At 52.6% G+C, this 55,517-nt stretch overlaps 5 protein-coding genes across 5 annotated transcripts; 2 read left to right on the forward strand and 3 right to left on the reverse strand.

The window, feature by feature from the left end:
* Window positions 1-12,915: 12,915 nt before the first annotated feature.
* Window positions 12,916-14,526, reverse strand: TMEM95 (transmembrane protein 95). Its single transcript, XM_007952354.1, has 7 exons — window positions 14,358-14,526; window positions 14,104-14,160; window positions 13,831-13,911; window positions 13,705-13,725; window positions 13,492-13,572; window positions 13,293-13,380; window positions 12,916-12,949 (listed from the first exon to the last, which is right to left on the reverse strand). The coding sequence occupies exons 1-7, from the start codon at window positions 14,524-14,526 to the stop codon at window positions 12,916-12,918; spliced, it is 531 nt and encodes a 176-aa protein (XP_007950545.1).
* A 1,569-nt stretch (window positions 14,527-16,095) lies between these two features.
* KCTD11 (potassium channel tetramerization domain containing 11) lies at window positions 16,096-16,905 on the reverse strand. The gene has a single exon (XM_007952284.2). The coding sequence runs from the start codon at window positions 16,792-16,794 to the stop codon at window positions 16,096-16,098; it is 699 nt and encodes a 232-aa protein (XP_007950475.1). The 5' UTR covers window positions 16,795-16,905.
* Window positions 16,906-18,306: 1,401 nt separating this feature from the next.
* Window positions 18,307-33,219, reverse strand: ACAP1 (ArfGAP with coiled-coil, ankyrin repeat and PH domains 1). The gene is made up of 22 exons (XM_007952285.2): window positions 33,167-33,219; window positions 32,547-32,604; window positions 27,700-27,819; window positions 27,439-27,492; window positions 27,296-27,354; window positions 26,324-26,507; window positions 26,143-26,187; window positions 25,939-26,034; window positions 25,768-25,842; window positions 25,567-25,676; window positions 23,230-23,281; window positions 23,043-23,143; window positions 22,584-22,707; window positions 22,273-22,484; window positions 21,358-21,427; window positions 21,139-21,233; window positions 20,862-21,031; window positions 19,845-20,017; window positions 19,277-19,386; window positions 19,086-19,196; window positions 18,693-18,742; window positions 18,307-18,407 (listed from the first exon to the last, which is right to left on the reverse strand). Exons 1-22 carry the CDS (start codon window positions 33,217-33,219, stop codon window positions 18,307-18,309), a joined length of 2,223 nt encoding a protein of 740 aa, XP_007950476.1.
* A 5,460-nt stretch (window positions 33,220-38,679) lies between these two features.
* On the forward strand, window positions 38,680-50,544 carry NEURL4 (neuralized E3 ubiquitin protein ligase 4). Its single transcript, XM_007952287.2, has 29 exons — window positions 38,680-38,961; window positions 39,807-40,251; window positions 40,471-40,536; window positions 40,699-40,997; window positions 41,163-41,274; window positions 41,362-41,450; window positions 42,189-42,261; window positions 42,436-42,700; window positions 42,945-43,126; window positions 43,441-43,526; window positions 43,651-43,813; window positions 43,909-44,107; window positions 44,190-44,266; window positions 44,358-44,436; window positions 44,758-44,927; window positions 45,018-45,149; window positions 46,020-46,165; window positions 46,254-46,478; window positions 46,574-46,672; window positions 46,758-46,919; window positions 47,119-47,283; window positions 47,828-47,986; window positions 48,321-48,500; window positions 48,631-48,718; window positions 48,818-48,925; window positions 49,074-49,218; window positions 49,377-49,489; window positions 49,580-49,745; window positions 50,340-50,544. The coding sequence occupies exons 1-29, from the start codon at window positions 38,680-38,682 to the stop codon at window positions 50,542-50,544; spliced, it is 4,680 nt and encodes a 1,559-aa protein (XP_007950478.1).
* Window positions 50,545-51,729: 1,185 nt separating this feature from the next.
* Window positions 51,730-54,068, forward strand: GPS2 (G protein pathway suppressor 2). The gene is made up of 10 exons (XM_007952288.2): window positions 51,730-51,823; window positions 52,201-52,310; window positions 52,391-52,503; window positions 52,628-52,707; window positions 52,799-52,881; window positions 53,081-53,234; window positions 53,338-53,427; window positions 53,524-53,603; window positions 53,691-53,786; window positions 53,985-54,068. The coding sequence occupies exons 1-10, from the start codon at window positions 51,730-51,732 to the stop codon at window positions 54,066-54,068; spliced, it is 984 nt and encodes a 327-aa protein (XP_007950479.1).
* The last annotated feature ends 1,449 nt before the right edge of the window (window positions 54,069-55,517 follow it).

A 55,517-nucleotide genomic window follows, 5' to 3' on the forward strand; every position in this document is an offset into this window, starting at 1 on the left:
TTTACAGAGCAAATTCACTTTCCATACAGCAGTTCACACACACGTTGTCTCATGACATTTACCACAATTTACCCCAATGCAACCGCTCCCCTCCCACTTCCTCCCTATTGTTACCTCTTCCCTGTGTCCATCCCTCCATGCATTCCTGCTCCCTAAACCATCTCCCTGTACATAAACAGCCCTTCTTTCTCTCCTGATTGTCATTACTGAACATTTTCATAGAAGAGTCCATAGAAGACCCCTAACCAAAAGCAGGAAAATGTTGAAGAGAATTTCAAATTCTCATGGACTCAAGACTTCCTAGAGCCATGGAGGATGGGTGAATCCCAGAAACTATTGCCCTGAGATCATCTTTAAACCTCAGATCAAAAATACTCCCTGAAGTTCTATTAAAACCAAGCGATAGTTCAGCTTAACTAGTAAAAGAAAGTCTGCCCTGAGCAGTATGCCCTTTTAAGAATTGTCTCTATGAGATCAAATTGACAATAGCAACTCAAAAGATTAGACAAGAACCTTAGGGTGCAGTGAGTTTGTTAATAAGGTAGAAACCGCTCAGAAGAGGAGGGTGAGATACATGACAAAAATGACAGCAACAAATCCATATTTGCTGATAATTACATATCTCACAAGGGACTTATCTCTAAGATTGATGGAAAATTCCAACGCCTCAACACCAAAGAAATTAACAATCCAATTGAAAAATGGGCAGAAAACATGAATAGACACTTCACCAAGGAGGATATTCAGGTGGCCAGCTAATACATGAAAAGATGCTCACAATTATTGGCCATCAGAGAGATGCAAATCAAAACAACAATGAGATACCATATCACCCCAGCACTGATGGCAAGGTTCAACAAGACAGAAAATAACAAATGCTGGTGGGGATGTGGAGAGAGTGGGACTCTCATACACAGCTTGTATTACTGTGAAGTGACACACCCACTGTGGAAAGCAATATGGAGATTGCTTAGAAAGTTGGAATTGAAGATACCATTTGATCTAGCAATCCCATTACTAGGTATATATCCTAAAGAGGTAAGAGCCAGGACAGGAACTTATATATGCACACTCATGTTCATCACAGCACTATTTACAATAGCAAAAAGATGGAAACAAGCTAAGTACCCATCAGAGGAGGAGTGGATGACCAAATTATGGTACATGCACATACTGGAATGCTATGCAGCCCCAAAGAATAATGTAGAGTCTGCAAAATACTACATAATATGGATGAACTTGGAGGACATTATGCTGAGTGAAATAAGTCAATCACAGAAGGACAAATACAGTATTAGTTTGTTGTTGTGGAGGGTCAAGGAAAGATTTATATATGGAGGGAAACTTTGTTGGTTGCTAGGGGTGGGAGGGGAGAGGAGGGAACACTGAAAAAAAAAATGTATTGACCCATGTCACTTTAGTATTGTGTATTTCACTGTACATAAATTATATTTCAATAAAATGCATTAAAAAAATAAGAGGAGGGTGATAATGGTTGTACAACTTGAAGGATGTAATCAGTGTTACTAATCATACATACAGAAACTGTTGAGTTGGTGTATGCTTCCTGTGTATATTCTCAACCACTACAAAATATATAGAATTTAGGAAAAAAACAAAAAAGAAGAAGAAGAACCCAAGATTGACCAAGACTGAGCCAGCCCCTGCCTGTGGCACCCACAGTATATCAGAGAAGACAGGTGTGAAGGCAGCAATTACTGTATGATGAGCTGGTCTGGTTGGAGGGCAAGAGAATTGACAAGAAGCTAATACCTGTGGAAGTGGATTGCGAAGACTGTACTGCCAATGCTGGAATTGGAATACACGTTTAAGAGGTAGCATTTAAGCTGAGTCTTGAAAGACAAGTCAGACGTTGATACCATGTTTCAGGTTCTTTGTGAGCCACACAGTGGGTCCATGAGCTTCTGCAGAGGAGAGAATGTGAAACCTTATTTTCCTCTGAATGTCTAGTGTCCCCACAGATCTGGGTGCACTGGAGTGTTTGTCCATGGAAGGTGAATGAAGAAATGAATGCATATAGGGAGATATGAGGGCTGATGTAGCCGGAGAGGTTGGCAGAGGCCAGGCTAGGCATCAATGCCTCCTTCCAGTGCACTTTCACTGACCATCTTCTCTAACCCTGGTTCTGGGGACCCAGATAGACAAGCAGACACAATCTCTGCCCGGGCAGGGGCTTCATTCTACAGCACCCTGCTGGGCACAGTAGGGAACTTGTGTTTTACCTGAGGGCTCTGGAGGGTCACTGAGGGGTTTTAAAGAGGAGGATGATAGAATCAGCCCAATGGAGTGAGGAGCTGGGTCTGTTTTGGTTACTTCATGCTGCTCTAACAGAAAATATACCACAAATGGGATGGCTTTCACAAACAGGAGTTTATTCTTACAGTTTTGGAGGCTAATAGTCCAAGTTGAAAGTGTCAGGCTATAGGAGGTTGCCCCTTGACCTTGGACTTCAGCTCTGCCTCTTGTTCCTGGCTCACTGAAGCTGGAGGCTTTCTTCACTCAGGCAGCTGCTGGCTGCTGAGGCTGACAAACCCAAGGTCAACAAGTAAAAAGGCACTTCCCGATATTACCAAAGCACATGGCAGGCCATTGATTCAAGTCCATTAAGAGTCCCAAGATCAGCAGACCACATGGCAGGCTCCTGAACAAAGACTGGGCTACATGCAGGATTCAAGCGTGCTGAAAGCTACAGACCATTCCTAAAGCTTCTCCTTATATAGTGGGAGCAGACCACATCCCTAAGGCTGCTACTCAGCTGCTCACAGTAAATTCCACCATGGAGTTGATTACTGGGCAGCCACTCAAAACCATGCCCAGCCAAGTCAATATATAACCTTAACTACCACACTGGGTAAAGGCGAGAAAGGTGAGGCAGGGAGCACCGTGAAGATGCTCTGACCATCTGGTCAGGAGAGAGAGCCTGGCCTGCTTTGGCTATAGAATGGAGGGAAGGCTACGGACAGGGGACACTCTACATTGGATGCCTGGCCTGAGTCCTCAGCAGGAAACCAGAGGCAGAGGCTCAGTCTCTTCTTTTTTTTTTTTTTAATTGTGATTTGGGTGAAAGGTTACAGAGCAAATTCATTTTCCATACAGCAGTTCACACACACTTTGCCTCATGGTATTGACTTCAATTTCTCACAATGCAACAGCTCCCCTCCCACTTCTTCCCCATAGTTACCTCTTCCCTGTGTCCTTCCCACCATGCACTCCTGCCCCCAGAGCTGTCTCCCTGTGCATACACAGCCCTTCTTTCTTCCATGATTGTTATCTCCAAGGAGTGTAGCTACCTATGTACATGTTTAGCTCATGTGCCTGTCTTTTGTTTGTCACCCTTGTTTTTATCCTTGGCTTGTGACATAAACCCAGGGAGTTAGAGGCCTCTCTAGTTCTCCCCTCTCCTTATTTATTTCTTAATTCAGGGTTAAGCTTCTCCCATCACCACCTTTGCCCGTAAAGGATGTGGAAGGTACAATCTGACCTTTCTCAGGCTGGGATGGGGCACCCTTGAGAGCTGGGTTGGTTGGAGGCCCACACTGAGCACTGCCCCCACCGTCTGCCTGTTCCCAGCCTCTGTCCTGCCCTGCCCTGCAGGCTCTGTATCCGAGAAGAATGATCACATTAAGACTACCAGGGCCAAGTCTTCTCCCATAGGGCAGAGAACCAGGAAGGAAAACAGAGCACCCAGATGCCTGGTCCTCACATCTGCCTTGGATCTGGGTGGGGAGGGAGAGGGGGCACAGGCTGGGGTCAGTTTCCAAGCAGAAGCCTCGTCTCTCTGACCTCAAACCGCGTCTGTGCCTCTATAGCTTCTCTTTCCCAGTGGGATCCCTGAAATCTCCGGACTCCCCACTTCTACCTCCCCCATGTTGTTGTTGTTAGTTGCTGTCATGTCAATGCCAACTCACAGTGACCCCATGTGTGCAGAGTAGAAATGCACACCACAGGGTTCTCAAGGCTGTGGCCTTTCAGAGGCAGATGCCAGGCTTTACTTCTGAGGCATCGCTGGATGGATGTGAACCACCAACCTTCCAGTTAGTAGTCCAGGGCTTTACCTAGCCTCTAGTTAAGAAAAAGCACTCAACAGCCTGGCTGTCCCTCTTCTGAGCCTTTGCCTAGTGGTTCACTTGACTTGGAAGAGTCTCTCCCTCTGTGCCCACCTCCATCCAAGCTGGCCTACTCCTGCCTGGCCTTGTTGAGTATAGGAAGTCTTTCCTCATCACTAGTAGAGTTTGCTAACAACTAATCTGTCTCCTCTACCATAATCTAAGCTCCAAGAAAGAAGGTCTTCATCTTGCCTGGGTCTTGCTGTGCCCTCACGCCAAGTGCAGTGCCTGGCTCATGTGATAAGTGCTCAGTTAACCACAATTTCACCACCCATCTGTCAGTTGTTGTACTCTGGTGGCTTGTGTGTTGCTGTGAGGCTGGAAGCTATGCCACCAGTATTTCAGATGCCAGCAGGGTCACCCACCGTGGACAGGTTTCAGCAGAGCTTCCCAAGTAAGACAGTCTAAGAAGAAAGACCTGGCAATCTTCTCCCCCCAGTTAGCCAATGAAAACCTTATGGATTGCAACAGGACATTATCAGACTCCTATGTTTGGGGCATGTTATCAGGAGGAGTCATTGGTGGAGGAAGGCATCATAGTGGGTGCAGTGGAGACACCATGAGGTTGAAGGACCCCCTCAGTGAGATGGATTAGCACAGTAGCCACAGTGATGGGCTTGAACATGTTGGCGATCATGAGGATGACACAGGACCAGACAATGTTTTGTTCTGTTGTATATAGGTTGCTATGAGTTGAAGGTGACTTGCCGGCAGCTATTTATCTATCCATCCAAAAAAAAAAAAAAGCAAAAAACTCACTGCTGTTGAGTCAATTGCAACTCATAGCGACCCCTCCTTGGGTTTCTCTAAGGAAGTTGATTGCCCAATCTTTCTTCTGAGGAGTGGCTGGTGGGATTGAACCACTAGCCTTCTGGTTATCAGTCAAATGACTAAGGTACTACGCCACCAGAGCTCCCATCTATCCATCCGTCTAACCTTAATTGAACAAATGGATGAGAGAGAAAGTTATCTGGGTAGGGCAAAGCAAAGGAGACTTGAAATCAGGAGCTCCTGAGCTGGGCATAACAAGGATGGGAGTTTCCCATAAAGCATTTGATAGAGGTCCCAATTAGCATCTTCCTAGAAGGGAACTCATCCTCCCTCCCAGTTCGGAGCCTTTGACCCTGAATAGTTGGCTCCTCCCAGACCCACGGATGAAGTCCTGTTGCTCCATCATCCACCTCCATCTCCTAGGACCTGAAGTCTCACGCTGCCCCACTTTGCATTCGTCTCACTTGTCTTTAGAGTCACCAAATCATCCCCTTGTATCTTGTGTTTTGCTTTCCAAAGAGGAGCCACTTGTATCCCCCATATTCCTTCAGGGTCACATTGGCTCTGAGGGGCTTTGTAGCACAGTAGCTCAGACCTCAAGACTGATGGCCTCAGTTTGAATGCCAGCTGTCCTATTAACAAACCTGTGATTCTAAGCAAGTTATTTCACATTTCTGTGCCTGTTTCCTCATCTTCAAGATGAGCCTACTAAGAATATCTATCATTGGGGTGATTAGAGAATTAAATGTGTCTATGTATGTGGTAGCCAGCCTCCAGCATGGCTACCAACTAAACTCTTTTCCTGGTTGGTGTTCACACTGTTGTAGAGACTCATTCCCTAGTGAATAAGGTTGATGAGTATAATAAATAGAATATTAAAATAATGATGATGTATGACTTCTGAACCAGGACCTAAAAGACAGTGTGGCTTTTGCCTTACTTTTGGATTATTCCCTCTGGAGAAACCCAGGCCTCATATGAGGACACACAAACAGCCCTATGGAGAGTCCACATGATGAGGAAGGGAGGCCTCCTGCCGACAGTGAACCAACTTGGCAGATATGTGAGTGAGCCCCTCAGAAGTGGCTTCTCCAGCCCGTTGAGCCTTAAATTTCTACAGCCCAGGCCAACATCTTCACAGTAACCTGTGGAGAGGCTCTGAGTTAGAACTACATAGTTAAACTGCTCCCAAATTTCTAATCCACAGAAAGTGTGAAATAATAAATGTGTATTGTTTTAAGCCACTCAGTTTTAGAATAATTTGCTATACAGTTACAAATAATTAAACATAGTTAGCCTCCGTACAAGCAGTGGTGTCCCTAGGGAGGTGAGGGGTATGGACCACAACCCTTGACACTGTCAGAGGAAGTGGTAACAAAGTGACCCCAGGGTCCATGGTGGTGGCAGTAGGCAGGCTGGTAACATTGGGAGAGGGGCTGCCAAGGCAATAGCATCACCGGGTTGGTATCACCCATCACCCAGTGTGGTGACTTGTCACTCCTCCCTCCCCTTGTCACCTGTCAGTCAGGGTAGGAGTGGGCACCCTGGCTGCCATTGAGCAGAAAGAGGGGACCCTGCTTTGGCCAGAGGAGGAGGTGCTGGGAGCTGCAGGGTGTGGCTCGGAGGGGCAGAGCCTCGAGGCATGGCATTAGGCCCTGCATAGGGGTGGTGGGTGGGGGTTAACAGAGTCGGGGTGAGGGTTAGCTGCTTTGGAGGTGGGAAGGGGCCGGGTTGCTCTATCCTTGGGGTGGGGTATTTGCCAGCTGGTCTTCCCACAAGGAGGGGTTGGCTTGTCACCATGAGTTACCGCACTGGGTGACAGCAACCCTGGTGACACCACTGCATACAAGGTCGCTTCATTAACTGTATTTTGCAGGTGGGAGAACTAAGGCTTAGGTTGGTCAAGTGAGTTTCTAGGAAATGGTAGGGCAAGCCATGTCATGAACCCAGGGCCTTCAGTGCCAAGTCCTGAGCTCCCTTGTCTGCCCCACTGTTCCAGTTATCTATTGTTGAGTAATAATGGTGTTGATAGTTGCCATCAACAGAGTTGGCTCTGACTCATGGCAGCCTTATGTAGAACAGAATGAAACACTGCCTGGTGCTGCAACATCTTCATGATCACTGGCACGTTTGAGTTCATTGTTGTGGCTGTTGTGTTAGCCTGTCTCATTGAGGGGTTCCCTCCTTTTCACTGACCCTTTACTTTACCAGAGGCACAGGCTAAGGCCCATCCACATGAAGATGCCTCTTTGCTGTCATCATGAACCACATGTAATCAAGCAGTAACAGAGCGCACATTTAACAAAAGACGCCGTCCGTCTCCAAGGGAGAAGTGTCTTTCTAGTGAGTGGTCTTTCCTGATGATGTGTCCAAGTGAGTGAGTGTGGTGCAGTGAGTTACTTGGTATGGCTTCTCCAGCCAATCTTTGTGACTCCCACCAGATTACTGGGTAGGACCATACAAATACAGTATGTGGAACTCTAATGTTCCATATACTGTAGAAGATTGGTTAGTTTTTCTCTCCTGCTGGCCTTAAAATGAGCCCTTCTAGAAGCAAAAATAGGAGCTCTGGTGGCATAGTGCCTAAGGCATTTGACTGCTAACCAGAAGGCTGGTGGTTCAAACCCACCAGCTACTCCTCGGAAGGAAGGTTGGGCAATCTACTTCCATAGTGATACCAGCTCAGAAACCCAAGGAGGGGTCGCTATGAGTCAGGGCGACTCGACGGCACTGAGTTTGGTTTGGTTTGGTTTTAGAGGCAGATGGTTATCTCACTGCCATCAGGAGAATAACTGGAGGAAGAGGAGAGCACATCTTTAGACCTCCTTGGCAGAGATGCCTGGCAGACAGACGGTAGCCATGGAACCAAGAGGTATGAGACAGAGCTGTGGGCTTTCCAGTCCACGGAGCCAGAAAGCTGAGTGCCTTTGGGCAGGAGTCTTGCTGGTGGAGTGGGGTGCACTTAGGTGTACCTATTGGCAGAGGTAAAAGAGCTTTGTAACACTTGCCCAAGCAGGGCAGAGGCCAGGCTGAGAGGCCAAGGGCCAGAGAAAGGTGCCTGAGGGCATAGCAGAGGGGAGACTGTCTTGATCAAAGAACCATAACCTGAGCGTGTTCCTGAACCTGAGTTGCAGCCTGTTACTTCCCCAATAAACCAATAGTTGTGTCTGTGAGGTCTGTGTGGCTATTGCAACAAATTATCGAACCCAGCAGAGAAGTAGTTAGTGCCACGGAAGGGAGAGTTGGTGGCAGAATTGGTAAAAGGCTGAGGGTAGTGGTCTGTCTGGCCTACTAGGGACAATCCTTGGCTGTTGGTGGTGATTCTGTTTCCTCCTTTGAGGCTGGGGGATGTCAGAAGATGCCGCTCCCGTCCGTTTTTGGAGTGAGCCAGTTTTGCCAACCTCACTTCTAAGGAACATTCTAGTTAAATTACTTCTAAGACTGATACGTTTGTTCTTCCGGTAATCCAGAGTATAGTTAATATCCTTTGCCAACACCACCATTCAAATGCACCGATTCTTCTTCTATCTTCCTTTTTCAGTGTCCAGCTTTTACATGCGTATGAGGAGATGGAAAAGGCCATGGCTTAGGTCAGGCACCCTTAGTCATTCAAGGGACAATTTTTCTTAAAATGATCTTTGGCATAAAACCACCTTTTTATTATGGTCCTGGACTCTGTGGGTTAGAAATTCAGACAGGACACCATGGGGAGGCTTGTTCTCTGCTTCACTATGTGTGGGGTCTTAGGCAGAAATAGATACCAGCTCGGGGCTGGTATCACTCACATGACTGGCAGGAGATGCTGGCTTTTGGCTGGAATCTCTCCATGTGAACTCTGCATGTAACCTAGGCATTCTCACAACACGGTGACTGGGAATCAAGACTGAGTGTCCCAAGAAGCAGAAAGTGTAAGCATCTAGTTTCTTAAGTCCTGGGCCCAGAAAATGGCACAGTCACTTCAGCCATTTCGACTGGCCAATCAGTCACAGAGCCTAGATTCAAGGCAAGGGGGGACATAGGCCCTATCTCTCCAAGGGATGAGTGTCAAAAAATTTTGGGGACCATTTTTTAAAAATACCATACCACAGCAGCTCCTTGTTGAGTGCAGAGGACATGGAACTGGACATAAGGGTTCAGAAAACCCTGTCTTGCCCTGGCAGACCCCACCTGGGGTGTTTGGCCTGATGCAGAGAAAAGAACCGCAAACTACATCCGGCCCCTACCACGTGCTCATGAAGGGCTTACAGGGGGAAAGCACATCATAAGTGTTCAGGGAAGGGAGTGGCACTAGCAGGGCTGCTCCCAAATGTCCACTACGTGCCAGGCGCTGGGGAAACGAATATAGGAAACCACAGACCAGCCCTTGGGAAGTGCATGGTCTTGAGAGAAGATATGCAAAGAAACACCATCACCTGATGTAACAGATGTCCAAGTTGAGAGATACTCAGAAATAGGATCCTCTGCCTCAGGGGCTCAGAGAAGGCTTCTCAGAAGAGATGTTGTCTGAACCAAGGGAGAAGGGCATCCTAAGTGGAGGGACAAGCCTGGGCAAGGGCAAGAAGGCATGAGAAAGCAGCAAATGTCTGGGTATCTACAGGTGATTCAGTGTGGCTATAGGGGGTGGGGTAAGGTGGGCAGAGCTGAGAGACAAGGCTCCAAGGACAAGTGGGGCCAGATCCCAAGAGGCATTGCAAGGTAGGTGACAAGCCTTGATTCCAGATGAGAAGTGGGCACGTGGGCACATGAGGAAGAACAGGCAAGGGCATTGTCTATGACCCAGGCCTGCACAGTTGTGTTGTTGGTGCTGCCTTTGAGCCTGAGAGAGATCTTGGGAGGGCAGAGGAGGGTGGTAAGTTTGGGACAGGTGGAGTCTGAAGTGCCTGTTGGACATTCAAATGTAAATTCTACTTAGATCTGGGTTTGGGGTGATCTGGCCTGAGGATCAGATGAGTACAGCAGGAGTACTGATGGAGAGCCTAGGATGTTAGGTTAAAGAGCCAGGTCTAGATTCCATGGGCGAGGAGGATCTTGGGAAGGTTTTTAAGCAACAAGATAATGGTTAATACTTAATGAGTGCCCATTATATGCTGGGCAATGTCCCAAGCATTTAATATTAACTTATCTGAACTTCACAACAGTCCTGTGAGGGAAGTATGACTGCATTAGTCTCATAAAAGGTGTTGTCAATTGTAATGCATACCATTATTTCATATATCACTAAGGGGAAAAAATGCCACAAATTAAACCATGACATGCCTTTGATTATAATATGCCTTCTGACTTCAGACATGTTCAAAAGTAAAAAAAAAAGAAATACAAAGGTCAATGAAATACATTATTCTCTGCATTTTACAGATGAAGAAACTGAGGCAAAGAGAGATTAAATTGTCTAAGGCCGGATGAGAGACAGAGCCAGAATTTGAAGTCAGGCAGCCTAACTCCAGAGCTCAAGCTGTTAACCATCATTGGATGCTACACCGGAGTTTATGAGCAGAAGGGAGTTTTAGAGAGACCAGAGTGACCACTGGGGTTGAAATGGGAACAGGTAGACTCAGATGGGACATCTGGGATAGTAGGGACCAATGTGAGAAGGTTCTAAAGTGGGCAAGGGGTGGGGACAAATAGGATAGAGGGATTTCAAGAGTGAATAGGACTTGCTGACCCACTGAACGGTGGGTGGGAAAAACAAGGACAATTCCAAAATGACGCACCTGGGAAGTACATCATGTGAGGGTACAGGCACTAGCGCTGTCCCAGGGAGAGCTGTGGTGTAGAGTGTCACTCAGCCTGGGCACTGTAGTGTCAGTCTGCACCAGGTGGCATTCACTAAGTATTTACTGAATGAATAAACGAGTTGCTATATGATCCTGGGTCAGTCAATATGGATTACACCTCAACTTACTACAAAACTCCTCACAACTGGACCATTAAGCAACATCTTGATGAATGGAGAAAAGACTGAAGTTATTAAGGATTTCATTTTACTTGGATCCACAATCAACACTCATGGAAACAGCTGTCAAGAAATCAGATGCTGGCAAAAGCTGTTGTAAAGTGTTAAAAAGCAAAGGTGTCACTTTGAGGACTAAGGTGGGCTTGACTCAAGCCATGATATTTTCCACTCACCTCATATACACACAAAAGCTGGGGAATGAATAAGGAAGACTGCAGAAGAATTGATGCATTTGAATTATGAAGTTGGTGAAGAATACTGAATGTACCATGGACTGCCAGCAGAATGAACAAATCTGTCTTGGAAAGGTCAGTCAGAATGCTCCTAAAAAGCAAGAGTGGTGAGACGTCACCTCATGAACTTTGCACATGTTATCAGGAGGGACCGTTTTCTGGAGGATATCATGCTTGGTAAAGTAAAGCGTCAGCGAAAAAGAGGAAGACCCCCAAAGACATGGATTGATACGGTAACTGCAACAACGACACAAGCATAGCAAGTGAGGATGGTTCAGGATCAGGTGGTATTTTATTCTGTTGTACGGAGTCGACTCCACAGCACCCAACAACAACAGTATGATCTTGGGGAAGCCATTGCTCTCTGGGCCTCATTTATTTTTCATGTGTAAAATGAAAGGACTGAACTAGAATGAAAACAAGATGGGAGGAACTCTGTTTGAAGGGATGAGGTCCCTCTCCCCATCCCCAGAGTCTGTATGGGTACCCCTAGATCCGTGGTGCTAACCCTGACTGTAGGTTAGACTACTCCAGGCTCCACTGTTGACTGCTGAATTCAGAATCTCTGGAGGTAGGGCCCAGGATGGCTAGTTTACAAAGCTGCCCAGGTGATTCCAATGTGCAGCTAGTGCAGGGGTCCTGCTCCGCATCCTCTAGGTACCCAGTTTGAAATCCAGTGGGCGAGGTGTGACCTAGGGTCCTCTCTGTCCTAGGCCCTTGGACTGACACTTGTGAGTGACGATAGGCCTCTCTTTTTCATTTCCATCTCTCAGCACTCAACCAAAACTTTGTGACAGGCAGGGGTCCAAACACCAGGGTTTCTCAATTTAGGCATTATTGACATTTTAGGAGCTCTGGTAGCATAGTGCCTAAGGCACTTGACTGCTAACCAGAAGGCTGGCAGTTCAAACCCACCAGCCATTCCTCGGAAGGAAGATGGGGCCATCTAAGAGATGCTGCCTCGGAAACCCAAAGAGGGGTCGCTATGACTTGGGTCCGACTCGACGGCACATAACAACAACAACATTGACATTTTAGACAGGAGAATCCTTTGTTGTTTATGGGTTTTGGAGGTGGTGGTGGCGGCGTGGGGGCTGTCCTGTGAATTGTAGGATGTTTACCAGCATCCTTGGCTTCTTATCCAATAGATACCAGCAGCACAACCCAAGCTGAAAAGAAAATTAAAAATATCTTTTGATATTGCCAATTGTCCCCAGGGGTGCACAGTCACCCCCAGTTGAGAACCACTGTGCTGTGAGAGTCTCTGTCCCCCTCTGCCCACTGGGGTTGCAGACAGAGGCCAGGCAGGTGGAGGCCATCCACAGAGGGTTTAGTTGGGCTTGGCAAGCAGGGAGCCCTCCCAGGAGGCCAGGGCCTCACAAAAATAATACAATGGCGGGAGAACACGCCAGAAGACTGACTGATGTGGCCTCAATCCAGAGAGGGAATTCTCCAGAACACTCCTTCCCGGATTCCCAGTCATAGGAAGGAGCAGACAGCCTTCGTTTTCTGGAAACAGGCAGAGGAGGGTGTGGGAGTGGTGTTTTTTGTGGAAGAGATTCTTTCCTTGGTAGATATTTTCCTGGCATTGTCCGCTACCCGTGTCTGATTGGTGGAGGGCTGGAGGGGCGGGACTTTCCAGCGTGGGTGCCCGGGTCCCTGGAGGCCATCTGACGTTGGGATTATTGAGATGTCTGAATTTTGAGGGCTGAGAATAAGTGGAAAACGGAATCTTTGGGGCTGTGACTAAGGGGTTGGTTGGGTGCTCCCCAAGGGATGAGAAAGTTGTAGGCACGCACCCCTAGAGCTGGTTGGGAGGCTGTCAGCATCTTCACAAGTCGCTCTTTGCCTGAAGGTGGCGGGACCTGAGGGATAATGGTAGCCTAAGAGAGTAAGTTTGGTGGTGCAGTGCCTAAGGCATTTGACTGCTAACCAGAAGTTCTTCGGTTCAAACCCACCAGCCACTCCACAGAAGGAAGACGGCGTAATCTACTTCCTTAAAGATTTACCGCTTCAGAAACCCAGTGGGGGTCGCTCTGAGTCGGACCTGACTCGATGGCAGTGGGTTTGGTTTGATTTCTTTTTAGGAGAGTAAAGGAAAGGGGTTTGGGAAGGAGGCAGGGTGGGTGAGTGGGAGGACTAGAAAGGACAAGAGGTAACAAGAGAGGTGGGAGGCAGCGAGGATCCTGTCCGTAACCCTCAACTCACTCCACCACGAGGCTCCCAACACTGAGAAGCAGGACAGCAACAAAGACAGAGAAGAGCAGAATTCGGGCTTCCCAAAGATCGTGACTTCCTGCAGGGAACCCCGGAGGCGTGAGCAAACCTGGGGCCACACCTGCCCCGCCTAAGGGAGCCTGAGGGTTCAGGGATCTGGGCAGGCCAGGCAGGGGCGGGGACTAGGAACCTGGAAAGCAACGCTTTCGAGGCCAACAGTGCACGTCCACGCCTTCACAGGTGGAGCAGTTGTAGAGGGTGGTGCTGCCCCCTGCAGGAGACAGCCGGATCCCGAGCTGGGGAGGCGGAGCCCCAGCCGCCATCCTTTCAGACCACCCACCCTGCAGCCCTCGGCTTGCCAGGCTCAGAGGCCCCTTGTCCTTGCCACCCCTTTTCTACTCACGGCAGGCAGGAGCACAGAGAGCTGAAATGAGAGACAAGGAAAGGGTGGGCGTGGGTGAGCCACTCAGCCACACACCCCTTTACCCAAGGTCCCATGCACCCCTTGACCCCCTCACTACATCATTACCTTCCCTGGTGTACTCCGGGATCTTGGTATTGTAAAGCCATTCCCAGTATAAAGGAAGTGAGGAGAAAGACCCTTTGATCTCTGGGGAAGCAGAGAGCAGCCATATTGCCCTGGGCTCCACCACAGGGCCTATTCACCTCTCTCCTCTCCCCTATCACCTCCTTGGTGACACCCTCCTGGCTCCACCTGCCCTCTCTGCTTCCCAAGCCCCTCCCTCCCCTTTGAGGTCCTCCCAAGTCCCTAGGTGCGACCTTCCCCCTTGATCTCTCTCACCCATGACCCTCAGGACTCTGTGAGTCTTCTCTGTAATTTTGTTCATGGACATCTCATCTGTGGAGATGGGCAAGGACCAGACATTTCCTCACTAGCCCAGAAAGAGGCAGCTGGTCTACTGGGGTTCCTGAAAGCTCTCCCACAGGGAGATGGCTGTGTCCAGAGATGGCTGTGGACTGGCGTGAGGGCTGTAGGGGGCAGCTGGGCAGCCACAGTACGGGGTGACTGTTGCTGGGCCTGTCCCTGGGTCTTACCTAAGGCAAAGGCCGAGAAGTCTCTGGAGGCCTCACACGCCTCCCACCGGACTTCTATTTGGCTGCAGAGGTGATCCAGGCGGCCCAACAAGTCATGGCCTGGGAGGCGGCAGAAGATACAGGCTTGGGCGCCTGCCAGGAAAACTGTGCCTAGTACCAGCATCCACATGAGGCCTGTCTGAGGGCTGGCCCCTGGGCTGGGAAGGTCTCAGAATGCTCAGTGACCCTGACTCCAGCTCTTTGCCTGGAAGTTCTAGAGTGTTCCAGAATAGTGCTGCCATCCCAACCCCGACTGGAGGAAAATTGGGCCCAAGGAGGCCAGAAGACATCTCTAGAGGGAGACGGGTGCAGAGAGCGAGACACGTTAGAAGGAAGACACCACTCACAACCTGGCTCTCAGTAGACTTTTTTAAGTTTGCGGTTTCAAAGTAATTTTATTTTTCTTCTTGTAAGTCATGACCAATGATAATAAGTGACTCCCCCACGAAGAAGTTGTACGTGAGCGTCCCATCCCCTCAGGGACTTAGAAATCCCATCCCTTCCCATGTCCTCCCCCACTCTCCAAACTCTTCTGTTCATCTCTCTCTGCCCTGGACAGCCTTGGGCCTTCCCCAGCTATCTCCTAGCAACAGGCCCATGGTTGCCCCAGCAACCAAGAGTTCCATACAGGCTTCAGAGGCCCGGCTAAGCCTAGTGACTTCACTTCTCACCAGGAAGATCTTAGTGACTAAAACCCCAACAGACCACTCTCTGCCTACATGATGATGTGTGAGCGTGTATATACACACACACACCCTGTGATTAAACTAATTCTCAGTCTACTCACACATACTACAGACACACCCTGTGCCAAAACAGTTGCTGGGCAAACCCGAACAGGCCTAGACCTGCAGAAAGTACAGGAGGACTAGCACACAGACATCAAAGACAGGAACACAGACAGGGACCCAGAGCGGCAGGGACCACACGTCAGTCAGACACACTGGTCGACTCTCATATACACACCCCCAATTCCCATGAGAGAATTGAGGCCAGGACCCAAGAAGATGCCACCCTCCTACCCTGACTAGCCCCACACTTAATATGGAATCCTTTAAAGTATTACTTGGATCTCTAAAGGAGTGCTCCAGCCCCATAGCTAATGGGTCTTCTCCTAGCTCCCTTACGCCAACCAGGGGTAGAATTAGTAGCCTTTCTGTTTCCTTCTGTAGGTGGCTTGGGACACAGCAAAGAACACCCCCTTCCCACTTTACAGAGTTTTCTGGCTTCTCATTGGTCGGGCCAGCCCATGCCACCAGCTTCAGGAGAAGCCACAGTCTTCTGTCAGGAGACTACATTAGGACACTCTAAAGACCCCCTTCCTAAGACCTCAGTGTCCCTCCAGGGTTCAGCTAGGTTCCGCATAGCCTGGGCAGGGAGGTGTTCCCTACTTTTGCAGACCCTGAACACCGAGCTCCAGTGAAGGAGATGCTGGGGGTCCCCAGCCTCCGACAAAAAGAAGTCACAGGAACCTTCCCTGCACCGCTCCAGACGCTCTGGACCACGACGTTTGAGCCCTCAAATGGGCTCAGGTTCGAAAAGTCCTGCCCACATCTGGGCTCCAGGCAAGTGTAGTGGGACTCCTGACTCTCACAGCTTCCCAGGAAGAGCTAGGAAAAGGCTTCAGGGAGCCCCACCCCTCAGCTGCCCCATTCCTTCTCCCCCCCCCCCCCCAACAATGAAGCTGAGGACAGTATCCTCAGTGCCGGACAAAGCGCAGAGATCGTGAGTTAAGTAGGTCCTCGGGGTCAGGGAAGACAGAGTCCAGGCGGAAGCTGTGCTCCAGGGCCACCCGAAGGACCTCCTCCAGAAAGCCCGGTGTGCCCACTACCTCCCGCCGCTCTCCTGGCCCCCCAGCCCACAGCGGTTGCAGCCCTAGTCTCCCATACTCCACCTCAGGGAGTTCCACAGGGCGGGGGGCCCACTCCAAGCGAAAGTGTGGACCCCCCTCTGCTCTGTCCCCATTGGCCACACCAAATCGGGCCCGCATGGCGCCCAGACATTCTGGGTCAGTGCAGAAGAGGTTGGCACGGAAGGTGTCCACTTGGACGGAGCTCAGCTCATAGTGGTGAGGGCCCCGGCGAGCAGAGAAGTGCACCAGGCGGGGGCTGGTGTCCACATCTGCGTGGAGCAGGGCAGCTGTGGGTGCTGTAGCCACCCGAGACGACTCCAGTTCCCGCAGGGCGTCCAGGAGTGGCCGGATCTGGTAGAAGTCAGCCTCTGCTCTAAGAAGCGCCGTCTCCCCGTACCCACGGGGCAGGTCCAGGCGGCCCAGCCGCAGGAAATTGAGGATATGGCGGAAGGCCTTACCATCTCGGTCGATGAAGTAGTGGCCACCTCCCTGTGGGTTGAGGTTGGGGGTCATGGATGTGCCAGCTCTAAACATGGCCCCCAGCATGGAGTCTGGGAAGCGGGTCAGGGTCTCCAAAGTAGTGGAATATAGCGTGCCCCCCACATTCAGGGTCACGGGGCCCCCAAAGGAGGGGGGCGAAGTGGGCACAGGAGGAGGGGAAATTTTGGGGGGTAGGGGAGACACTGAAGGAGAAGAAAAGGGAGAACTTCCTGGATGTGTGAAGAATTGCGTTTTAACGTTCAGACTCGCTGGACTGGAGGCACAGGCGCTTGGACTACAGGCAGCAAGGTTCGGGGCTCACCCCAGCTACCTGTTGAGGGGGAGGGGTTTCAGGGCCCGGAAACTTCCTCAAGGTTTATAGAGCAGATGAACGGAGGAAAGCCAGAGGGGAAGGGAGCTTTCAGTCCAGTTCTGGGCGATGGGCGATTCCTTTTTGTGGTCTTTCAGGCAGTGGGTTTCCGGAATCCAACCAGCAGGTGACGGTGGCGAGCACAGGGCTGACTCTTGGAAGGACCCTGCTTCTGAGTTCCAGAGCAGACCGCTGTCGCCGTGGGAGAGTCCACGCAGGGCTCCGGGGGCCGGTCAGAGGCCCGGCCTGGGCTCCGGGCGCGGGTCCCAGGGGACAGAAGCAGGGCTGATGAGAACGGATGGCGGAGCCGCGCCTTCGGCGGCTGGGGGACGACGATGTACTCAGCTTCAGCTGGAGAGTCCGTGGGCCTGATGGAAGCAGCCGGGAATCTCGGCACCCAGATTCTGCAGCCTTCCCCGGCTCAAGCCGCGGTCGCTGAGGTCCTCTCTGCCCCCAGGAAGTGGCCTAAGGGCAGCGGCCAGGGCCCTTTAAGGGACAGCCCCGCCCCTTGACGCCCCGCCCCCCGCCCCCGCGAGGCCCGCAAGCCTCGGGTGGAGGTGGGAGCGGGGACTCGCCGACCGGACGGACGGGGCGGACGGGCTGGACAGGCGGGCGCTAGTGAGGGTGGGGTCTCGGCCTGTGACTCAAGCGCGTCGTCCGGATGTGGCCGCGACGGCCCTGCCGGCCCCCGGGTATGCAAGACCTCACGTCTGCAACTTGGCAGGGTCTCGAACCGTTCACTACGAGTAAAGGCGGCGCAGCTGCGCACGTGGGGAGTTCCCGAGGGGGCGGGTGCTGAGCTGCAGCATTCCGGGGATGTCTCTGGGCCGGGGCGGCCGGAGCGCGCTCGCCCCATCCGGTACCACTGCAGCTTGCCCTGCGGGAAGGCCGTCCCCCGCCCTACCTCCCTCCAGCCTGACGAGTCTGGCCACGTCGCCTGAGCCGGACAGCCCCGCCCCACAGCCGCTTGCGCTGGGCCCGGCCGAAGCTTCCACTTCCCTCCCCTTGGACCTCTTCGTGTGGCTCAAGCTTGCAAACTACCATCCTCTCCTGAACCCCAGGGGCCGCAGTACCCAACAGCTCGCTGGACCGGAGGTGGCGCCCAGTAAATGAATTATGAAGGAAAGAGCAAAGCACAGAGGCTTTAATGGTGATGAGGCCGGCGGTGGGGAAAGGCCTGGAGGTGCGGGGGCCCCGCAGGACTGGGATCAAAGCGTGTGAAGGTCATAACTACGCCTCCTCAGCTTCTCTGGGTCATCTGATGCCATGAGAGAGAAGTCGCGGAAGATGTCGAGATACGTCTCATCTCCTGAGGGCGAAAGGAGGAAGGGCTGGGGCGGCGGACAGCTGGGCCAAAACGGTGGAAGGGGATGACAGAGACAGCTGGGCCTGGTCGGTACAAGCACGCCCTTCGACCGTGGATGGAGGGAACTGCGCCTGGGCGCAGCACCTCTGCCTGTTCTTTACTCTAGCTCGGGGGCCTGTCACGTCGGACGCAGCCAATCCGTATTTGTTGAACACATTAATGCAGACAGGCCGCTAGGGGTCAGGAAAACCAGACTTCCGGCGTTGGGCCTGGGGGTGGATACTTTACCTGCCTGGCCCTGGGCGGCTTCGGCCTCCCTCATCTTTGCCAGTCGAAGCCTGAAGAGAAGGGAATTAAAGAATGAATGACACTCCCCTCGCCTCGCCCCCCTGCCCCCGCCACTATCCCTTCATTTAGTTGGGTTGCGCTTGATTCAGACGTTTCCCCAGAATCCAGTACTTAAAAGATGTCTGACAACAATGTTGATGCATGAGTGATGCCTCTGACTTAGGATGAGCTCACCATCCTCGGACCCTGTCCCGCCTTCCAGCTACATGTCCCAATACACATACTTTCTCGCCTGGAAAGTCTCGCACGACCCGGGGACTCCCGGGTCCCTACGTTAACCCCGCCCCACATGGGCCGTCTAAGCGCTAGCCCCGCCCCTCCAGGCATTCTCACAGCGTGACGATATCAGCATTGGCTGTTTCCATGGCGATGGTCAAAGGGTCCCTGCCTTCAGAATCTTGAGCCCCTAGATCTGCGCCCCGTTTCAGGAACAAGCAGGCGAGCCTGAAGAGGACAGCCAGACTCAGCCGGGCGTTCACCTCCGGAGCCTTCCTCCCTGAGTCTGTCGTCCCTGCAGTCCCTACCCCGTGTGGCCAAGAATTGTTGCGTGGTGGAGCGGGCCCCGGCCCGCACTGTCGGCTTGGTTCACGTTCGCTCCGTTCTGGAGGAGAAACTCACAGGCCAGAAGAGAATTCTGCATCAAGGAGTCCAGAAAGGAGAGACAGGGTGACATGTTTAGAAGCAGATTTAAAGATGTTGTCGGGTGGGCTCAGTCAGTGCAGAGGGTGGGGTGAGGATCAGGAGTGTAGGGTACAGCTAAAATGTGTCAGGCTCTGCTGCAGGCAGCTCTTTATACCTATTCATACATTAAATTCACAGCACAACCTTATAAGGTGTGTGATCCCTGTTACAGAGAAGGGGACAGGCACAGATAGGTTAGTAACTTGTTCAAAGTCTCCTGTAAGTGGTGAGAGCCATGATTCAAATCCAGGTTGTCTGTCTCCAACTTATGCACTATTAGCAACCAGCTGATGCTCCTTACCACTCTCTGTGGGGTGGGGGTCCCTGGGAGCAGGTGCAGGGTGAGGGATGAGTGTCCTAGGAAGCAGATGAAGAGCGAAGGGTGGGGTGAGGAGGTGGCAAGGCTCTCACAGCAGCTGTGGCTTGGATCAGTGGTGTGGCATTCTCTTGAGCCCCATTGACCCAGTTCACATCGGCTCCATGGGCAAGGGCATCAGCCATAGTGGGAAGGGATGGAGGATGTCCAGCGGCTCGAAACAGCAGGGCCCCAGGGTGCAAATTGCCCAGGTCATCAGAGGGAGGCTCTGTTAGAGGGATTTAGTTCTGTTAGGGCAGATCAGCCGTAAGTTAGGGAAGAAAACCTTCCACATAGCTCCCTGGTACTGAATGGAATCAAAATCAAAAATCAAACCCGTTGCCAGTGAGTTGATTCCAACTCATGGTGACCCCATGTGTCACAGAGTAGAACTGCTCTTTAAGGTTTTCTTGCTTGTAATCTTTATGGAGCAGATTGGCAGGCTTTTTTCCCATGGTGCTGTTGGGTGGGTTCGGGTTAGTAGTCGAGTACAAACCTAGATCACTTCTGACTTTTGGTGAGGCCTTCATGACACTGGAACCTGTGATAGGAGGTGGAGTTGAGTGGGCACATGTGTGTAGGGGTGTGTGTGTGTGTACGTGTGGGTGTGTGTAAGTCTGGGTGTTCATGTTTTGGGAAGGGGCTGCCAGGTGTGAAGGACAGACAGTTCATCCTGTCCAGCCCCTCAGACTGGCTGGGATGTCATGGGTGAACTACCACTCAGCCTTAGCTCTTAGCCTTCAACTCCCTCTGCTCCAGCTAGACTCGCACTCCCCTTCACTGGCCCTTGGAGACCCCAAGCTCATTCCCACTCCTGCCTTTTCTTAGGATGCTGACAACCCCTTACAGAGTTGTCCTTGTTTACTCCCAGCCCTGTGCTCCTTCCATTCTTAGTGCCACACATCCCCGTAACCACCTGAAACTCTTCCCTTGCAAAATCAGTGGTGGTGTTGTCTGGTCCCCAACATTCTCAAGGGGAAGCCTGGATCTCATGTGCTGGATACCACCCCAGGGCCTGGCGTGCGGCTCAGCACACAGCAGGCCCACCACAAATACCCAACTAACCCATGTACCTGGCTTGCGACTGAAGCTCCCTGCCGGGGGCCGGACGGAAGGCTTCGGGGGCACAGGAGGCTGCCCCCGGGGCGGGGCCCGGCCGCCTCTTCGCCCTCTCACTTCAGGAAGCTTGGTCAGGAACTTCTTCTCCACATATTTGGCATGAATCCAGGCCTCCTTCTCTTGCCTGGGAGAGGGGGAGGGGACAGTCTTCCCTTTTCCTGTCCCAGACCCTCCTCACACCATCACTCGGGCCCATGGATGGCAGCTCCCGACCCCTCCTGCCAGCCTCACCGGGAGCAGCTGGGCCCTGGCTTCTTCACTGCCATGGCGTCCACACGGGCCTCATAGATCTGGTTGATGACTACGTTTCCCAGCTCGCACATCAGCTTCAGGGTCCCAGGCAGACACACAGAGACAGGCAGGGGGGTGGTGAATGTCTGAGCCCTCAAGCCTCTTCATCCCTTGGTCACACACCGCCCCCCACCCCATTTTCACTATACCCCAAGTCACCTTCACTAGTTCCGGCTCCCATGAATCAAGGGTCAGAGACCGGACTTTGGAGAAATGGACACCAAGGCTCCTGGAGGGTCAGAGTGGGAATCAGGCCCTCTGTGGGGCAGCGGGGTGGGGAGGCTGCTGCTGCTTGTGAAAAGACTTGGCAGCAAAGTCCTGCCCAGGGGGGTGGTAGCTGGACCAGGCAGCGGCAGGGTGGCTGGAGCTGGGTAGCCTTGACCTGCTTCTGGAAGGATCCTGCCAGCTTCCTGTTCCCCTTTCTCCTGCACTTCATTTTAAGGCCCTCATCCTCTCCAGCTGCCTCCCTTCTCTCATGGCTTGTTGTTGTTGTTGTTGTTATGTGCCATCGAGTCGGCCCCGACTCATAGCGACCCCTCGTTGGGTTTCCGAGGCAGTATCACCACGGAAGTAGGATTGCCCAACCTTCCTTCCGAGGAGTGGCTGGTGGGTTTGAACCACCAGCTGTCTGGTTAGCAGGCAAGTGTCTTAGCCACTATGCTACCAGAGCTCCCCCTCTCTCATGGTATTAGGGTCTAAATCACTCTTTCATGCCATTCCCTTTCCTCCTTCCATCAAGCTAACTAGGAGGTGGTGACTTTATGGACTTGTGAAAGGCTCACAACCTCTTCTCTCTACTCTTCCACTCTGCTCCCCCATCTTCCTCCAACCAAGCTGAAACACTCAGGGGGGTTCCCCAACCCTGTCCCAGACCAACACACTGAGGGCCCACCTAGGTCCACCTTGTGTCCCACCAGGCTCAGCCCAAGCCTGGTGCCCAGTGACAGACTAGAATCTAAGAGAGGAGGGCAGGGCAAGCAGGAAGAGAAGAGGCCTGCATGATGGGCTCTATCTGGGAGGCCTGTACACAGCTGGAACGAGTGGGACCCACACTTGGGGCTTTTGGAAGGTGACCTGTGGATGCCAGAGCACTGAATGCACAGCGTGACCCCAAGGTTGATGCTGGCCCACTCCGGCGCTGGCTCCCGACAGTCGCAGCACTGGGCATTGCCATCCACACTCTGTACCTGGGCTGCCACGTGCCCGACTCCCCCAGGCTCCCTGCCCCTGGCCATTCCGCCACAGCCTAGGGTAGCAGCAGAGCCTATGGCCAGGTGTCCTGAGCCCTGGGGAAGGTAGGGGTAGAGAGGGTAGTCAGAAGGCCCTCAGCAAGGGGTGCCCCATCTGCTGGGGTAGACTGGTCCTGGACTCCCATGTGAAGGTACCTGGCCTGGAGCCCGAGGGCTGTCATCAAGGCGAGCCTGGCTGAAGGCAGTGGCGATGCTGCTTTGCACGGCACTGACCCACAGCTGCAGCAGGCGCTCCGAGTCAGCCTGGAGGAGGCAGGACCTGGGCCAGAGGGGTGAAGGAGATGGAGGAGGACAACTGAGGCCTGGGGAGCAAGGTGGCAGGGGGGGCAGGCTGCCATTCAGTCAACACTCAACTGGTATCAGTTGTATTGAAATATTTCTGCAATAATTGCTAACATCCTGCTAAATACCACCCATTACTCAGGATCCTCCTCCCCGACCACCCCCTAGGCTGAACCACAATCCACCCACCAAAGGGTTAATGCCTGGAGCTTCATGGAGCCCTACAAGACCCTGCTCCAGAGATGCCACTGTGATTAGCCCTGACTCTCAGGTTGGTAAATATTTGACCATCACCCCTGGGCCTGCACTCACTTGCTGGTGGACACCACCTCAAAGCAGAATCGCCTTTCTGAGTCAGGACAGAGCTTCACAGTACAGAGCCGAAGGTCATCCACCACCACAGTCACAGGGTCCTGGTAGGGGGAGGAAGTCAGGGAGAAGCCAGGTAGCCGGGGGCAGGCAAGGGCTGCATCCACCTGGGGCCCACAAGCCTACTCACCTTGTACTTCTTCTGATATACCAGCTGGTTGCTCTGAATAGTGAACCAGCGTCTAGAAGAGCAAAATAGAATTACAGACCTAGGGCATTTACATCAGGCAGATACACTCCTTAAACAAGCAATCATGGGAGAACAGAAGGGCAGTATTGACACAGGGAGATAGCTCAGGGGGCAGGAATGCATAGGAAAGAAGGACTCATGGAAGAGATAACTACAGGGAGGAAGTAGGAAGAGAGCTGTTGATACATTGTGGGGATTGCAGTCAATTGTCATGAAACAATGTGTATGAACTGCTGTATGGAAAATGAATATGCTCTGTAAACTTTCACCCAAATCACAATAAAAATTAAAAAAAAAAAAAGAAGAAGAAGAAGAATTATAGACCTAGACAGCATCAGGGTAAGGCTTAGGACAGGGACAGAAGAGAAGCTGTGCCCTTTGCCCAATAAGGCTCTTGTTGGGAGGAGAGACACTAGGGCTGAATGTCCCGAGATAATTTCAGATAAGGGTGGGCATCTAAGCGGGGGCTATTCACACCTTAGACAAATCAGGTTGACAGATTTATGAAATGAAGTAGAATGCTTTTTTCTAATGAAACAAGTTTGTTGCTTCTTCTTCTTCTTTTTTTTTTTTTTGATAAATGGATGTGTCTTGGGGAAGGAGCTTTATTCTCTAATTTGTAACAAGAGCCCACATGTGTTAGCAGTGGCCCTGAAGGGGGAAGAAGTCAAATCACAGCTTATCACCACTCTGCTCCAAACACTGCAGTGGGTCCCCAATTCCATCAGAGTGCAGCCCAAGCCCCTACAAAGGCCAACAAAACCCTACAGTGATCCACACCCTCGTTAACTCCTACATAAATATCTCCTACTATTTCCTTCTCCCTCACTCTGCCCCCAAGCTCTCTGTCTACACGCTCCTCCCCCCTTCACCCTTGCCACTGCAACTGGCAAACTCACTCAGTCCGTTGTTCCCTGAACACTCTCGGCATCTCAGGGCTTTGACACGGGCTGGCCCTCCCACCTGGAACATTCTTCCCCCACATAGCCTTCAAGTCTTTGCCCAGAAGTTACCTTTGCATGAGGTCTACACTGACTCCCTATTTAAAACTGCAATCCCTCCCAGGTTTTCGTATGCCCCTCATCTTACTTTTTTATCCCCCTCATGGCACTATTACCTTCTAACGTAACATATAATTTTTTTATTATTGTATCGATCATCTGTCTTTGCCGATGGAGTGTAAACTTTATGAAGACAGGGTTTCTGGCTGGTTCTCATTGCTGTGCTTCCAACATACTATAACCACTCAAACAAACAAAAAATTAATTTGACGAGTATGACTGATTGGGTATCCACTCATGGTGCAGTGGATTACTAACTAACTCACTGTCGTCGAGTCAGATCTGACTCATAGCGACCCCTCCTTGGGTTTCCGAGGCACTATCACTACGGAAGTAGATTGCCCAACCTTCCTTCCGAGGAGTGGTTGGTGGGTTTGAACCACCAGTCTTCTGGTTAGCAGTCAGGTGCCTTAGGCGCTATGCCACCAGAGCTCCTATTACTATTGGTAGGACCATGCTAAAAAGGTGTATGGAACTCCAATGTGGGGATTGGTTAGTTTTGTCATTCTGCTAGGCTTAAAATGAGCCTTTCTAGGGACAAAAAGGGGAATCTCATTGCCATCAAGGGAGAAGAGCCAGAGGTGGAGTGGAGCTTGTCCTTGGACCTGAGATCCTTGTGCTGGACCTCCTTGGCAGGTGACCAGCAGAGACGACCAGCAGAGATGACCAGCTGAAGAACCAAGAAGCATAAGACAGAGCAGCGGGCTTGCCAGCCCACGGAGCAAGGAAGCAGAGTGCCTTTGGGCAGGAGGCTTACTGGCAGAGTGGGGTGTAACTAGGTGAACCTATCGGCAGAGCTACAAGTGCTTTATAACACTTGCCCAAGCAGGGCAGAGGCCAGGCCAAGAGGCTGAGGGCCAGAGAGGCATGCCTGAGGGCATAGCAGAAGGGAGACTGTCCCGATCAAAGAACTGTATCCTGAGTGTGTTCCTGAGCCTGAATTTAACCTGTTACTTCCCTAATAAACCCCATAATCATGAGTATTGTCTGTGAGCACTATGTGGCCATTGCAATGAATTATAGAACCTAGCAGAGAAGTAGTGAGTGCCGTGGGAGGGACAGTTGGTGTCAGAGTTGGTAAAAAGGCTGGAAGGTAGCATGCTTGGCCTCATAGTAATGAGCCTTGGACTGCTGCTGCTGATTCTCATTCCCCTTTGTGAAGTTAGAGGATGTCAGAAGAAGCTGCCCCCGTGTCCTTTTGTGTACCACTCCTCACCTGCTCCACGTCTTAAATGCATTGCTGGCCCGTTTGAAGAGATGTCCTTCCATGACCAGGCCGCCAGGCCCCTCCCTTAGGCTTGGCTCTGGCTCTTCCCCACCCAGCTCCTGGGGAACAAGAAAGTCAGAGGGCAACGGGGCAGGCAGAGAACAAGGCTATGGGCCTGTCTGCACCCAGTTAGCGGTCTCAGCCCCTCACCTTCTGTTTCAGCAGCACATGCCTCTGCTCCATGTCCCTCTTCTCTCGTGCTGAATTCAAGACCAGCTGGTGCAACTGCACATAGGAGAGATACTTCAGATGCCCCCGGCCTCCCTTAACTAAGCCAGCAGGGTCATATCGGAGCCCCCTAGCCCCTCTACCTCCTGCTACCTGGCCACCCAGCTCCTTGCGATACTGGCCCAGCCGGCTCAGCTCCTCATGGCCCTGCTGGAAATGGACAGCCTGGGCCTCCACCAAGCGTAGCACCTGGGTGTGTGGGGGGGCAGGGTACAGCTGAAGAAAGATCCCTCTATCCCTTTTCCCCCAGCTCTGTTACAGACTCCTCCCCTCTTCACCCGTGTCACCACAACTTACAAACTCCATGATGTCAAACTTCCTCTTGTCCTCGATCACATTGATCTGAGGGCCCAAAAAGACCTCAGGTCAGTCTAGAAAACACAGCGACCCTTCACTATACACCAGGACTGCCTCAGCCTCTGATCTGACACCTAAAGCCCTGGTACCCAGGGAGGACAGGTTGAGGGCAGGCACCTACCTGCAGGGCATAATCCAATGCCCGTCCCTGGTACCCAGCTCGTGCAGTCCTTAGAGCAGCTCCTGCCTCTTCTGCCTCCTGTGCCCGGCGCCTGGGGACCTCTGCGTTGTGGGTAAGAGCAGCCTCCAGGCTCTCAGCCCCCCGCCAGAAATCCCGGCGAGCCTCTCGAAAAGCCCGGAGACCTCTGGGAGCAGGGGTCATAATACAGAATCACAGACACATCCATTTGCCCCCCTGCAGAGAAGTCCCACGATAAAGCCCACCCAAGTCTTTTCAGTTTGCCAATGTTTTTATTGGGAGCTCTGGTGGCGAAGTACCTAAGGCATTTGACTGCTAACCAGAAGGCTAGCATTTCAAACCCACCAGCCACTCCTGGGAAGGAAGGTTGGGCAATCTACTTCCAGAGTGATACCGCCTCGGAAACCCAAGGAAGGGTTGCTGTGAGTTGGATCTGACTCAATGGCAGTGAGTTTGGTTTTTTGGTTTTTATGTTTTTATTAGTGGCCATCGAGTTGATGCCCAAATCATGGTGACCTCATGAACAATGGGATTAGACCACTGTGATCCATAGTATTTTCCATCAGCTGATTTTGAGAAGTAGATCGTCAGGCCTTTCTTTCTAGTCTGTCTTAATCAGGAAGTTCCACTGAAACTTGTGCAGGAGATGCATTGGCCAGGAATCAAACTTGGGTCTCCCTCAAAGAAGGCAAGAATTCTACAACTGAATCATCACTGGCCTCAGTTAGCCTAGATATAATCTGAGATCCAAAGGGACCCATGGGATGGTGGGGACAGAAGGCAGGCCACCTGAAACTCTCCATCTCACACTCCACAGATATCTGGGAAAGAGATGATGATGGTATATGATGTTGAGGGGACCAACTTCTTCAGGTTAGGAAGCCCCTATGACAACAGGAAGAGGGCTGGAGGGCTGGTTTCTGATAAAGAAGTCCCCCTTCCCTTCCAACTCACTCCTTGACCAAGGTCTGGATTTGCTGCTGCAGCGTGTGCTGGGTCGCATCTAGTAGCTCCTGAGGGGAAGCACAAGTTGGGGGTGGGAGTTAGGACCACAGACAACCTGGGCTCCCCTACTAGCCGGACTTCTCCACACTCACCGCGTGGCTGTCCAATTTGTGTTTCAGGCTTTCAGTGAATTTTTCCAGACATTCCTAGGTGAGAAGAGGCATGGAGAGAGTACCAAGCATGGGGTGGTGGGGCCCTCCTGATGCTAGCCCAGCTTGCCATGGTTGTCTCTGGTAGCACCCCTAGCCATGCTCTAACCTGGGTCCTGTAAACCCCAAAGTCAACCCTCCCCATTCATACGACCTCCCTCCATCCCAGACCCCATCCTACCCTGGTGAGAGCCCTTCACATACCGCCATCATGGGCTCTGGTGGACCGAGGCGGCCCACATCACAAACGCCGACAATGAAGGCATGTCCAGCAGCCAGGTAATGGCGCCCACTTTCCAAAAGGCAGGTGCCCAGCTTGAGGAGCTTGGAAGCAACAAAGGGCAACCACAAGTTGTGCTTGCTGCCACCATACCTGGTGACACCCCCACTCTGTGCCACCTCACCCACAGGCCTGTGCCCCTCCTTTCCAACTTTGTCTACACTTCTCTCCAGCTCAGTCCAGCTCTCTCAGGTTTTCAACATACACCCAGTGTGTTCTCAGCTCAGCCTCTTTGCTTGCCCTTCTTTGTGTCTGGAATAAGCCCCATCCATTCTTTCTAGCCTCTCACCAAGACCAGTGTTAGCTTCACTTTTACAGTGTTTCTGTCCATTCCTAGGCATCTCTCCCTGCCCGGCCCCACCTACTTGGACTCAGAGCTCTCCAGAAACTCTACTTCATGCACTGTCTGGCTCACAAGAAGAATTTTCCATATAGCTGGTATTAAATTCTATAGTATTTCCTGTTAATACTTGTCCCATTCTATGCTCATTGAACATTCCCTCAATATTTATTAATTGGTCACCTACTAGCTGCTATGGCCTTGGTGATAGAAATAATGATGGATATTGCATGATGGAATTTTGCAAGGCCAATGACTTATTCATTGCACATACCTTTTGTCAACAACACAAATGGCAGCTATACACATGGACTTTGCCAGATAGAGTACACAGGAATCATACTGACTACATCTGTACCAAGAGGCAATGTACAGATGGACTACATCTGTACCAAGGCTCAATATCTTCAGCCAAAACAAGGCCAGGAGCTGATTGTGGAACAGACTATCAACTGCTCATATGCAAGTTCAAGATGAAGCTGAAGACAATTAAAGTAAGTCCACAAGAGCCAAAACATGACTTTGATTGTATCCCTCCTGAATTTAGAGATCATCTAAAGAATAGAGTTGATGCATTGAACACCAATGACCAAAAACCAGAGGAACTGTGGGATGACATCAAGAACATGATCATCCATGAAGAAAGCAAAAAGTCACTGAAGAGACAGGAATGGAAAAAAAGATCACAATAGATGTCAGAAGAGACTCTGAAACTTCCCCTTGAAAGGAGAGTAGCTAAAGCAAATGGAAGAAATGACAAGATACAAGAACTGAACACAACATTTCTAAGAGCAGCTCGAGAAGACAACCAAACCAAACTCACTGCTGTCGAGTCAGTCCTGACTCATAGCGACCCCTCCTTGGGTTTCCTAGGTGGTAACTACAGAAGTAGATTGCCCAATCTTCCTTCCAAGGAGTAGCTGGTAGGTTTGAACCACCAGCCTTCTGATTAGCAGTCAAATGCCTTAGGCACTATGCCACCAGAATTATTATAATGAAATGTGCAAAGACATGGACTTAGAAAACCAAAAGGGAAGAACATGCTCAGCATTTCTCAAGCTGAAAGAACTGAGGAAAAAATTTAAGCCTTGGGTTACAATATTAAAAGATTCTATGGGCAATATAGTGAATGATGCAGGAAACATCAAAAGAAGATGGATGGAATAAACAGTCACTATACCAAAAAGAACTGGTTGATGTTCATCCATCTCAGGAGGTGGCGTATGATCAGGAACTAATGGTATAAAGGATGAAGTCAAAGCTGCACTGAAGGAATTAGCAAAGAACAAGGCTCCAGGAATTGACGGAATACCCACTGAGATGTTTCAACAAACAGATGCCCCATTGGAGGCATTCACTCAGTTATGCTAAGAGATTTGGAAGCCAGCTACCTGGCCAACTGACTGGAAGAGGTCCACATTTGTACCCATTCCAAAGAAAGGTGATCCCACAGAATGTGGAAATTATCGAACAATATCATTAAAGTCGCACACAAGTAAGATCTTACTGAAGATAATTAAAAAACGGTTGCAGCAGTATATTGACAGAGAACTTCCAGAAATGCAAGCTGGATTCAGAAGAGGACATGGAACGAGGGATATCATAGCTAATGTCAGATGGATTCTGGCTGAAAGCAAAGAATACCAGAAAGATGTTTACTTGTGTTTTATTGACTATGCAAAAGCATTCGATTGTGTGGATCATAACCAATTAAGGATAACATTGAGAATAATGGGAATTCCAGAACAGTTAATTGTGCTCATGAGGAACCTGTACCTATACCAGGAGGCTGTTGTTCAAACAGCATGGTTTAAAATCAGGAACGGAGTGTGTCAGGGTTGTATCCTTTCACCATACTTATTCAATCTGTATGCTGAGCAAATAATCCAAGAAGCTGGACTGTATGAAGAAGAACATGGCAACAGGATTGGAGGAAAACTCATTAACAACTTGCAATATGCAGATGACACAACTTTGCTTGCTGAAAGTGAGGATGACTTGCAGCACTTGCTATGAAGATTGAAGACTCTAGTCTGCAGTGTGGATTAATGCACTGCTATCGAGTCAGATCCAAGTCATAGCAACCCCTCCTTGGGTTTCCAAGGTGGCATCACCATGGAAGTAGATTGCCCAACCTTCCTTCTGGGGAGTGGCTGGTGGGTTTGAACCGCTAGCCTTCTGGTTAGCAGTCAAATGCCTTAGGCACTACGCCACCACAGCTCCCGCAGTATGGATTACACCTTAATATAAAGAAAACAAAAATCCTCACAACTGGACCAATGAGCAGCATCATGATAAAAGGAGAAAAGTTTGAAGTTGTCAAACTTCATATTACTTGGTTCTATAATGAACACCAATGGAAGCAGTAGTCAAGATATCAGACAATGTATATAGCACTGGGCAAATCTGCTGCAAATGACCTCTTTCAAATGCTGAAGAGCAAAGATGTCTCTTTGAAGACTAAGGTGCACCTAACCCAAATCATAGGAGCTCTGGTAGCATAGTGCCTAAGGCTGGCGGTTCAAACCCACCAGCCACTCCTTGGAAGGAAGATTGCGCAGTCCTACTTCTGTAGTGATACTGCCTCGGAAACCTAAGGAGGGGTCACTATGAGTCGGGGCCAACTCGATGGCACATAACAACAACAACAACAACCCAAACCATGGTATTTTCAATCATCTCATATGCATTTGAGAGTTAGACAATGAATAAGAAAGACCAAAGAAGAGGTGATGCTTTTGAGTTGTGGTGTTGGTAGAGAATACTGAGAGTTCCATAGACTGCTAAAAGAAATAACAAATCTGTCCTGGAAGAAGTGCAGCTGGAATGCTTCTTGGAAGCGAGAATGGCCAGACTTCGTCTCATCTACTTTGGTCAGAAAGTAGTAAGAAGGGACCATTTTCTGGAGAAGGATATCATGCTTGGTAAAGTGGAGGGTCAGCGAAAAAGGGGACGGTCCTCAACAAGATGGATTGACACTGTGGCTATAACAATGGGCTCGGGTATGGCTAGGATCGTGAGGATGGCACGGGACCGGGCAGTGTTTCATTCTGTTGTACATAAGGTCGCTATGAGTCGGAAATGACTCGACAGCACCTAACAACAACAACAACACTAGCTGTCATAGGCATTGGGGATTAAGCAAAACACAAAACATGAAAGTCCCTGTCCTCATAGCACTTATACTCTTGTGGAGAAAAAAATAGACAAAAAACAAACAGGCAACTGAGGTGGGCACATGCTAAGGTGACATCCCATGATTCATATTCTTGTGTAATCCCTTCCTCTTGAATGTGAGCTGGACCCGTGATTTGTTTCTAACCAATAGAATATGACAAAGGTGATGAACGTCACTCTTGTGATTACATTACAATATACCTTGACTCTGTCTTGCTAGCACACACTAGGAGTAGGCTGTGATAATGAGAACTACCTAGGGAGAGGACCATGTGGCAGGGAACTGCGGGTAGCATCTAGGAGATGCTAAAGAATTTTAAAACAGCAAAGAATTTAATTCTACCAGCAATCTTGTGAGCTTGGAAACCCCACGCTTCAGTTGAGACTGTAGTCCTGGCCAAGACCTTGATTGTAGCCTGTAAGACCCTGAGCAGAGGACCCAGCTAAGTTGTGCACAAACTGGAACTCACTGAAACTGTGAGATGTTAATTGTTTTAAGCCGAACGTGTGATAATGTGTTACATGGCAATAGAAAGCTAATACAGCAAGTAAGTATGTAACATGTCAGATAGAGTTAAGTGCTATAGAGAAAAAGCACAGTAAGGGGAGATGGGAGTCCCTGGGTATGCAAATGGCTAAGAACTTGGCTGCTAACTAAAAGGTTAGAGGTTCGAGTCACTCAGAGGTTCCTCAGAAGAAAGGTCTGGTGATCTACTTCTGAAAAATCATCAGATAAAACCCTGTGGAGGACACTTCTGCTCTGATACACCTGGGGTTCACTGTGAGTTGGAATAGACTGGACAGCAACTTTTTAATTTTTTTTTTTTAAGATGGGGTGTGAGTATGTGTGTGCGTGTACTCACACATACATGCTGTTTTATGGAGTGGTCACGGAAGACCTTACTGCATTGTGCTTAAATGTTTCACTGTTTTTTCCTCTACAGTGAGTCTGAGGGCTCCCTGGGGGCAGAAATGGTCTCCTTCTCCACAAACACCCAGGGCCTAGCACATGCAGGTGCTAAGAGCTGAACAGTGCATTTTTGTTTTTCAAGATCCCAAGCCCCTCAAGGGCATAGAACCACCTTTTTGCTTCTTTGTAGACCCCAAAGTATCTACACTAGACAGTTAGCATTCCATAATCCCTGAAAGTCAGTCCCTACCAATTTTCTCCTCCAGCTCTGCCCCTCTAATCCTCAGCCCACCCTTTCCTCACTCTCCTCATGCTCCTGGGTCTTGTTTCTCTGTCAGGATCACCTTTTCAAGACGGGTCTCCAATTCTGACACTTCGGCTTCCACCAGCTCGATGGAGGCTCTGGGAAAAGAGGGTTGGGGGTCACGAGATCAGAGCTTGGGTCCATCTGGTCTGTCAGCCTCCTCAGGGTCGGGGGGTGGGGCAGGCTGAGGTTGGGGGGTAGTGGGTACAGACAGAGAGACCTGCTGGGTTGAGAAAGCCCACCCACGCACCCTCTCTGGCTTGCTCACCCTGCACCCAGTCTAGGAACTACTGCCGCCCAGGCCAGAGCAGGAAGGGTAGAAGGAGGGTGGATGTGGCGAAGGCAGGAAGTTGCTAACCGCCCTAGAGCAGGAGCTGGGGGAGGGGCAGGGGTCTCAGTGAAAGGAAGGAGAGAACGCCAGTTCTGGGGGTGAAAGGAAGACTGGCGAGGCCAGGAGGTACACGGAAGGGGCAAAGAGCGCTGAAGTAGCCAGATTTGATAGTACCACTCGGCCCACAAACTCGCTCTTGTCCCTTTGAGGCCTACTGCTGCCTGGAAGCAGATCTGGCTTGGTGAATGTTGTGTGTGGTGTGTGTGTGGGGGGGCTGTTGGACCTTGCCCTGTCCACCCACCCCCACCTCCAGACCTATACATACTTACCGAAACCGGGGTGAATCTTTCAGACACTCCTCGAAATCCAGCTTGACCGTCATCTCAGGCTGCTGTGGGCCTCAGGCCCTGGAGGCCAGGTGGACAGGTGGGGATGTGAGTCCCGGGAGAGGATGGTGGAGGAGAGGGTCTTTTCCTGGATAGGGCCTGGGAGGGAACAGTTCTTTCCCCAAGGGGAAGGGGTGTCTTAGGAGGAGCTCTCACCTCACACTTCCAGACAGGCCTGGGAGGGGCAGGGGCGGGGCCCGGGTGGAGGGGGGCCTGAGATCAGAGAAGCCACAGGACCGCCCTCGAGACTATTTGTAGTCACCTTCCTACCATACTCTAGTCTGTCTCTGCTTCTCCTTTAGTGGGTGCGGGTTTTGGAACCCAGCAGATCCCAGCTGTGCCACTCAAAGGCCATGTGGCCTTAGGCAAGCTCTGTGGTTCCTCAGTTTCCTCATATGGAAGATGAGGATAAGACACCCTATCTCCAGGGCTGTCATAAGAATTAAAGAAGATGACACCACTAAATTTATGATAGGCTGAATTAATCATGCCGGTCTTTGCCCTCTGACTGCACCTTGGGCCTCCCTAGGCTCCTGGGTTCCTGTGGGGCCTGCTCCAAGCTCGCTTTTCTACTCTCCCTGCTTGAGGTTTCCTGTGTGTGAACTTCTCTCCCTCCTCCCCTCTCCTTGCTGATGGTCCAGGCTCAGTGTGGGCAGTCAATCCACAGCATCCAGACTCTTGCTCTTCTCTCTTTATTGCATACCCTTAGGGTAGTGAGGGCAGGGGAGGTTGCCCCAACCCCATCCCCATATGGCTACATTTTCCACTGTTTGGTCTCCTCCTCTTGACTCCATCGAAGCCTCAGGGTTTCATCTGGAGAGAGAGGGGGTTGGGTTAGTGGCTTCTTTGCAACAGGCATGAGATCTTGCCCATGTGACTGCCCCCCAAAACCTACCCATTCAGATCCTCTACCTCCCCGGCCAGTTTACACTAGTATTCCCTAGCCCTGCTCAGGCTCACATCTATGCTCATTCCGGTTTGGGGGACTTTGGTTGCTTCCAGGTTCTCGCTCTGAATCCCCCGGGTTTCGCCAGCTCAGCCCCTTAGTTACCAGCCACTGACACCAGCCAGACACCACTTGGGATCCATGGTCCTTGGAGGACAGGGTAGGATCTAGAGTAAGGTGGGAGGTAGAGAAGAGTCAAGGAGGAGACATGGGCCAGGGGTGGTCCCAAGCTGAAGAAGTCCTAACCCCCTCTGGGCTGTACTGGTTTCCGTCTTAAACAACATCAGCTTTTGGCTCCAGGACGTTTAGGGCCTGTGCTATTACCTGTTACCGATCTAACAACTTGAAAGGAGTAAAGGAATAGGAGTGGGAGCTTGCCATGAGCCAGGCTCAGGGAGATGATGGCCTGGTGCCCTCACCTGGCTGTGATGGTGTCACTGTCATTGTCGGGGAGTTCTCAGTGGTCTTGCAATCCCAATAAGGGCTCCCCCTGTGGCCCAGCAGATGGACCTCAGTGCTTATTGGTTTCTCAATCTTCCAGGTCAAGCTGGTGGAACCTGGAAGCATCACGGATCAGGGTTGGGAGGCTTCAGGCTGTTTGTCTCAGGTCCCATGCCGCCAGCCTGACGACCCAGCCCATCTCTCACTGTTCTGCTGCTCATCATCTGCGTCCTCGAACTCTGGGTGGGAGCATGACCTCAGGTATCTTCCTTTGCTATAAAACTCCTTGCGCTGATGGTCACCCTCCTGTTCCGATGCAGAAGGAGTCAACACTGGGGATGGATTTCCGAAAGCAGAGGAATCTGTGGAGTCACCCGGATCAATGTGATTTTTGTGGCTACCTGAGGTATTCCTGACCTTAGGCTGGCTGTTACCATTGCAAGCCCACCACAGGGGGAAAGTGTAAGCCTCGGGATCTCATCTCACTTCTTATCTCTCCTCTCATTTTAGAAAAACCTTTACTGTCCTCTCTGTCCCTCATGGTTCTCTTACACTTTCATTCCTCCTCACCAGTCAGCCTTCTCTGGGTACCTTATCCTGAGCAGAGACTCTACTCCAGTTGTCCTCTGTCTACCCTGGGATCACCTCCCAGAATCACCTCCCTCTCAGGCAGCAGGACCCTGGGTATGATGCCCACTGAGGAAGAGGGACTATGGTAGAGAAGAGAATAATTGGCTCTGCACTACAGCCCCCTTGAGTCCCAGGCACCCCCCACACACACACACACACACTCCCATAGCTAACCCTTAGCTTCCGTGATGTGGTTCCTGGCCACCAGGCCCGTCTCATCTTTGACTCCTTTGGCCAGTCCTCCTGCCCAGCCTCTCTCTGCAGGTCTGGGCTCTGGGTCCAGCGCCACACCTCGACTGCCAATGACACTTGTGCTACCTTCACTGCTGTCATCATCATCCAAGGGTAGGGCTTTCTGAGTCTTGAGGTACTTCCCTTCATCATAGTGAGCCTTGCGGCGCTTGTCAAAATCACTGGAGTCTGTAAGCCAGTGTGAGAGCTTGGCTTTCCTGTCATCTGTCACCAAAGGATCTCTTTCCCTTCCCTTCCCATTCAACCCCCACCCCTCATCTCACATGTCTTGGAAGAGTCGTCTGGAGATCCTGAGCTTCTGTTATCACCGTGCTGGAGGACCTTGGGGCAGAAACTGTCCATTGTTGCAAACCTGAAGGGGAGGGAGACTAGTTGGGGACACTGGAGAGAAGAAGAGGGGCTGAGGGTAGATAGAGCCAAGCTGGCAGGACCTGGGTCTTGGCCAGACCTGATGGGAATTGTAGCTCCTCCCACTTTAGGGCCCAAGAGACAAAGCTGGCTCAGACTGCAGAGTTAACAGGTGGAGGAAGAAAGAGGCCCCACACCCCAACTGACCTCTGGCAGGACTCTCACCTCTCTGCCAGTGCCTCAGGAGTCACGGTGGGGGAAGACGCTGGGGACAGGTCTTCGTCGCTGTCCTGCAGCCTGCGGAGGAGAGGGGATCCATGCAGGGAGGCAGGCATTAGGCCAACTAGCCCTTGAGGCTACTCTGCCTCTGGCCTCCCCTCTGGCCAGGTTGAATTGGGAGGAAGAACTAGGGCTGAGGGCTCAGTACCTGTGGTAGGGAGTGCTGGGCTCGTCCACCTTTACAAATCCGTAGTCCTTGTCAATAGGGTGGTAGGTGGCCAGAATATTCATCTCATCCCAGTGCTGAGACTTCTTCCTGGTCAAAGGTGAAAGGAATGGGAACGGGTTGTTGTTGTTGTTACTATGTGCCGTCAAGTCGGACCCGACTCACAGCGACTCCTCCTTGGGTTTCCGAGGCGGTATCACTACTGAAGTAGAGCGGGTAGGGCACAGAAAAAGGGGAAGAAACGTTCTGTGATCCCATCCTCACAGCCTTCCCTCGTTCTTTCATTCAAGAAGCCTTTCTTGCACCCCTTTGTATTTTTCCACGCACAATGTGGGCAGAGGTATAGGAGGTGAGGGTAGGGTCAGACCCAATGATAACCACCTATACTTAGCAAGCATTTACTGGCCCCTGCTACTTGTAGCTTAGTGCCTAAGGCACTTGACTGCTAACCAGAAGGCTGGCGGTTCAAACCCACCAGCCACTCCTCGGAAGGAAGATGGGGCAATCTACTTCCGTAGTGATACCGCCTTGGAAACCCAAGGAGGGGTCGCTAGGAGTCGGTGCGACTCGACGGCACATAACAACAGCTGCTTTCCTCAAAAGCCCAGGACCTCGGATTTCCCATCCAATAGCCATTCACCTACTCTCAATCCTCAGGACTCCGCCCCTTCCCTCCTGGCTCCACCCTCTCTGGTGTCCGGAACCCTTCCCTCGGGGCTCCCGACTGCTTGTCAGCGGCGCCGGGACCCTTACTTCTCCTCACTGGGAGATTTCTGCATCAAGATGGAGCTGTTGTTTTTGAGGATGCTCCGTGGTCGATCCTTATAGGAGTTGTAGGGATGCGGGCATGGTGCCCCGGAACGCTGATTGCACCCCAAGTTGTACATCCCAGCTCCCCTGGACCCGGGGCTGGATGCTTCAGATACGCTGGTCCCAGGGCTGGGGGTGTTGAATCCGTCAGGATATGTGCCAGACCCAAGGCTGTGGCCCCCAACGCCCCCAAGGTGCTGGTTGGGCCCGGAACCGAGGACCACGACCCCCCCAGGGGACCGGCTGGAAGCAGGACTGCGAATTACGACTCCCCCGGGGTGCATGGAGGATCCAGAATCATGAAACAACACTACTCCAGAGGGCAACCCGGTGCCTGCCTCCACTTTTCTGAACCCTCTGGGCAACCCTCTTGTTGCCACTCCGGGGGATTCCCCGTTGAGGCCGCCAGCAGCCCCCAGAGCCTCGGGCTTCTCCATGACCCCACCCGGGGGCCACTGTCAGCTACCCTGGCCCCACCTCCCTGCTCCACATAGCCCCGCCCACGAGGCCCCGCCCCTACCGCGATGGGCGGGGTGTATTTGGGCAGAGGGTCCCCTCCCCTTCTACTGCCGGGAGCGGCTTGGGCGTTATCACCACTCTGGATATGGACCCATACTGGAAGCCCGTTTGTTCGCTCCTCCCTTTCTATTCAACCCAAAGATTTTCTTTCTTTGTCTCTAGGATTTGTTCCCGCCCTTCTTCCCCATCACTGCCCTCATCCGAATCAGCCAATCATAGCTAGGGGCCTTGTCAGGGGGCAAGAAACCTTAATTGTGACGTCACAGTTCCCCAGGCTTTGCGCGAGGATCGGAGAAGTTGGGCTGGGTGCTTGTTAACAAGGCTGGGGCATCTTTGGGAACCATCTGCACCGTTGCTTGAAACTACCTACTGGGGTTTCTTTAGATTCTTTATTCGTGGCTTTAAAAACTAAGATTTTTGTTGAATTGGCTTAAAACATCCGCGAGTTTTTGATTTTGTTTTTCAATAGCTCTACTTCTCACGAGAGGCATGGGGCAAAGTGGCGTGATTGCGACAGTGTCGCAAGTTATGTCCGGTCTCGGTAGCGTGGAAGGCAGCGACTTTCACTTATAAAGCTACCGGTTCACCTCTCCGAGTTCTCCAGATTCCGCTCACGAGGTGTTAAAGCGTGTGGCGTAAAAAAAGAAGCCTCCTCCACCTGCCGTAAAGCGAGTATTTCAAGGTGTCACCTCCCTCAACGAGAGCAGGTTCGTCGCTGTCGCAAAGCTCAAAGCGTCTGGGCGCCAGGACCCTTCCGTCGTAAAGATGCCTGTGGCATCGTTGCCTCCTTCCAAAGTCGTAAAAGTTTCCTCCTTAAGTTTTCGTCCCGCTCGTCGCCACTCCGTTACCCCGCCGTGCCGTAAAGCAGGCCTGCCCGACCCCATCGTCCTTCTGTTCCTACCGTGGTCGTCATTAGTTGCTTAGCCCGGGATGCTTCGTTACCCGGCACTGCCGTAAAGCACATCTGACTCCCGCCCCCGGTCTTATTCCCTCAGGGTGTCGGTCCTCCGCGGTTGCCACGGTGCCGCCAAGCGCGACTGTCGCGCGGCCCCGGTGTCAGCGGCGATGGCGGCAGGATCGGGTGGGAGTGGGGGCTCAGGGGGAGGCCCCGGGCCAGGGCCGGGCGGGGGTGGGGGTTCCGGCGGGAGTGGCCCAGGACCAGCGTCCTCCGGGGGTCCCAGCAGCGGAGGGGAGCTGCACCCGCGCACTGGGCGCTTGGTGAGCCTGTCGGCCTGTGGGCGTACAGCGCGGCGGCAGCAGCCGGGCCAGGAGTTTAACCACGGGCTGGTGTTGAGCCGGGAACCCTTGCGCGATGGACGCGTCTTTACCGTCCGCATCGACCGCAAGGTGCGGAGCCCGGGGGGTGGGGTGGAGCAGAGATGCTGAAAGTGGTGGGAGGGGACCAGAGGAACACGGGGTAGGGCAGCCCAGGGAGCCCACATCCGGGTACCGAGACCGAACGGACAGACCATAGGACACCAGGTGACGGGCAGGAAGGGGTCATGAGGCAGAAATGTTCAGTCTGAAAGAGACAAGGAGAGCTTGAGGAAAGACTCAGAAGACATGGGCTTATCAGTAGTATGGCAGGGCCTCCTGGAACGATTTCTTGGGTGCTGACGATGGAGAGGTGTCAGAAATATGGTGGGAGAAGAGAGAGATTAAGGGAAGGACAAACCTAGGAATAGGGCCTGAAAGATGTTGAAGGGAGAGGAAGGTGTGTGTGCTTATGTGTGATTTGATGAAGTGGCCAGCCTCACAGAGATAAAATTTGCGTGGAGTTAGCCTGGGAGAGAATTTGGCCAGGGGACAGAGAGTGATAGATGAGGACAACTGGCATGGAAAGCATATGCATTTGGGAGGTTGAGGGAGCACAGAGACTAGAGAAGCTAGAGGAGGCCAGGGGCTGAAGCCAGGGAATTCAGTGGTGGAGAAAGGAGTAGTGTGGTAGACACTGAGGGTCTAAGAACAGAACAGGGTTGCTATGGGAGAGCAGTCCAAACATGGAGAGACAAAGCACAGAAAATGACTTGTAGGTCTTTGTCTCTAGATTAGTGTCTCAGAGAGAAACAGAGCCAGTTGTCAGATATGGGAAGAGGGTGACGTAGTGACCTGTGGAATGTGGCTTCCTGGTGGTGAAAGACCCACTGGTGTCCTGTCCTGAGCTTTTCTCCACCCTCATCCCTCTATCACAGGTCAACTCCTGGAGTGGCTCCATTGAGATCGGGGTGACGGCACTGGACCCCAGTGTCCTGGACTTTCCAAGCAGTGCCACGGGGCTGAAGGGGGGCTCCTGGGTAGTGTCCGGCTGCTCAGTGCTGCGGGATGGGCGCTCTGTGCTGGAGGAGTATGGTCAGGACTTGGACCAGCTTGGGGAAGGGGACCGTGTGGGCGTGGAGCGCACCGTGGCTGGGGAGCTGCGGCTCTGGGTGAATGGGCGGGATTGTGGTGTGGCTGCCACAGGCCTGCCTGCTCGCGTCTGGGCTGTTGTGGACCTTTATGGCAAGTGCACGCAGATCACTGTGCTACCCGCTGAGCCGGGCTTCAGCCCCCCTACTCCCATCCCTATGCCTCCCCTTGAGCCTTCTGCTCCCCCTGAAGATTCTGCCTTGGCTGAGCAAGGGACCTCTGGGGATGAAGGTAAGAATACAATTGGAGTGGTGGTGGAGGGGTGGGGATAGAGAATGGCTGAAGGAATAGGGGAGATGGAGTGACAAGTGAGGCTGGGTGTGGGCAGGGCCACTCAGACTCCCTAGTTAGTTGAAGAGGAGAGCAGCACCTACAGGAGGGGCTCTCTTGGCTGAGGGTCCTGAAGCAGGGGCTGAACCCTTACTCCCCTTATTCTCACCTGGTTCCCAGTCTTCACGGTGTCCCCAGCGCAGGCCCGGCCAGAGATGTTTCCTAACAGCCTTGAGTCGCAAAATGGTGAGGGCTTGGGGAAGCTCAGGGAAGGGGAGTGGGAAGTGAGGTGGACAAGGGTAAGGTCTGTGGGAGAGCTTGGGGGGGGGAGATAGGAGATTGGTAGGGAGAGCTTGCTGATCTGAAGGGGGTAGAGTATCATTTCCGCTTCTTTCCTCTATCCTGTAGACTTTGCCAGCATGGAGCTTTCTGAAGTAGTGAGCAATGCCATCCTGTCTGCCTACAATGGGGGGCTCCTGAATGTGAACCTGAGCTCCCCACCAGCAGGAGAAGGGCCAGGGTCTAGCTGTGCTGCCACCTCACCCATCCTCACTTCCAATGATGCCCTGCTCTTTCATGAGAAGTGTGGGACCCTCATAAAACTCAGCAACAATAATAAGACAGCTGAGCGCCGCCGGCCCCTAGACGAATTCAACAATGGTGTTGTCATGACCAACCGCCCCCTTCGGGACAATGAGATGTTTGAGGTGTGTAAGATCCTGGGGTCTGATTGGCTCCTCACCCAGTCAGCTAAAGATGTAGTGCCTTGTCCTTGATGTTGGGAGGGTGGAGGCTGGGGAAGTTCCAATGAGTAATTTTCCCTTCTCTGTGTTTACATTCTTTAACCTCCCTCTGCTGTTATTCCACTCAAGATCCGCATTGACAAGCTCGTAGACAAGTGGTCAGGCTCCATTGAGATTGGCGTCACCACCCACAATCCCAACAGCTTGGAGTACCCAGCCACCATGACCAACCTTCAGTCAGGTATCAGATAGGGGTGGGGGTGCAAGCCTAGGGGTTGCTGAGGGGAAGGAAGACTATACCCTAACCAGAATGTCCCCCTTCACTCAGGTACCATCATGATGAGTGGCTGCGGGATCCTGACCAATGGCAAGGGCACCCGTCGGGAGTACTGTGAGTTCAGCCTGGATGAGCTGCAGGTGAAGGTGGGCCCTGAGCTTCTAGCCCCTCTCCAGGAGCCACAGGCACTCTGTCACCGCCTTGGCATGGCGGTCTCTTCTGGGACCTAAAGCAAGTCCCTTTATCCTGAGCCTGAAGATTCCTTCTGAGAAGGCAGGTTGCCTAACAGTCAGGCACTCATGTTTTAGAATCAAATAGGTTCAGTATTTCTTACTGTCTTGCCATTTGCAGTGGTGACCTGAGGCAAGAAGCTTATTCTCTTTAGTTTTTGGGTTTTTTTCCCCCTAATCTCTAAAATGAAGCTATTATTACAGTAAAACATGCAAAAGCTAGAGCCTGTATAAGGCAGAAAGCCGTCAGAAAAAGAAAACTCAAGTATTTTCCACTAATAGAGAATGATTGAAAAGTGGTAAGATTGCACCCTGTCAAAGACCTTATGAAACCTGGAAAAAGAAGGCAGTCCCACTGAGTTCAGGCTCTCACAGGTTTCACTATTTATTTTGTAGATAGTTTTGATGGTTAAACACAATGTTTGATGCATATTGTTAGTATTCAGTAGACATTGAATTGTCATGTCCAGAAAGTGGGGACCCACAGGCTACCCTGCTTATGCTCCAGGGTGATCTGAGACCATGAGAATACCTTCTGGAGCAACTTCCCTGTGGAATGGGGTGATGGGAAGGCTCCAGGATATCACTCCAAGTCTACACCCTGACTATGGTGGATTCTAGACCCAATTATTTTTCTCCTTTGAACAGGAGGGTGATCACATTGGTCTCACAAGGAAGTCCAACTCTGCCCTGCACTTTTTCATTAATGGCATTGATCAAGGTGAGGGGAAGCTCCAGGAGGGCTGCTGGGCCAGGCTTTTGGGGGTGGAGTGGGGACTGGGGTCTGCACCCCTTCCTGCTGTCTGCACCCCTTCCTGCTGTCTGCACCCCTTCCTGCTGTCTCCCTGCCGCTTCCCCCCTAAATCCTCCATTCCTTTGCCTTTTGCCCCCATAGGTGTGGCTACTCCATTGACGCCCCCAGTAGTGTATGGTGTGGTGGACTTGTATGGGATGGCAGTGAAGGTGACCATCGTCCACAATAACAACCACAGTGATCGTCTGCGCCGGAACAACGCCATCCTGCGGGCGCTGTCCCCTGAGGGTGCTCTCCGCCGTGCTGTTCCTGCTGCCCAGGCGGAACCCGAGCGCCTGCTCTTCCACCCCAACTGTGGGCAGAAGGCTGCCATAACCCACGAGGGACGCACTGCCCTGAGGCCCCAGTATGGCCCATGGGGTGGGGAGAAGCTTGCAGAAGGGCCTCTAATGGGATTGGGGATAGATATGTGTGGTGGGAGGTAGAAGGAAATGGTCTGGGGTGTCCTAGACAGGAAGGGGGAACCTCCTGGGCTGAAGTTTAGCTGGTTGGCTTGGAGCAGTAGGGGTGAGGCAGGCTCATTGGGAAGGAGCTTTGGCATGCTCGCAGTATGTGTTGGGGATCTGAGTGCCCGCTTCCTCTGCCCTCAGTGCCACTGATGACTTCAATCATGGTGTGGTGCTGAGTAGCAGGGCCCTGCGGGACGGAGAGGTGTTCCAGGTGCGCATCGACAAGATGGTGGACAAATGGGCTGGCTCCATTGAGATCGGTGTCACCACCCACAACCCTGCCTACCTCCAGTTGCCCTCCACCATGACCAATCTGCGCTCTGGTGAGCTCCCAGGAAGGGCCAGGCGAGGGTAGGGTCCAGGAAGAAAGCTGTCCCCGCAGCCCTGGCATTGTTCTCCAGCCTTTTGTCACTTGTCACACTTGTGACGACTCATTCAGTGGCTGGAGAGTGCCATGTGGACAGGGCCTGTGACTGACTTGGAAACTACAGTTTTCTTGTCCTGCTCAGGTAAGAAAGCCCGCTGTCAAAAGGCAGGCTGGGTTATCTGGGCTTGGAGCAGTGAGTTGGGGACTGCTCTTTGAAAGAGGGAGCCCTATCTTTTCCTTCATGTCCTCTGCCATTCCTTATCCCCTTAGGGACCTGGATGATGACTGGGAATGGGGTGATGCACAATGGGACAACCATCTTGGATGAATATGGGCACAACCTGGACCGCCTCAAGGTGGGAGAGTGGGTGTAACGCCAGGTGGCAGCAATGGAGGCAGTAGGGAAGGCAGGGCTGGTGCAGGACCAGCCCAGGCCGGGACTCTGCCTGACTCCTCACTCCAGCCCCCCTTTCTTCCAAGGCAGGGGACACGGTGGGCGTGGTGCGGCGGGAGGACGGGACTCTGCACTTCTTTGTCAATGGGATGACCCAGGGCCCTGCTGCCTGGAATGTGCCCCCAGGCGTCTATGCTGTCGTGGATCTCTATGGCCAGGCGGCCCAGGCCACCATTGTGGACGACGTGGGTGAGGGCCGGGCTGGGCAGGGGCAGGGAGTTAGGGTGGCCTTGGGAGCCCTTGGAGACAGCTCTGTGCTTCATGGGTAACGTCCACTCTTGCAGAGGTGCCTCCAGTCCCTGAGCCACTCCCTGAGGGAAACAACCAGATGTCTCCCAGCTCCCCATCATCAGGGGCCGGGGGCTCCGACCTACGCTTTCACCAGCTGCACGGCAGTAATGCAGTTATCACAAATGGGGGCCGCACCGCGCTCCGCCACAACTGCCGCAGCGAGTTCAACGATGCCATTGTTATTTCCAACCGGTCGGTGTCTGGACCTCCTGTTTCCTTCCTACTGTCTCAGCCACCCAAGCAGGCCCTCTCTGATCATCATATCCCCTGGCAGGGCCCTGCGGGATGGAGAGCTGTTTGAAATTGTCATTCAGAAGATGGTGGACCGCTGGTCAGGCTCCATTGAGGCTGGTGAGGGGCGTCTGTGTATGTGCTGGTACACGGGGTTGCTGGAAGCCGTTTGCTGGGGAGTCAGCCCTGACCCACTCCTGCATCCTCCCAGGAGTGACTGCTATTCGGCCTGAAGACCTTGAATTCCCCAACACTATGACAGACATTGACTATGATACGTGGATGCTCAGGTTGGGTTGCCTGCTTTTGGGAACGGTTGGGCTGGGCTGGCCAGAGCTGTCTGGGATGAGGAAAGCAGGGTTTGGGGACTCTGGTGGCTCCAGGGGATCTTATTGCTCCCTCCTCTTTTCAGTTTTGGTAAGCTCCCCAGCCCTGTAGGGACTTCAGCCCTACTCCCTTGTATGGTAGCTCTTGCTAAGATAAGATTGGGCCTCAGATCCAGGTCAACACCCCAAGCCAAGGCCGTAGAGGTTCTGACAGGCAGTGACTGGCCAGGGGCCTGTGTGGAGATGAAAGTAGGAAGCTGACCTACCCCTTCTACCATCCCCCAGCGGCACAGCCATCATGCAAGATGGTAACACGATGCGCAACAACTATGGGTGTGACCTGGATGCGCTGGGCACGGGTGCTCGCATTGGGATGATGCGGACTGCCAAGGGTGATCTGCACTATTTCATCAATGGCCAGGACCAAGGTGCCGCCTGCTCAGGCTTGCCTCCGGGTAAAGGTGACTACATTGTGGCTTTCAACCTGCCCACACTCACCTCATCTCACCGGGCTGTTGGACTTCTGACCCTCTTTTTCCACCCAGAGGTGTACGCAGTAGTGGATCTGTATGGCCAGTGTGTCCAAGTGTCTATCACCAATGCCACCGGCCCCATGGACAACAGCCTGGCAACCAGCAACACTGCCACTGAGAAGTCATTCCCCCTGCACTCTCCAGGTTCTGCTGGCAGGGAGGGAGAGAGGGGGAGAGAGCTGGATTTGCCTGCTGTGGGATTCAGGGTGCAGTGTATCCAGGGAGGGAAGCTATTCAAAGATAAGGTGGCTGGAGGCAAAAGGGAGGGAACAACCCAGGGTGGGAAGTGGCCAAAGGTGGGAATCCATTACTCCTGGCACACACAGCCTGGACACTCCTGCCACCAAAGGGCCAGGACAGCATAAGCTGGGTGTCTCAGTTATGTAGTGCTGCTATAACAGATAGGCGCTCTGGTGGCATAGTTCCTAAGGCATTCGACTGGTAACCAGAAGCCATACTGCAAGTGGGTGGCTTTAACAAGCAAATTGATTTTCTCATAGTTTAGGAGCTAGAAGTCTGAACTGAGGGTGTCAAGTCTAGGGAAAGGCTTTCTCTCATTGTTGGCTTTGGAGGAGGCCCTTGTCTCTTCCGAACTTCTGCTCTTGGCAGTCTTCCTGTGGCTTGGCATCCCTCTTCCTCTGTCTTTGCTTATATAATCTCTCATATCTCAGATGAGATTAATTCAACACATGTCCTATGTTAATCCTATCTTATTAACATAACGAAGACAACCCATTCCCAAGTGGCGTTGTAATCACAGGCATAAAGATTAGGATTTATAGCACATATTTTTTGGGGACACAATCCAACCCATAATAATGGGCATACCGGGCTAGGGAGTGAGTACTGTTCTGACAAAAATAGGTGTCAGGAGGTCCTGAAGGAGTAATGGCAAATGGGTTCTTTTGTCTACTTCCTATCTCACCTGAAGTCTGTGCTGTTTTTTGTGCCAATTTCTTGCTTGAAGCTTGGTGGCCTGCTCCTACCCCTTCCTCTGGTGTCCTCTTTCCACAGTGGCTGGCGTGGCCCACCGTTTCCACAGTACTTGTGGCAAGAATGTCATCCTTGAGGAGGATGGCACAAGAGCAGTGCGTGCAGCTGGCTATGCTCATGGCCTCGTCTTTAGCACTAAGGAGCTCAAGCCTGACGAAGTCTTTGAGGTGGGCCGTGGACATGTGACACTTGTAACAGACTGTTTCTACCCTTCTGCCCCAGTTAGTGCCGCCTAATGTGGTCTCTCTGTTGCAGGTGAAAGTGGAAGAGCTGGACGAGAAGTGGGCAGGTTCCCTCCGGCTGGGACTGACCACACTACCACCAGGGGAGATGGGGACCGGGGCAGGAGGCGGCCCAGGGCTGCCGCCCTCCCTGCCAGAGCTGCGGACTAAGACCACTTGGACAGTGTCTAGCTGTGAAGTGAGGCGCGACGGGCAGCTCCAGAGGATGAACTATGGCCGGAACCTCGAGAGGCTGGGGGTGAAGCAACCTGCTCGCTCTGAGGGTGGGGCTGGGGCTAGGGTTGGTAGGGAGAAGTGGACTAAGGATGTGTCCTGGTCCCACCTTGGTCCTAGGTGGGCAGCCGTGTAGGCATTCGTCGGGGAGCAGATGACACAATGCACATCCTGGTAGACGGAGAGGATATGGGACCTGCAGCCACTGGCATTGCCAAGGTAGACCTAAGACCTTCCTTGGGTTTTGAGAGTGGGGTGAGGGCTCCTGTTAGTCTCTGACTTCCTGTGGCTTGTGTGCCCCTAGAACGTGTGGGCTGTGCTGGATCTGTATGGGCCAGTACGGAGTGTGTCTATTGTCAGCTCCACGAAGGTGGAGGAGCCAGAAGGCACCCAGCCTCCTTCCCCCAGCTCAGACACTGGCAGTGAAGGCGAGGAGGACGATGAAGGCGAGGAGCACGCGCTGGGAGTAAGAGGCTGCAGCAGGGCCTGCTGGGCTCAGGGATGGGCAGTTGGTGGGTCACTGGACACCAGGTCTCTTTTGCTGTCTCTGACCCAGGATACTGCTGGACAAGCAGAGACTCATGGTCAAGCTCATCGTAACTTCAAGGGGGTGGGTCGGGCACAGCCTCAGCCACCCTAGCAGCTCAGTCTCTTCTCTACACCAGGGCCAGAATCAAGTGGCCATTATGCCCACAGCCCTTGAGTTCCTGGAGAACCATGGGAAGAACATCCTTTTATCCAATGGGAACCGTACAGCCACACGGGTAGCCAGCTACAACCAGGGCATTGTGGTCATCAACCAGCCCCTGGTGCCCCAGCTGCTGGTCCAGGTGGGCCTTGTTTCCATACTCCTATTCTTTTACTTCTAGTGACCTAGACCCAACCTTTACAGGTTGAGGGACAAGTGGCAGGCAGACCCTTTGCATGAAGTTCCTGGGCTTTTGTTCATACTCTGTAGTGGGGATTGCCAATCAATCACCCCATTTGCCCCCTAGATAGCTAAGGGCTGTGATGAGAGAAGCAGTGGGGAGGGGCTAGGGAAGTCCAGAGGTGATGCCTGATCCTGTGTATGGGAATAGGGAAGGAGGCGGTGCTTTCTGCTGCAAACTGAAAGGTATGTGAAAGTTAGCCGGGTAAAGGAAGCACCTTGGCATGAGGGTCCCTGCAGAGGCAACAGTAAGACTAGGTGCAAAGGGAAGGAAACAGCTGAAGGTGTGGCCTCTAGTCCCTCTAAGCGTGAGCACAGGCAGCATCCCAGGCCACCTGTGGGGAAATGCAATTATCCCTTTCTGGTGGGTGAGGAACCTACTTCTGTTGCCTGGGTGGCCCCTTCCCAGGAGGCCATGACAGGGGAGTAGTTACTGTCTCCCCCAGGTGCGGATTGACTTCCTGAACCGACAGTGGACGTCTTCCCTTGCCCTGGGAGTCATCACCTGTCCACCAGAGAGGCTCAACTTCCCTGCTTCTGCCTGTGCCCTCAAACGGGCAGCCTGGCTGCTTCGGGGCCGTGGCGTCTTCCACAACGGTCTCAAAGTAAGGAGGGAGTTAGCGAGAACGGAGAGGAGAGGCCAGACAAAAAGGGGAGTGGGCCCTTAGCTCTGGACATGGGACCAAGAGAATAAAGAGAGACTGCTCCATGCCTGGCCCTATACTGGGTGGGCAAGGGGAGGAGTGTCATTAACTGTCTCAGTTCCAGGCTGATCCCCTCTTCCTGTCCGTGCTGTTGAGAATGTCACAGTTGGGGGAATGGGAGGTAACTGAAGTAGGGCAGCATGGAAGCAAGCCCAGGGTCTGGTGCTGCAGCTGTGCGGGGGGCGGGGCGCTGGTAGAGGCTGGTCTCTGGAAGACAGCAGGTCTCTCCTCCCAGATCTGTGAGAAGTTGGGGCCAAATCTGGACACGTGTCCCGAAGGTACCATCCTGGGACTGCGGCTGGACAGTTCTGGGGGGCTGCACCTCTATGTCAATGGGGTAGACCAGGGGGTGGCTATGCCAGATATCCCCCAGCCCTGCCATGCACTCGTGGACCTCTATGGGCAGTGTGAGCAGGTCAGTGGCAACGGAGGGGGTGTTGGGGAGACTGGGTTTTTGGACTGAAGGGGCAGGCTATGGTCAGAACAGGGGCTCAGCCTGCCCGAGGGCTGCCCAAGAGCTGGTTGACCACTCCTCTCCCCTGCAGGTGACAATCGTGAGCCCTGAACCAGGGGCTGCCAGTGGCAAGGGTGCTGCAACTCAAGGGGACATGGAGAAAGCTGACATGGTGGACGGTGAGACAGCTTGAAGGAACCAGGCTCTGACATCCACACCCCATACCCCAGCATTTGTAGCCCCAGCTCCTGTCACCGATTCTACCTCTGCTTCCTCAGGTATTAAGGAGAGTGTATGCTGGGGGCCGCCCCCAGCTGCTAGTCCTCTAAAGAGCTGCGAATACCATGCCCTTTGCTCCCGTTTCCAAGAGTTGCTGCTGCTTCCTGGTGAGTTCCCAATTCTTGCCTGAATCCGCCTCATTCCCAGGCCAGTCCAGGGTGATGCCCAGGGCCCTGGAGACCATTGGGAAGAGTGTAGCATGGTCGGGACCCAGGGCGGGAGCCACAGCATCAAGCCTGCCGCTCTCTCCTGCAGAGGATTATTTCATGCCTCCACCCAAGCGTAGCCTATGCTACTGTGAGTCTTGCCGGAAGCTTCGAGGGGATGAGGCCCACAGGCGCCGAGGCGAACCCCCCCGGGAGTACGCCCTGCCCTTTGGTTGGTGCAGGTTCAACCTCAGGTACTGTGGGTAGGGTCATGCATTCCCCTTACTTACTATCCCTTTCCCTTTTGAGAAAGGTGGGCCCACGAGGGCATAGAAGTATAGAACTTCCTGTCTAGGTGGTGACTCTGGGGGAACCAGTAACCATTTCTCTGCTCCATCTCTCCATCGTCTAGGGTGAATCCCCACCTGGAGGCTGGGACTCTAACCAAGAAGTGGCATATGGCTTATCATGGGAGCAACGTGGCAGCCATACGAAGGGTGCTAGACCGAGGGGAGCTGGGAGCAGGTACTGTGGAGCCAGCTGAGGTGGGGCAGGTTGGACCTGTGGGCCATGGGAGGTATGAAAAGGGCTGTCCTCACCCATTCATCCCCACAGGCACTGCCTCCATCCTGAGCTGTCGACCCTTGAAGGGAGAGCCTGGGGTGGGGTTTGAGGAGCCTGGCGAGAACTGTGCACCTCCTCGGGAGGAGCAGCCCCCTCCAGTACTGCTTTCCCCCTCCCTTCAATATGCTGGGGCCGGGACCCTGGCATCCAAAGTGCAGTGAGTATGCAGGAGGGGTCGGGTCAAACTGAGAGGGGACCTAGGGCCACTGGTCTCTCATGATTTGCCTTCCCTTTTCTCCACTGTCTTGCTCAGTTCCTCAGTCTCTTGAATGTTTCATTTATTCATTGAACAAATAGCACTTACTTTGTGCTACCTCAGTGAACAAAAAAAAAGGACCTCCTCTCGTGGAATTATGTCTTTTTCTCTAGAATATGTTTAGGTATAATAAGTAGTTAGTGGTAAGTACTATGAAAAAAAAAGAAAAAGTAGGGAGTGAAGTGGACCAGAAGTGCAGTTGGTAGTAGGTATTAAATAGGTGAGTCAGGGTAGCATCATTGAGAAAGTGAGATTTCAGCAGACTTGAAGGGCACAGGCAGATGCCACCTCCAGTGGGCAGGTGATGACTCCAGGATGAGGGAAGACTTCCACTGTTAGCAAGGCAGATAGTGAAAGATTTTAAGTAGAGAAAACAGCTAGTCCTTAAGGTGAGACTATTTCCTAGAAACAGCAAGACCAGTGTGGTTGGAGCTGAGTTCACAACGACTGAGGTGATGAGTTCCAGAGTTGTCATTCCCCTATCTCGTCTGACAGATTCCGGGATCCCAAATCCCAGCGGACGCACCAGGCCCAGGTGGCATTCCAGGTGTGTGTGCGCCCAGGCTCCTACACACCTGGGCCCCCCTCTGCTGCCCTTCAAGAGCCTCCTGATCCTCACTTCAGTCCAGCTGAACTGGAGTGGGTAACCAAGGAAAAGGGAGCCACACTCCTCTATGCCCTGCTGGTACGGGTGGAATGAGGGGTGAGACCCCACTACTACAAGCACAGTTGGGCCCTGGGCCCGTGGACTCTGGGTAACGACTGCCTCCACCTCATTCCAATGACCCACGGCATGCCCGGGTGCTCAGTCTCCACAGATGCGCGGGAGCACGCAGGCAGGCTTGGATTTAGATGGGAAGTGGAGCACATCTCCGTGCCCAGCTGCGCAGAACATCCCTCTGATGTGAGGGAGACTGTGGGGAGCCCAGCTCCATGCCCTGGGTGCCCCTCTTCATGCACTGATCTGGGGAACAAGACTCCCTATCACCTCCCTCCCCATATCACTTAATTTATTTCCGTTTTATTTTTTTGGTTACTGTGAATCCCACAGGAGACTCTCCCTGTGCCCCACATGAAGCTGCTTTTTCCGAGGGCCACCGGGCGGGGAGTAGGGAGGGGCGGGCGAGGTAAAGATGGGGGCCCTCTGTACAGGTATTACTGACTCTGATTTCTAAAGAGCCAATAAACACCGTCTCAGAACATCCACCTCTGCGTCTCAGTCTTGAGTTCCTCTTGGAAGCGCCCCTGCCCCCGGGACTGTCGCAGTGCACCGAGCCCTGGAAGGGCAGACGGTGAAGCGCAGCCCGGCGAAGTAGAGGGCTGCGGCCGACAGAGGCAGGACCGCCTCCGGGCGTCTGTAATGGTGAGACCGTTTCACAATGGGCCGGAAGCCGTAGCCAAAGATCGATTTACTACTTGCACAGCTGCGCGTCCGGAGCCAGGCGGAAGGGTTTGGATGCCACGGGCACCCGTCGTCCATCGTCTCTGTCTGTTTCTCTCTATCCTACCCATACTGCAGCTGCATTCTTGACCCGGAAGAACTAGTTCTACTTGCCGGATGTGACGAAAGCAACTGAGGCGCCCAGGAGGCCGCGGAAAAGGAGCAAAGCAGGCGGGTAGGGAGGGATTGGCGCTTGGGACTGGCGAGGAGGGGGCGGGAACGCTGAGGCTAGAGCCCCTGGCTTTGCCCGCGCTCGCAGCCGAGCCGTAGGTGCGGCCGGGCCGGCCAGGCGCCCAGGATACGTAACTGGGGCAGCGAGTGGACGGGCTTCCTCTCGGCCAGGCGCGGTCCCCTGAGCACCCGCCTCCCCGCAGGCCCTGTCCGAGGTCTGGCATTCAGTAACAACAGTCGGGCGGCCACGGCCCGGGCGTTCCCGGCGACACCATGCCCGCGCTCCTGGAGCGCCCCAAGCTTTCCAACGCCATGGCCAGGGCGCTGCACCGGCACATCATGATGGAGCGGGAGCGCAAGCGGCAGGGTGAGCTGGGGCTAAAGTAGGCGGGCCCACAGTCCTGGGAAGCACTCCTAGCCCAGGGCTGACTTCCACCTACCTTCCGACCGGTGTGCCGACCGCCGAGGCTGGAGGAGGGAGGAACAGCCCCGTTTGTTATGTCTAGAGGCTGGGTCTATGCTTCAGTCTTGAGCTGGGAAGGACCTTGGAGAGCACCTAATAGCATTTTCATCTCCTTCCCTGTTGCAGTGATGGGGAAACCTATGCCCCCCAAAGGAAAAGAACTATTGCCAAGGGCCTACTGTAACGTTGGGATAATCAGTTTCTGCTGGCTTTCAATGTCCTAACTTTTTTTAATTTTAACTACCCTGGTACTTTCCTATTCTGCCTGACTCTTCCTCCAGAGGAGGAAGAGGTGGACAAGATGATGGAACAGAAGATGAAGGAAGAGCAGGAGAGGAGAAAGAAAAAGGAGATGGAAGAGAGAATGTCACTAGAGGAGACTAAGGAGCAAGTAAGCAGTCCCTTGGTCCCTCTCACCTCTGACTTCTTCCCTTGGCTTTCCTGCTTTCCTCATCTACTCTCCACTTCCAGATTCTGAAGTTGCAGGAGAAGCTTTTGGCCCTACAGGAAGAAAAGCATCAGCTTTTCCTCCAGCTCAAGAAAGTCTTACATGAGGAAGAAAAACGGAGACGAAAGGAGCAGAGGTGGGTCCTGAAAGCTAAAAATAAAATTGTGAGGAAATTGAAACTGGAGTCAGGTAACCAAAGATCAGTGTTTAATAGGAAGAGGGAGCACCTGTCCTTGATTTTGACCCACCTGCCTTTCCAGTGACCTGACCACCCTGACATCAGCTGCATACCAGCAAAGCCTGACCGTGCACACAGGAACGCACCTCCTCAGTATGCAGGGTGAGGACAAGAGAGACTGTGGGACAAAATTAAACTTCCTGGGGGTTGCATCCTCCCATTTCAGCATCATAAAGACCCTATCCCTATCTAGGGAGCCCTGGAGGACACAATCGCCCAGGCACCCTTATGGCAGCTGACAGAGCCAAACAGATGTTTGGACCTCAAGTGCTTACTGTGAGTGAAGCAGAGTTGAGTCTAGACTTTACATTTTCCTATTGCTTTTACTCAGAGCTCAGCATTCTTGCTGCCAGTATTGAAATCAGGAGTGTATTCAGCATTTATTGTACGGGTAGGAATGGGTACTACAGAAATGCGTAATTCACTGTCTGCTTTCAAGGGGTTGACAAGCAGAGTTCTCATCCTCCCTCCTTAGACCCGGCACTACGTGGGCTCGGCAGCTGCTTTTGCAGGGACCCCAGAACATGGGCAATTCCAAGGCAGCCCAGGAGGGGCCTATGGTACTGCTCAGCCCCCACCTCACTATGGGCCGACACAGCCAGCTTATAGTCCTAGTCAGCAGCTCAGAGGTGAGCAGTGGGAAGATGGAGGGGACTTGGGTGTGAGCTTCAGAGGGAAGTGTGTTAGCAACGGGTCTTTGGAGTCTCTAATGGCTATGCCTGCCTTTCTCAGCACCGTCAGCGTTTCCTGCAGTGCAGTACCTGTCTCAGCCACAGCCACAGCCCTATGCCATGCACGGCCACTTTCAGCCCACCCAGACAGGTGATACCCCACACAGGAGCCCCAGCTCCATGGGCCCTCTCTTCCTCCCTGTCCTATTCTGTTCATTTCACAAACCCCTTCCTCCTCCCCCTCTAGGGTTTCTTCAGCCTGGGGGTGCCTTGTCCTTGCAAAAGCAGATGGAACATGCTAACCAGCAGACTGGCTTCTCTGACTCAGTAAGTGTGGAGCAATGGGAGGCCAGGGTAAGGACTATGCCAAAGGAAGTCCAGGCTGCCTCAGGCCCCCACTCTGTTCTCTCGTAGTCCTCCCTGCGCCCCATGCACCCCCAGGCTCTGCACCCAGCCCCTGGACTCCTTGCCTCCCCCCAGCTCCCTGTGCAGATGCAGCCAACAGGAAAGGTGAGGAGAATCATCATATGGTTGTAATCTCGGTATTACCAGGGAGACAGGATTAGGATTGGGTAGGACAAGTGGTGGCCCCCACTCACTACCTGGTTGTTCCTTTCCTGGGGGTGCGATGGGTGGAAACCAATAAGGGTATCAAGTGGAGAGGAGAGTATCCACACTGATGAAAGCCCTCATGTCATCACTTACCAGTCGGGCTTTGCAGCTACCAGCCAACCTGGCCCTCGGCTTCCTTTCATTCAGCACAGCCAGAACCCACGTTTCTACCACAAGTGACCATCAGATTTTTATCTTCAACCTCACCCTCAAACCATGGATGAGGGCTCCCCTTCTTGTGTGTCCCAGACCAATAAAATCTACCTGCCACTGCCCCTGGCTGCTGCTGTTTGTGTTGGCTCCAACCCAACTATCTAGAACAAGCCAGGGCTGCCTGGGATGGAGAGGCAGCTGGCTTGTAGGTCCAGAGCTCATTGGGACAGTAGATTAGTTAACTAAGTTGCAAGTTCAATCGGTTCCTGGCTTCTGAATATACACTGTAGACAGCAAGGGCTCATTTACCTCAAACCCTAAAAGAAACAGCTGAATTGGGGCCTTCATATTAAACTTGTTTTATTCAGGTTTGATTTTAACAAATGTGTCGGGGAGAGAGCCCGCAGGAAAGGGTGAAGCCCATGGGGGCAGGGCCCTCCCAGATGCCTGAGGAGGGGGCAGGTCCCCTCCCCTCTCCTCCTCTTCCCTCCCCATCTAAAGGGGCTTGGGGAGAGATACAGGCAGGGGAGGGGGCTGGTCCCCAGTCTGTGGGGGTGGTGGTTGGGGGAATGGGCTACAGGATACAGGGGACCAGACCAAGGACAAGTGAGGGAAGGACAGAGGACCATTTGTCAGAATCCACAGCGTTCTGATTTCAGGTTGAATTAAAAAAAAAAAAAAAAAAAAACACACTAAACCACAAGCAGCACCTGCCCCCTTTCCCCCACCTGGGCTGTAGTGCGAGGGGAGAAGGAGGGCAGCTTCACCAATGCCATTACTCGCTCCTGGCCAAGGGAGCAGGGTGAAGGGCAGGGGTCCCCGACAGATTGGGGTGGGGGTGGGAAGAAACCAAAATAAAACATCAAATAAATCGTGTAGGAGTCCAGCCAAAGGCCAGGCCAGAGCTGGGCCAGGCTGGGGGAGGGGGCCTTTGCAGGCTCCAGGATCACTGCTGCCACCACCGCCACCCTGGGTAGGAGAGAGAAACCAGGTTAATACCTTCAACACAGGAGATAAGGTTGGGAGGATGGGACCAGACTAGGGGCAAAATAAGCCTCAGACCATTTAAGACTAGTGAAGCTCTTTGATAGGGACAACAAAATGCACGTGAGGGACAGGGACCATCGCACTTACCTGGGAGCCAGTTATTTTGCCATGGCCTTGATTGCAACAGCTGCCTCCTCTGTCATGGCAGACAGCACTGTGATCTTGGGTGGGGAGGGGGGTGATGCACAAGAGGGCTAGTCAGCAGAAGCTCAAGCTCAGGAAGCAGCAGAATGAACAAAGCTGGGCACAAAGGAAAGGGGGCAGGGGCTGCACATACCAGGATCTCTTCTCCACAGTCATACTTCTGCTCAATCTCCTTGCCAAGGTCTCCCTCAGGCAGACGAAGGTCCTCCCGTACCTCCCCACTGTCTTGGAGCAGTGATAGATACCCATCCTGGATGCCAATCAGCTAGGAACAGATAGGGAAGG

This window comes from Orycteropus afer, unplaced genomic scaffold, assembly GCF_000298275.1.
Source record: "Orycteropus afer afer isolate SDZICR_OR568_19922 unplaced genomic scaffold, OryAfe1.0 scaffold00330, whole genome shotgun sequence".
In the NCBI taxonomy this organism is placed as follows: Eukaryota; Metazoa; Chordata; class Mammalia; order Tubulidentata; family Orycteropodidae; genus Orycteropus; species Orycteropus afer.

What these genes read in the sequence shown, in the direction of transcription:
- TMEM95 (XM_007952354.1), bottom strand. Translation starts at nt 14,526, where the DNA reads ATGTGGATGCTGGTACTAGGCACAGTTTTCCTGGCAGGCGCCCAAGCC. An exon ending in CTTCTCGGCCTTTGCCTTAG is followed by an intron (nt 14,161 to 14,357) that starts GTAAGACCCAGG and finishes CCATCTCCACAG; the next exon opens with ATGAGATGTCCATGAACAAA. An exon ending in CCCGGAGTACACCAGGGAAG is followed by an intron (nt 13,726 to 13,830) that starts GTAATGATGTAG and finishes CTCTCATTTCAG; the next exon opens with CTCTCTGTGCTCCTGCCTGC.
- ACAP1 (XM_007952285.2), bottom strand. Translation starts at nt 33,219, where the DNA reads ATGACGGTCAAGCTGGATTTCGAGGAGTGTCTGAAAGATTCACCCCGG. An exon ending in ATGTGCTGCTGAAACAGAAG is followed by an intron (nt 25,677 to 25,767) that starts GTGAGGGGCTGA and finishes CTTGTTCCCCAG; the next exon opens with GAGCTGGGTGGGGAAGAGCC. An exon ending in AGCCGCCCAGGGCCAGGCAG is followed by an intron (nt 18,408 to 18,692) that starts GTAAAGTATCCA and finishes TTTCGCCCTCAG; the next exon opens with GAGATGAGACGTATCTCGAC.
- KCTD11 (XM_007952284.2), bottom strand. Translation starts at nt 16,794, where the DNA reads ATGCTGGGGGCCATGTTTAGAGCTGGCACATCCATGACCCCCAACCTC.
- GPS2 (XM_007952288.2), top strand. Translation starts at nt 51,730, where the DNA reads ATGCCCGCGCTCCTGGAGCGCCCCAAGCTTTCCAACGCCATGGCCAGG. An exon ending in TAGAGGAGACTAAGGAGCAA is followed by an intron (nt 52,311 to 52,390) that starts GTAAGCAGTCCC and finishes CTCCACTTCCAG; the next exon opens with ATTCTGAAGTTGCAGGAGAA. An exon ending in CTTTCAGCCCACCCAGACAG is followed by an intron (nt 53,428 to 53,523) that starts GTGATACCCCAC and finishes CTCCCCCTCTAG; the next exon opens with GGTTTCTTCAGCCTGGGGGT.
- NEURL4 (XM_007952287.2), top strand. Translation starts at nt 38,680, where the DNA reads ATGGCGGCAGGATCGGGTGGGAGTGGGGGCTCAGGGGGAGGCCCCGGG. An exon ending in CCGTCCGCATCGACCGCAAG is followed by an intron (nt 38,962 to 39,806) that starts GTGCGGAGCCCG and finishes CCTCTATCACAG; the next exon opens with GTCAACTCCTGGAGTGGCTC. An exon ending in CCGAGGGGAGCTGGGAGCAG is followed by an intron (nt 49,490 to 49,579) that starts GTACTGTGGAGC and finishes TCATCCCCACAG; the next exon opens with GCACTGCCTCCATCCTGAGC.